The sequence below is a fragment of the Sciurus carolinensis genome, chromosome 2 (genome assembly GCF_902686445.1).
Source record: "Sciurus carolinensis chromosome 2, mSciCar1.2, whole genome shotgun sequence".
Taxonomy (NCBI): domain Eukaryota; kingdom Metazoa; phylum Chordata; class Mammalia; order Rodentia; family Sciuridae; genus Sciurus; species Sciurus carolinensis.
This window is the reverse complement of record NC_062214.1, coordinates 107531072-107600386: the sequence shown is the minus strand read 5'-3', so window position 1 is coordinate 107600386 and position 69315 is coordinate 107531072. Positions and strand designations below refer to the sequence as shown.

Genomic DNA, 69315 nt, shown 5'->3' with positions numbered 1-69315 from the left:
CCATTTGCCTGCAAATGCCATAATTTTATTATTCTTTATAGCTGAGTAATATTCCATTTGTGTATATATATATATATACACACACAGTTTCTTTATCTATTCATCAATTGAAGGACATCTAGGTTGGTTCCACAATCTGGCTATTGTGAATTGAGCAGCTATGAACATTGATGTGGCTGTATCTCTGTAGTATGCTGATTTTAAGTCCTTTGGGTATAGGCTGAGGAGTGGGATAGCTGGGTCAAATGGTGGGTCCATTCCAAGTTTTCTGAGGAATCTCCACACTGCTTTCCAGAGTGGCTGCACTAATTTGCAGCCTCACCAGCAATGTATGAGTGTACCTTTTTCCCCACATCCTCTCCAACACCTATTGTTGCTTGTATTCTTGATAATCACCATTCTAATTGGGGTGAGATGGAATCTTAGGGTAGTTTTGATTTGCATTTCTCTTATTACTAAAGATGGTGAATATTTTTCCATATGTTTGCTGATTGCTTGTAGATCTTCTGTGAAGTGTCTGTTCATATCCTTAGCCCATTTGTTGATTGGGTTATTTGTATTCTTTGTGTAGAGTTTTTTGAGTTCTTTATATATTCCGGAAATTAGTGCTCTATCTGAAGTATGAGTGGCAAAGATTTTCTCCCACTCTGTAGGCTCTCTTTGCATTGCTGATAGTTTTCTTTTCTGAGAGAAAGCTTTTTAGTTTGAATCTGTCCCAGTTATTGATTCTTGCTTTTATTTCTTGTGCTATGTGAGTCCTGTTAAGGAAGTCTGATCCTAAGCTGACATGTTGAAGATTTGGACCTACTTTTTCTTCTATAAGATGCAGGGTCTCTGGTCTTATTTCGAGGTCCTTGATCCATTGTGAGTTGATTTTTGTGCAGGGTGAGAGATAGGGGTTTAGTTTCATTCTGTTGCATTGGATTTCCAGTTTTCCTGGCACCATTTGTTGAAGAGGCTATCTTTTCTCCATTGCATATTTTTGGCACCTTTGTCTAGGTCATTTTGTTTTCTGGGTTTGTGTTCATGTCCTCTATTCTGTACTATTGATCTTCCTGTCTATTTTGGTGCCAATACCATGCTGTTTTTGTTATTATTGCTTTGTAGTATAGTTGAAGTTCTGGTATTGTGATACTCCGTTTCATTCTTCCTGCTAAGGATTGCTTTAGCTATTCTGGGTTTCTTATTCTTCCAGATGAATTTCATGATTGCTTGCTCTATTTCTGTAAGGTACATCATTGGGATTTTAATTGGAATTGCATTGAATCTGTATAGCACTTTTGGTAGTATGGCCATTTTGACAATATTAATTCTGCCTATCCAAGAACATGGGAGATCTTTCCATCTTCTAAGGTCTTCCTCAGTTTCTTTCTTCAATGTTTTGTAGTTTTCATTGTAGAGATCTTTTACCTCTTTGGTTAGATTGATTCCCAAGTATTTTATTTTTTTTTGAGGCTATTGTGAATGGAGTTGTTTTCCTCATTTCAGATGTTTCATCACTTGTGTATAAAAATGCTTTAGATTTATGCATGTTGATTTTATATCCTGCTATTTTGCTGAATTCATTGATGAGGTCTAGAAGTTTTCTGGAGGAGTTTTTGGATCCTCTAAATAGAGAATCATGTCATCAGCAAATAGTGACAGCTTAAGTTCCTCTTTTCCTATTCGTATCCCTTTAATTTCTTTAGTCTGTCTAATTGCTCTGGCTAGAGTTTTGAGGACAATGTTGATTAGAAGTGGTGAAAGAGGACATCACTGTCTTATTTTTAAAGGTTATGCTTTTTAAAGGATTTTTAAAGGGAATGCTTTCAGTTTTTCTCCATTAAGAATGATGTTGGCCATGGGCTTAGCATAAATAGCCTTTACAATGTTCAGGTATGTTCCTACTATCCCTATTTTTTCTAGTGTTTTGAGCATGAAGGAGTGTTTTATTTTGTTGAACGCTTTTTCTGCATCAATTGAAATAACCATATGATTCTTATCCTTAAGTCTATTGACATGATGGATTATGTTTATTGATTTACAGATGTTAAACCATCCTTATATTCCAGGGATGAACCCCACTTGATCTGGTGCACAATTTTCTTAATATGTTTTTGGATACGGTTTACCAATATTTTGTAAGGATCTTTGCATCTATATTCATCAAGGATATTGGTCTAAAATTTTCTTTCCTTGATGTGTCTTTGCATGGTTTGGGTATGAGGGTGATATTAGCTTCATAGAATGAGTTCGGTAGGGTACCCTCCTTTTCTATTTCCTGGAATACTTTGAGAAGTATTGGAATGAGTTCTTCTTCAAAGGTCTTGTAGAACTCAGCTGAGAATCCATCTGGTCCTGGGCTTTTCTTGGATGGTAGGTTTTTAATGGCTTCTTTTATTTCATTGCTTGATATTGACCTGTTTAAATTGTGTATGTCCTCCTGGTTCAGTTTTGGAGGAACATATGTCTGTAGAAATTTGTCAATGTCTTCAGTAGTTTGTATTTTGTTGGAATACAGATTTTCGAAGTAGCTTCTCATTATGTTATGGATCTCAGTGGTGTCTGTCATGATAGTTCCTTTTTCATCACAAATTTTAGTAATTTGAGTTTTCTCTCTCCTCTTTGTTAGTGTGGCTAAGTGTTTATCTATTTTGTTTACTTTTCCAAAGAACCAACTTTTTGTTTTGTCAATTTTTTGAATTGTTTCTTTTGTTTCAATTTCACTGATTTCAGCTCTGATTTTAATTATTTCCTGTCTTCTATTACTTTTGTGTTATTCTCTTCTTCTTTTTCTAGGGCTTTGAGCTGTAATATTAGGTCATTTAGTTGTTTCTTTTCTGGAATGTGCTCCATGCAATGAATTTTCCTCTTAGTACTGCTTTCATAGTGTCCCAGAGATTTTGATATGTTGTATCATCGTTCTCATTGACCTCTAAGAATTTTTTTATCTCCTCCCCGATGTTTTCTGTTATCCATGCTTCATTCAATAGCATATTAGTTAGTCTCCAGGTGTTGGAGTAATTTCTGTTTTTTATTTTGTCATTGATTTCTAATTTCATTCCATCATGATCTGATAGAACACAAGGTAGTATCTCTATTTTTTTGCATTTACTAAGGGCTGCTTTGTGGCATAGCATATGGTCTATTTTTGAGAAGGTTCCATGTGCTGCTGAGAAGAAAGTGAATTCACTCGTTGATGGATGGAATATTCTATATATGTCTATTAAGTCTAAGTTATTGATTGTGTTATTGAGTTCTATGGTTTCTTTGGTTGGATTTGTTTGGAAGATCTATCTAGTGGTGACAGTGGTGTGTTAAAGTCACCCAGAATTATTGTGTTGTGGTCTATGTGATTCCTGAAATTGAGAGGGATTTGTTTCATGTACATGGATGCACCATTTTTTGGGGCATAAATATTTGCAATCGTATGTCTTCCTGATTTATGGTTCCCTTAAGAAGTATGAAATGTCCTTCTTTATCCCTTCTGACTAACTTTGGCTTGAAGTCCACTTTATCTGATATAAGGATGGAAATCCTGCTTTTTTACTGAGTCCATGTACATGGTAGATTTTTTCCCATCCTTTCACCTTTAGTCTGTGGATGTCTTTTTCTATGAGATGAGTCTCTCGCAGGCAGCATATTGTTGGTTCTTTCTTTTTAATCCATTCTGACAGTTTATGTCATTTTTTTTTTTTTTTGTGGTACTGGGGATCGAACTCAGAGCCTTGTGCTTGCGAGGCAAGCACTCTACCAGCTGAGCTATCTCCCCAGCCCAGTCTATGTCTTTTGATTGATGAGTTTAGGCCATTAACATTCAGGGTTATTATTGAGATATGATTTGTATTCCCAGTCATTTGGGCTTATTTTTGGTTTTTAATTTGGCTTGGTTTCTCCTTTGAGTGGTTTTTCTCTAAGGTAGTTCCTCCCTTTGCTGACCTACATTGTTGTTTTTCATTTCCTCCTCATGGAATATTTTGTTGAGAACATTCTATAGCACAGGCTTTCTATTTGTAAATTCTTTTAACTTTTGTTTATCACGGAAGGATTTGATTTCATCTTCAAAGCTGAAGGTTAGTTTTGCTGGGTATAGGATTCTTGGTTGGCAACCATGTTCTTTCAGAGTTTGAAATATGTTGTTCCAGGCCCTTCTAGCTTTTAGAGTCTGGGTTGAGAAATCTGCTGCTATCCGTATTGGTTTCCCCCTATATGTAAACTGATGCTTTTCTCTCGTAGCCTTCAAAATCCTGTCTTTATTTTGAATGTTAGGCATTTTCATTATAATGTGCCTTGGTGTGGATCTGTTGTGATTTTGTGCATTTGGTGTTCTGTAAGCCTGTTGTATTTGATTTTCCATTTCATTCTTCAGGTTTGGGAAATTTTCTGCTATTAGTTCATTGAATAGGTTGTTCATTCCTTTGGTATGTATCTCTGTGCCTTCCTAAATCCTAATAATTCTTAAATTTGGTCTTTTCATGATGTCCCATAGTTCTTGGAGGTTCTGTTCATGATTTCTTACCATCTTCTCTGGGCAACTTTATTTTCAAGATTCAATATTTTGTCTTCATTGTCTGAGGTTCTGTCTTCCAAGCGGTCTAGTCTGTTGGTGATGTTCCATTGAGTTTTTTATTTGGTTTATTGTTTCCTTCATTACAAGGATTTCCATTTTTTTTTGAGACTCTCTGTATCTTTGTTGAAATGATTTTTGCTTCCTGCATTTGCTCTTTCAACTGCTTATTGGTATTATCATTCATTGCCTGCATTTTCTCTCTTAACTCATCCTTTGCTTCATGAATCATTTTAATTATGTATAATCTGAACTCCTTTTCTGACATTTCTTCTACCACACTGTCACTGGATTCTATTAATATAGAATCTAGGTTTGTTTGGATCATTTTCTTCCCTTGTTTTTTCATGTTGTTCATGTATCTTCTGCTCTAGCAATGCAGATCTGGGGTATTGCAGAATTCCCCCTATAGGCTTATAGTACCCCTATAGGTTTCCAAAAACTTTTCTTTAAGGGGAGATCAATATTAGCAGTGCCCAATTCAGACACTATGCAATCCTAGACCAAATAGCCCCTATGAGGACAATAACAAAATTGTCATAATAAACAGAATGAGTTCAAATATTATCTTCAGTAAAACAAACAGATTTGCAATAAGGTCTGCAGTTTCTAATGGAGGACAAAGAGGATGCAGAGGGATGTAGGATGTAGCTGTTAATGGGATAAGAAAAGAATATACAGAAGTTCTAGATAATAGAAAGGGTGAGAGTGTAATCAAAAGAAATTGAATGTTAGCATGCAAAAAGGGAGAAAGAGACTCTGAGGGAACAGGTAAACAGAAGGAAAAGAGAGCCAAAAAAAGTAAAGAAATAAAAACTTAAAATTGTTCAATAAGGAGAAAAAGAAAATCTACACTATAATAGTCATATAGTATTCAGACCTCCCAGTCTTCAGTAGCCTGATGCATGAGAGGTACCTGACAAGGAGCTTCAAGTCTCTAGCAGGCGTCTCAGGATGGGATTTGCCCCACCTAAAGATCGGAGCTACAGCTTCCAGGATTATCCAAGATGGCTGCTCTGGCTTCCAAATGTGTTGGCAAATGGGGAGCTGCAGCTTGGGGTGTGGACGTGGCTGGTTGGAGGTCCTGGAAGCGGGGTGTGGTTGGTCAGGCAGGGGTCCTGGAGGTCGGGTGTGTTTGGTGTGGTTGCGGGATCTTGGAGGCCAGGTGCAATCAGTCAGTATGGGGTCCTGGTGATAGGACACAGTCAGTTGGTCTGGGGGTCCTGGCGGCAGGGAGCAGTCAGTCAATGTGAGGGCCCCAGAGGCAGGGAGTGATTGGTCGGGTTGAGGGATCCTGGAGATGGGGCTCAGTCAGTCTGGCCAGGGGTCCTACGGGGCCTGGCTGTTGTCTCAAAATGGCGGCAGCCACGTGTAATCAAACCTGCAGGTTCTGTGGCAGAGAACAGCAGGCAGCTGGTGCTCCACTGGCAGTCTGCAGTCATTGTGCTGGTTGCTGTCAGACAATCGGCAGGTGAACCTTGGGCGGTGGGTGATGGGTAGGTGAAAGGCAGGCAAATGGCAGATGATAGGCGCCTGACAGTGAGCAATCTGCATTCAAAAAAGGCATTGATATGCTGGCAGACTGCAGGTGATCGCAGTAGACAAATGGGGTAAACAGCAGGGGATTGATAAGCAGCAAAAATGCCTCACCAAGAAACAGATATCCTCTGCTTGAAACCTGAGTTATGGAGTGACAAGGAATGCAGCCTCCCTCTAGTCCACCATCTTGGATCTCCTCACATTGCAATCTTTTAATAGTTGACTTGAGCATGTATTTATCCAAAAACCCTATTTATTCCAATTCTAAATTTATTCTTCCTGTTGAGCAATTAAAATATACAATTAGAATACCTACTAGTTTCTGGAAAATTGTCAAAATTATTCATGGTGTTTTGGAAAACATTCAGATATAAAAGGAACCCCATTCCTTTGATTTTTTATTTACTGCATTTGATTTTAGAGATGAATCTGGAAGTATTGGATGCAAGATAAGCATTTGTCTTTCTGGCTACAAGAAAGAATAGAAATGTACAAAGAAGTCAAAGTAAATTTGTGCTATTCTGAAGAAAAATTTTCATGCAATTGGCAAAATCAACCTTCTCTTGCCTCACCTCATCCCTACTGCCAATAACTAAAGCTGCTGAAGAAGAGTCAAGTTTGTGGTATGCCCATCTCCCTACCTTTCCCCACCATTATTCTGTACTCTGTCTTCTTTGGCACCTATTGTTTCTGTTCTTTTCCCTTCAAATAAGGACTGCCTTAGCAAATCAATAGCCCTCCCAGTACTTGCTTTACTGCCTGAATTTCTTCTTTTTCTCCTCTGTGACAGACTTAACATGCTCAACGGCCTGCCTTCAGTTAGAGTTCAATCAGAGAAACAGAAGCAGTAGGCAGTACTGTTTAGGAGGCATGTTGCATGGAATTGGCTTATGTGATTTTGGTGGCTGGCAAGGCTCACTGGAGGAGGAAGCTGGGATTCTTAAATATTAGCTGAAGCCAGTGTCCACAGAGGAACTTCTTCTGCAGGGATGCTCAGTTCTGTTCTCATTTCAACAGGTTTTGTCAGGTTCCCCCAGGTTATCCAGACAATCTTCCTTACTTAAAGTCAACTGATTATCAATTTAATTCACATTTACAAAACTCCTTTACTGTAACTCCTAAATTAGTGTTTGATTAAATAACTGGGGGCTATACCCTAGCCAAACTGACATAGTAAAACTGACCATCTAAAACATGACCGATGGGATCTGAATGCTTCCCAGGGGTATTTTCATTTTTATGAAGAAAAATTTAAGACTAAACAATGAAACATTAATGATAAACTAAGTTATGTGTGAGTTGAGGTAGCTTAGGTGTGAGATTGAAACCTACTGCCTAATTTATTCATCTATCAGATATTTATCCTGGACATTGGTAGGTGGCACATAAAAAATAAACAGATTCAATTTCTAAAGATCTTGGCTTCTGCCAGGTGTAGTGTTGCATACCTGTAATTCCAGTCACTTGGGAGGCTGAGGCCAGAGGGTCACAAGTTTGAGGCCAGCTTCAGAAACTCAGTGAGACCCTTGGCAACTTAGTGAGACCCAGTCTCAAAATAAAAAGTCTCAAAAGGCCAGCACTGCTTACTGGCATAGTCACTTCTTCTCACTGACCTTTTCATTTCCTGGGATATCAATTATTCCTAGTCTTTTATTTTAGCTCCACATGATCCTCCACCACCCCATCAACATATCTCTCCAACATCTCCCCACAGCACCCCCAGGTTTCCTTCCATGAACACACCTTGAGATCTACGCTTAACATATTTACTTTGGGGTATCCCCCACCTTCTTCAGCCTACTGCATGTATTTATAAACAACATTTTCTTGCTCATGTTTAGTCTGTAAGGTTTTTTATGAAGATCAAGTTTCTAATTTATTCATCTATCAGATATTTATCCTGGACATTGGTAGGTGGCACATAAAAAATAAACAGATTCAATTTCTAAAGATCTTGGCTTCTGTCAGGTGTAGTGGTGCATACCTGTAATTCCAGTCACTTGGGAGGCTGAGGCCGGAGGGTCACAAGTTTGAGGCCAGCTTCAGAAACTCAGTGAGACCCTTGGCAACTTAGTGAGACCCAGTCTCAAAATAAAAAACAAAAAATGGGTGGGGATATAACTCAGTGGTAAAATGCCCCTGGGTTCAATCTCCAGTACGAAAAAAAAAAAAAAAAAAAAAAAAAAAAGTCTTGTCTCCTAATGCAGAAGACAGAATGAAAACACAGAGAAAGGGTCAGTGTGTTCTGATTGGGGGATATGAGAAAGCAAACAGAGCCCTTCAGTGGGACTTGAAGGCTAAGAAGGATTTTGATGACTGGAAAAGAGTGGGTGAATTGAACTAAATGAGCAAATTCAAGGAGTCTTGAAGATGAAGGAGTAATTCAGAGCCTGCTTGTAGGTTTGGATATGGTCATACAGTTGCATTTGAGGCACGAGGTAATCAGTTGCATTTAAATAAGGTTGAAGCCTACTTACCCTTAGAAGAGAATAAGATTTCAGACAGACTTAGAAAAAGAAGTCAAAAAGGTAGAAAAAGGTTGAAGAACACAATATCCACAAGTTATGGGAGGATATTATAAATTATGTTGGTTCCACAGAGAGAGGTCTAATAGCTTATAATGCAGTGTTCAGCAATCTGTTTTTTTAGGTTATACTTTTTTAAGCCCTTTGGCTAGAGAGAACAGGCTTTTTGTATTTTTTTTTTTTTGTTACTATTGTTTCACTTGTACCTATTGGCATAGCCTTCTCCAGCACATAGTCTAGGATATCTTTTAAAGGTTTTAATAAATTTATTGAGGTATAATTTACATGGAATAGAATGTAGTTATTTCAAGTATACCATCTTATGAATTCTAAAAACTGCATGTGATCATGTAACTATCAGCACAAGGTATAAAACTCTTCTGTCATGAAAAATTTCCTTATTTAAGATATTAATACTTTTTTCTTAAATGTTTTTAGTTGTAAATGGACATAATAATGTTATTTATTTATTTATTATTTATTATGTGGTGCTGAGGATCGAATCCAGTGTCTCACATGTGCTAGGCAAGTGCTCTACCACTGAGCCATAACCCCAGCCCTAGATGTTAACACTTCTTAAAGAAATTTAAAGAGATGGTAACAGTACCCAAAGTAATTTATAGATCCCATATTATCTCTATTAAAATCCAACAATTTTTTTTGCAGAAATAGAAAAATTCATCCTAAAATTCATAAGGTATCACAGGACTACAGATAGTCAGAAAACATGGGTAATCATAAATTAAGTTTCCTTGCACCTCTGACCAGTCAACCGTCTCTCTCCAAACCCAGGAAAGCGTTGATATGCTTTTTATCACTACAGATCAGTTTTTCTAGGTCTAGAGCTTTTGTAAGTAGAATCATACAGAATGTATTCTTTTGCCTATCTTCTCTTGTTTAAGCATAATGAATCTGAAAAAATTTCCAAGTTCTGTATACTAATAATTGATTCTCTTTATGTTGTACTGCATAGACTCCGTTGTGAATAGAATTCAGTTTATTTGTTCTCCTCAAAGGAATATTTGAGTTGTTTCTAGTTTTGAAGTGTGCTTCCTTTTATGAAATGTTTAACTTTTATAACAATTAGGGCTATCAACTTATTTATAGCAGAACAGAGGTAGAGGGAGAGATGGAGAGAGAGAGAATGAATTATTAAAGAGACATTGAAGATCTCCTAGTCCCACTAATAAACCTAGCCCTAAAATTTGGTTAATACAGAGATATGATATAAGCAGGAAGGACCACCAATTTCTCCTTACGTTCTTCATGTGGGTACATCTTTCCATTCCATGCCTTCCCATAAATATAAGGAAAAATAACTACTCTAGAGGATTTTGGGAAAGAGATAACTCTAAACAGGTGAGAGGCAGGGGAGAGACATAGTTACTTGGAGTAATTATTGGCTGTGACAATCCTGAGTTGTTTCTTATTTCTGACTCAAGTCAGAATGTGAATTCCCCGTGAGGCCCAGGTAACTATCAAGGAAAGGCCCTTGCTGAGGAAGGAAAGGCTATCCTGTTGGGAGAGAATTGGACCCTATCCAGCCAGGGACATCTAATGATAATACCAATGGAGGAGGGCACACTGATTCTCTTTCTACCTTCTGTCCCTTTTCTTTCTCACTCAACAGAAATTTTGTTCCAACTGTGCATACATTTTCCTTTATTACCGTTTCCTTTCCCTGTCTGTTGGTACACTTGAGTGAGTGAAGTGAATGTTCATTTTTTTTAAATTTTAAATTTGTTTTAATTAGTTAAACATGACAGAATGAACTTTGATACATCATATATAAATGGGTATAATTTCTCATTCTTCTGGTTGTGTAATCATATAAGTACATAGGGTAATAATGTCTGATTCATTCTACTATCTTTCCTACCCCATATCACCTACCCTCCCTTCAGTTCCCTCTACCTAACCAAAGGTAACTCTATTCTTCTTTAGCCTGCCCCTCTTTTTTTTTTTTAATTGTAAACAAATGGGATACATGTTGTTTCTCTGTTTGTACATGGAGTAAAGGCATACCATTTGTGTAATCATAAATTTACATAGGGTAATGTTGTTTGATTCATTCTGTTATTTTTTCCCTTTCCCCCACCCCTCCCACCCCTCTTTTCCCTCTATACAGTCCTTCCTTTCTCCATTCTTGCCCCCCTCCCTAACCCTAACTCTAACTCTAACACTAACCCCTCCCACCCCCCATTATGTGCCATCATCCACTTATCAGCGATATCATTCGTCCTTTGGTTTTTTGAGATTGGTTTATCTCACTTAGCATGATATTCTCCCATTTCATCCATTTGCCTGCAAATGCATAATTTTATCATTCTTTATGGTTGAGTAATATTCCATTGTATATATATACCACAGTTTCTTTATCCATTCATCAATTGAAGGACATCTAGGTTGGTTCCACAATCTGGCTATTGTGAATTGAGCAGCTATGAACATTGATGTTAGCCTGCCCCTCTTATCATGAATTAGCATTCACATATCAGATAAAACATTCAGGCATTGTTTTTTTTTGGGATTAGCTTATTTCTCTTAGCATGATATTCTCCAGCTCCATCCATTTACAGGAAAATGCCATTATTTCATTCTTTTAAAAGACTGATAAATATTCCACTATTCTTCAGGGATATTGAAATTTTCTTTCTTTGATGTGCCTTTGTCTGGTTTTGGTATCAGGGTGATATTAGCCTCATAGAAAAAAATAAATATATATCACATTTTCTTTATGCATTCATCTGCTGAAGGGCACCCAGATTGGTTCCATAGTTCAGCTATTGTAAATTGAGATGCTGTAAACATTGATGTGGCTAGGTCACTGTAGTATGCTGATTTCAAGTCCTTTGGGTATAAACTGAGGAGTGGGAGAGCTGGGTCAAATTGTGGTTCCATTCCAAGTTTTCTGAAGAGTCTCCATACTGCTTTCCATAACAGTTGCACCAATTTGCATTCCCACTAGTAATGTATGCTTGTACCTTTTGCCCTACATCCTTGCCAACATTTATTGTTGTTTGTATTCTTTTTTTTTATTAAAATCTTTTTTATTTTTACAGACTGCATTTTGATTTATTGTACACAAATGGGGTAAAACTTTTCATTTCTATGATTGTACACAATGTAGATTCACACCATTCATGTAATCATATATATATATATATAGGGTAATACTGTCTGTTTCATTCTACTGTCTTTCTGTCTCCCACCCCTCCCACCCCATTTTCCTCTACACTATCCAAAGTTCCTTCATTCTTCTCTTCCCCCAATCACCCCCTGTGTTATATATTGTCATGCACTTATCAGAGAAAACATCCGGCTTTTGGGGTTTGGCCTATTTCATCTAGCATGATATTTTCCAACTTCATCCATTTACCAGCAAATGCCATAATTTTATTCTTCTTTATGGATGAGTAATATTCCATTGTATATATACCACAGTTTCTTTATCCATTCGTCAATTGAAGGGCATCTAGGTTGGTTCCACAATCTAGCTATTGTGAATAGAGCTGCTATGAACATTAATGTGGCTGCATCACTGTAGTATGCTGATTTTAAGTCCTTTGGGAATAAACCAAGGAGTGGGATAGCTGGGTCAAATAGTGGGTCCATTCCATGCTTTCTGAGGAATCTCCATACTGCTTTCCAGAGTGGCTGCACCAATTTTCAACTCCACCAGCAATGTATGAGTGTGCCTTTTTCCCCACATCCATGCCAACACTTATTATTGCTTGTGTTCTTGATAATAGCCATTCTAATTGGAGTTAGATGAAATCTTAGGGTGATTTTAATTTGCATTTCTCTAATTACTAGGGATGATGAGCACTTTTTCATATATTTGTTGATCACCTGTATACCTTCTTCTGTGAAGTGTCTGCCCATTTCCTTAGCCCATTTATTGATTGGGTTCTTTGTATTTTGGGTGTAAAGTTTTTTAAGTTCTTTATAAACTTTGAAGATGAGTGCTCTGTCTGAAGTGTGTGTGGAAAGATTTTCTCCCACTCTGTAGGCTCTCTTTTCACATTATTGATTGTTTCCTATGCTGAGAAAAAACTTTTTAGTTTGAATCTATTCCATTTATTGATCTTTGCTTTTATTTCTTGTGCTATGGGAGTCTGGTTAAGGAAGTCTGTTCCTAAGCCAACGTGATGGAGATTTGGGCCTACTTTTTCTTCTATTTGGTGAAGGTCTCAGGTCTAATTCCTAGATCCTTGATCCATTTTGAGTTGAGTTTTGTACAGGGTGAGAGAGGAGTTTAATTTCGTTTTACTGCATATGGATTTCCAGTTTTGCCAGCACCATTTGTTGAAGAGGTTATCTTTTCTCCATTGTAAGTTTTTGGCACCTTTGTCTAGTATGAGATAACTGTACTTATGTGGGTATGTCTCCGTGTCTTCTATCTTGTACCATTGGTCTACCTGTCTATTTTGGTGCCAATACCATGCTGTTTTTGTTACTATTGCTCTATAGTAAAGTTTAAGGTCTGGTATAGTGATACCTTCTGCATCACTCTTCCTGCCCAGATGAATTTCATGATTGCTTTTTCTGTTTCTGTAAGAAATTTCATAGGGATTTTAATTGGAAATGTGTTATTCTGTATAGCACATTTGGAAGTATGGCCATTTTGATAATATTAATTCTGCCTATCCAAGAACATGGGAGATCTTTCCATCTTCTAAGGTCTTCTTCAATTTCTTTCTTTAATGTTTTGTATTTTCATTGTAGAGGTCTTTTACCTCTTTGGTTAGATTGATTCCCAAGTATTTTATTTTATTTTTTAGGCTATTGCAAACAGAGTTGTTTTCCTCATTTCCCTTTCAGATGTTTCATTGCTTATGTATAAAAATGCTTTAGATTTATGCATGTTGATTTTATATCCTGCTATTTTGCTGAATTCATTGATGAGGTCTAGAAGTTTTCTGGAGGAGTTTTTGGATACTCTAAATAGAGAATTATGTCATCAGCAAATAGTGACAGCTTGAGTTTCTCTTTTCCTATTTGTATCCCTTTAATTTCTTTAGTCTGTCTAATTGCTCTGGCTAGAGTTTCGAGGACAATGTTGAATAGAAGTGGTGAAAGAGGGCATAGCTGTCTTGTTCCAGTTTTTAAAGGGAATGCTTTCAGTTTTTCTCCATTAAGAATGATGTTGGCCATGGGCTTAGCATAAATAGCATTTACAATGTTCAGGTATGTTCCTACTATCCCTATTTTTTCTAGTGTTTTGAGCATGAAGAGGTGTTGCATTTTGTTGAACGCTTTTTCTGCATCAATTGAAATAACCATATGATTCTTATCCTTAAGTCGATTGACACAATGGATTACATTTATTGATTTACAGATGTTAAACCAACCTCGATCTCCTGGAATGAACCCCACTTGATTGTGGAACACTATATTCTTAATATGTTTTTGGATACGATTTGCTGGATTTTGAAAGGATTTTTGTGTCTATATTCATCAAGGATATTGGTCTAAAATTTTCTTTCCTTGATGTGTCTTTGTCTGATTTGGGTATGAGGGTGATATTAGCTTCATAGAATGAATTCGGTAGGGTTCCCTCCTTTTCTATTTCCTGGAATACTTTGAGAAGTATTGGAATGAGTTCTTCTTCAAAGGTCTTGTAGAACTCAGCTGAGAATCTGTCTGGTCCTGGGCTTTTCTTGGTTGGTAGGCTTTGATGGCTTATTCTATTTCATTGCTTGATATTGATCTGTTTAAATTGGTTCAGTCTTCCTGGTTCAGTTTGGGAGGATCTTAGGTCTCTAGAAATTTGTCAATGTCTTTGGTATTTTCTATTTGGTTGGAATATAGATTTTCAAAGTAGCTTCTCATTATTTTATGTATTTCAGTGGTGTCTGTTGTGATATTTACTTTTTCATCATGAATTTTAATAATTTGAGTTTTCTCTCTCCTTCTCTTAGTATGGCTAAGGGTTTGTCTATTTTGTTTACTCTTTCAAAGAACCGACTTTTTATTTTGTCAATTTTTTGAATTGTTTCTTTTGTTTCAATTTCACTGATTTCAGCTCTGATTTTAATTATTTCCTATCTTCTACTACTTTTGGTGTTGTTCTGTTCTTCTTTTTCTAGGACTTTGAGCTGGAATGTTAGGTCATTTAGTTGTTGACTTTTTATTCTTTTCTTGAATGTGCTCCATGCAATGAATTTTCCTCTTAGTACTGCTTTCACAGTGTCCCAGAGATTTTGATATGTTGTATCGTATTATCATTGACCTCTATGAATTTTTTAATCTCCTCCCTGATGTTTTCTGCTATCCATGCTTCATTCAATAGCATATTAGTTAGTCTCCAGGTGTTGGAGTAATTTCTGTTTTTTATTTTGTCATTGATTTCTAATTTCATTCCATTATGATCTGATAGAACACAAGGTAGTATTTCTATGTTTTTCATTTACTAAGGGCTGCTTTGTGGCATAACATATGGTCTATTTTTGAGAAGGTTCCATGTGCTGCTGAGAAGAAAGTGAATTCACTCATCGATGGATGGAATATTCTATATATGTCTATTAAGTCTAAGTTATTGATTGTGTTATTGTGTTCTAAAGTTTCTTTGTTTAGTTTTTGTTAGGAAGATCTATCCAGTGGTGACGGCAATGTGTTAAAGTCACTCAGAATTATTGTATTGTGGTCTATTTGATTCCTGGCATTGAGAAGGATTTGTTTGATGTACATGGATGCACCATTGTTTGGGGCATAAATATTTGTGATCGTTATGTCTTCCTGATTTATGGTTCCCTTAAGAAGTATGAAAAGTCCATCTTTATCCCTTTTGAATAACTTTGGCTTGAAGTGCACTTTGTCTCAAATAAGGATGGAAACCCTGCTTTTTTACTGAGTCTGTGTGTGTGGTAGATTTTTTCCCATCCTTTCACCTTTAGTCTATGGATGTCTTTTTCTATGAGATGAGTCTCTTGAAGGCAGCATATTGTTGGGTCTTCCATTTTAATCCATTCTGCCAGTCTATGTCTTTTGATTGATGAGTTTAGGCCACTAACATTCAGGGTTATTATTGAGATGTGATTTGTATTCCCAGTCATTAGGACTTTTTTGTGGTTTTTAACTTGACTTGGTTTCTCCTTTGAGTGGTTTTTCCTTTAAGGTAATTTCTCCCTTTGCTGACCTACAATGTTGTTTTTCATTTCCTCCTCATGGAATATTTTGTTGAGAATATTCTGTAGCACAGGCTTTCTATTTGTAAATTCTATTAACTCTTGTTTATCATGGAAGGATTTGATTTCATCTTCAAAGCTGAAGGTTAGTTTTGCTGGGTATAGGATTCTTGGTTGGCAACCATGTTCTTTCAGAGTTTGAAATATGTTGTTCCAGGCCCTTCTAGCTTTAAGTCTGGGTTGAGAAATCTGCTGCTATCTGTATTGTTTTTCCCCTATATGTAATCTGATGCTTTTCTCTTGCAGCCTTCAAAATTCTGTCTTTATTTTGAATGTTAGGCATTTTCATTATAATGTGCCTTGGTGTGGATCTGTTGTGATTTTGTGCATTTGGTGTTCTGTAAGCCTGTTGTATTTGATTTTCCATTTCATTCTTCAGGTTTGGGAAATTTTCTGATATTATTTCATTGAATAGGTTGTTCATTCCTTTGGTTTGTATCTCTGTGCCTTCCTCAGTCCCAATAATTCTTAAATTTGGTCTTTTCATGATGTCCCATAGTTCTTGGAGGTTCTGTTCATGATTTCTTACCATCTTCTCTGGGCAACTTTATTTTCAAGATTCAATAGTTTGTCTTCATTGTCTGAGGTTCTGTCTTCCAAGAGGTCTAGTCTGTTGGTGATGCTTTCCATTGGGTTTTTTATTTGGTTTATTGTTTCCTTCATTTCAAGGATTTCCATTTTTTTTGAGACTCTCTGTATCTTTGTTGAAATGATTTTTGCTTCCTGCTTTTGCTCTTTCAACTGCTTATTGGTATTATCATTCATTGCCTGCATTTTCTCTCTTAACTCATCCTTTGCTTCATGAATCATTTTAATTATGTATAATCTGAACTCCTTTTCTGACATTTCTTCTACCACACTGTCACTGGATTCTATTAATATAGAATCTAGGTTTGTTTGGATCATTTTCTTCCCTTGTTTTTTCATGTTGTTCATGTATCTTCTGCTCTAGCAGTGCAGATCTGGGGTATTGCAGTTTGCCCACTGTAGGCTTATAGTGACCCTATAGGTTTCCAACACCTTTTATTTAGTGTGGAGATCAATATTAGCAGTGCCCAGTTCAGACAATATGACCCTAACCCAATTAGCCCCTATGAGGATGTTAACAATATTGTCATAATAGACAGAATTAATTTAATTATTATCTTCAGTATAACAATAGATTTGCAATAAGGTCTGCAGTTTCTAATGGAGGACAAAGAGAATGGGGAGGGGTGTAGGATGTAGCTGTTAATGGGATAAGAAAAGATTATATAGAAGTTCTAGATCATAGAAAGGGTGAGAGCATAATCAAAAGAAGTTGGTTGTTAGCATGAGAAAAGGGAGAAAGGGACTCTGAGGAAACAGGTTAAGAAAGGAAAAGAGAATGAGAAAAGTAAAGAAATAAAAACTTAAAATTTTTCAATAAGGAGAAAAAAAATCTGCACTATAACAGTCATATAGCATTCAAATCTCCCAGTCTTCAGTAGCCTGATGTATGAGAGGTACCTGAAAATGAGCTTCCAGTCTCCAGCAGGTATCTTAGGATGAGATTTGCCCCACGTAAAGATGGGAGATTCAGTTTCCAGTATTATCCAAGATGGTCACTCTGGCTTCCAAATGTTTTGGCAAATGGGGAGCTGCAGCACAGGGTGTGGGCATGATCAGCAGGAGGTCCTGGTGGTAGGGCGCAGTCAGTTGGTCTGAGGGCCCTTGAGGCAGGGAGTGGTCAGTCAGGCTGAGGGGTTCTGTAGATGGGGCTCAGTCAGTCTGACCAGGGGTCCTACAGGTCCTAGCTGTTGTCTCAAAATGGCGGCAGTTACATGTAACCAAACCTGCAGGTATGTGGCAGTGAACTTCCAAGCAATAGCAGGCAGCTGGTGCTCCACTGGCAGTCTGCAGTCATTGTGCTGGTTGATGTCAGACAATTGGCAGGTGAACCTCGGGCAGTGGGTGATGGGTAGGTGAAAGGCAGGCAATGGACAAGCAAGAGGCAGACAAATGGCAAATGGTAGGTGCCAGACAGTGAGCAATCTGCATTCAAAAAGTAGTTGATATGCTGGCAGACTCCAGGTGATCGCAGTAGATAAATGGAGTAAACAGCAGGGATTTGCAGCAAAAACTGCCTCATCAAGAAACAGATATCCTCTGCCTGAAACCTGAGTTATGGAGCGTCAAGGAATGCAGCCTACGTCTAGTCTGCCATCTTGGATCTCCTGTTGTTTGTCTTCCTGATAATTGCCATTCTGACTGGGATGACATGGAATCTTAGTTTTGATTTGCATTTCGATAATTGTTAAAGATGTTGAATAAGTTTTCATCTATTTGTTGATTGATTGTATATCTTCTTCTGTGAAGTATCTGTTTAGTTCCTTAGTCCATTTATTGAGTGGGTTATTTGTTTTTATGGTGTAAGTTCTTTGAGTTCTTTATATATACTGGAGATTAATGCTCTACCTGGGGTGAATGTGGTAAAGATTTTCTCCCATGCTGCAGACTCTTTCTTTACAGTATTGATTGTTTCCTTTGCTGAGAAGTTTTTTAGTTTGAATCATTTTTGTTACTATGGCTCTGTAGTTTAGTTTAAGGTCTGGTATTGTGAGGCTTCCTGCTTACTCTTCTTTCTAAGGATTGCTTTGGTTATTCTGGGTCTCTCATTTTTCCAAATGACTTTCCTGATTGCTTTTTCTATTTCTATGAAGAATGTCATTGGCATTTTAATTGGAATTGTATTGAATCTGTATAGTTTTTGGTAGTATGGCCATTTTGACAATAGTAGTTCTGCCTGTCCAGGAACATGTGAGATCTTTCCATCTTCCAAGGTCTTCTTCAATTTATTTCTCTAGTGTTCTGTAGTGTTCATTGTAGAGGTCTTTCACCTCTTTTGTTAGATTGAGCCCCAAGTATTTCATTCTTTTGGAGGCTGCTGTGAATGGAATAGCTTTCCTAATTTCTTTCAGTAGATTCATCACTGATATAGAGGAGCATGCTTGCTTTATGGGTGTTGATTTTATATCCTGCTACTTTGCTGAGTTAATTTATTAGTTCTAGAAGTTTTTTGGTGGAATTTTTTTGGATCCTTTAAATATAGAATCATGTTATCGGGAAATAGTGATAGTTTGAGTTCTTTTCCTATTTGTAACATTTTAATTTCTTTGGACTGTCTAATTGTTCTGGCTAGAGTTTGAAGGACAATGTTGAATAAAAGAGGTGAAAATGGGCATCCCGGTCTTATTCCAGTTTTTAGAGGGAATGCTTTCAGTTTTTCTCCATTTAGAATGATGTTGAGCTTGGGTTTAGCATATATTAGCTTTTATGATGTTGAGGTTTGTTCCTACTATCCCTGGTATTTTGAACATGAAGGGATGCTGAATTTTGTCAAATGCTTTTCTGCATCTATTGAGATGATCATATGATTCTTGTTTTTAAGTCTACTGATGTGATGAATTATGTTTATTGATTTCTGTATGTTGAACCAACCTTGTACCCCTGGGATGAACCCTACTTGATCTTGGTGTATTATCTTTTAAATATGTTTTTGTATGTGATTTGCCAGAATTTTACTGAGAATTTTTGAGTCTATGTTCATCAGGGATATTGAAATTTTCTTTCTTTGATGTGCCCTTGTCTGGTTTTGGTATCAGGGTGATATTAGCCTCATAGAATGAGTTTGGAAGGGTTCCCTCCTTTTCTGTTTCATGGAATACTTTGAGGAGTATTGGTGTTAATTCTTCTTGGAAGGTCTTGTAGAACTCAGCTGAGAATCCCTCTGGTTCTGGGCTTTTCTTGGTTGATAGGCTTTTGATGGCATTTTCTATTTCATTCCTTGAAACTGGTCTGTTTAAATTGTGTACATCCTCCTGATTCAGTTTGGGTGGATCATATGTCTCTAGAAATTTGTCGATGTCTTCAAGATTTCCTATTTTATTGGAGCATAAATTTTCAAAATAGTTTCTAATTATCTTCTGTACTTAAGTCATGTCTGTTGTAATATTCCCTTTTTTCATCATGTATTTTAGTAATCTGAGTTTTCTCTCTTTTTCTTCATTAGCATGGCTAGGGGTTTATCAATTTTATTTATTTTTTTAAAGAACCAACTTTTTGTTTTGTCAATTTTTTGAATTGTTTCTTTTGTTTCAATTTCATTGATTTCAGCTCTGATTTTAATTTTTTCCTGTCTTCTACTGTTTTTGGTGTTTATTTGTTCTTCTTTTTCTAGGGCCTTGAGATTTAAAGTTAGGCCATTTATTTGTTGACTTTTTATTCTTTTATTGAATGAGCTCAGTGCAACGAATCTTCTTCTTAGTATTGCTTTCATAGCACCCAGAGATTTTGATATGTTGGTGATACTTTCTATTGAATTCATAATTTGGTTTATTGATTCCTTCATTTCAAGGATTTCTGCTTGTTTTTTTTCATAGTATCTCTTTATTGCAGTGATCTTTCACTTCATGTATTTTTCCCTTTATTTCACTCCTTATACTATCCTTTATTTTGCAGATCAGTTTAACTGTGTACATTCTAAACTCATTTTCTGACATTTCTTCTATTGTGCTGTCAGTGGATTCTGTTATTGAAGCATCTTGGTTTGCTTGAGGCACTTTAATTCCCTTGTTTTTTCATGTTGTTTGTGTGTTTTTCCATCTAGCAGTGTGAATCTGAGGCAGCACAGATTCTACACTGCAGACTTATAGTGTCCCTGAAGGATTCCAGTACCTCGCTTTTAAAGGGGAAGACCAATACCAACAGCACCCAATGCAAACAAGATACAGTCCCAAACCCAGTAGATCCTATTAAGACTTCCACTGTTTTCTAGTAATAAACAGAAATGATGAGTGCAGTTATTGTCTACAATATATACAACTTAATTGCTAAAAGGATTTACAATTTCAAATGTTGGACAAAGAATAGAAATGGTGTAGTACATGATGTCCGTGATGGAGGCTAAGAGGAGCCAGAAGTAAAATTCTATATGAGGAGTGGAAGAGAAATTGATAGAGATTGGCTGTTAGTGGGAGAAAAGATAGAAAATCCAGAAAAACAGATAAATGAGAGGAAAAATATATACAATAAAAATTAAAAATATAAGAATACACAAAAAAAACTGCAAAATACTATTTATATATCACAGTCTTCAATAAACTGACACATGAAAAATACCTGGTTTCAAATATGGTAGAAGTGGTAGAGAAGAAAAAGACATTGAAAAAAAGAACAAATTAACAAACAAAAAAGCAAAAAACTCAATGGGAAATTGAACAGCTGTTTACGTTGGCATTCAAAGATTTCTCAGTCCTGTCTCTGACTTTTTATGGGATTGCCATGCCCAGACTGGCCCACACAGACCCCGTCACTATCCCACAGATCTGGGTTTCAGATACCCCAGGCTTGGCCACATGGTAGTCCCAAGATCTCAGTGCTGTTCCAATTTGCAGAGAGACCACTAGGGATGTGCTCACACAGAGGAGCAATCCTGAGAAGAAGCTGCAAAATGGTAGTCACCAGTATGCCCAACAGGAAGACTCCAGGCAAGCCATCCCTGCAGGCACTCCAACACTGGACCTCTAGGTCCTGGCTGGTATCCCCAGACAGAGGCAGCTGTGCCCTGCCTCCCCAGGCACTGACAGGTGGCCCAAGATGGAGGTGGCTGCGTGCAACCAAACCTGCAGGTACTCTGGCAATGGACCTTGGCATTGGCAGCGGTAGCGGTGCAGGGTCAGAAGCAGTGGCGGGCAGTGGGTGGCAGGCAGCAGTGCTTGGAGAAAAGACCCCCAGGCAATGGCAGTGGCATCTGATGTTTTTAAGTGTAAATTTTTTTAAAGCAAGCAGCCATGCATCCTGTGGTAAGACTGCTAGCTGCTTTCCAACATCCTTTCTTCCCTTTCTCATAGTGTTTTGCCTGTGCACATGGCTGTCTGTGAATGACAGCATCTCCTAGCCTCTCCTGCAGCTAAAGGATGCTTGTGTGGTGTTTGACTAAGTTTGAGTCAGTGGAATTTGAGTGGAAGTGATATGTACGATTCCAAGTCATGGCATGGAGACATGATCTGTTAATATGCTGGGGCATCTGGTTTCTACACAGATGAGGCCAACACCCAAGGAATGACAAAGCTAAAAACAACAAGGAGCTTGGGTCTGTGTAGAAAGATAGATTTCTTTTTTGTTTGAGCCACTATTACCTTGGTCTTTGTTGCAGCAACTAAATATATATCCTATCTAATATAAATCCTACCATGGTTGGATTTACCATGTCTAAATATGAATGGAACAGTTTAGTGCAAGTCCTGAGAGAATTCAAAACTTAGTGGGAGAGATTAATGCAAACTCAGTAACTACAACACAGAGTATACTATGGTAAATGTTTTATTTGAGATTTAAATCTTAGAGGGAGAGATATTTTGAAAGAGATTAAATTTGATTAAGATACTAGAAGGACTTCTGAAATAAAGTGATATATGACTTGAGGTTTAAAAAATGAATTGAATTCTGATAGGAAGAGGAGGGTAAATAGGGCATTCCAGACAGAAGGAACAGAATGTATAAAGGCACAAAGGCACAGAATTACACAGTGTATACAGAGAATAACCAGAAGACAGAATGCCAGTGAATTTAAAGGAATAGTCTACTAAGGTGTGTACCCAATTGTAATGGACCCTGCATGTTGCATCAAGGAATTTGGTTTTGGGCAAGTTAAATCTGAGGTGTTTATGGAAGGGATCATTAGCAGGTGACAGGAATTTAGATTCTGGAGCTCAGAAGTGAGGAGCTTAGAAGTGAGTTGAGAGCTGGAAATGTAGGCTTGTACATCATGTACATTTAAGAAACAAAGTGAAATAGACAAGAAAGTGCAGAGTGAGAAGAGCAATGGGGAGGAAACAGGCCACCTGTTCAGGTGGTGGGAAGGGGAAGATGACAGAGAAGGAGTCTGAAGGAAATCAGTAGTCTCTATTTGAGACAACTTGAAGGATCTCTGCAGCTCCAAAACTTTCCACAGGATAGCTAGGGTCTCCAATGCAACTCCTAATGGTTAACTCTTCTATTACCCTGTCCTACTTCTTTCACTTCCTTACAGGTATTGTTCCTGAAGTAACCTTCAATAAATCTTCTGCATGCAAATCCCTGCCTCAGAATTGGTTTCCTGGGAAATTCTATCTAGGACAGTTGATCTCATGCTGTGCTAGCAATGACAGTCCTCTGGCTGGCTAGCAATAGAGATTCCATCACTGGTAGTAGATAGAATACTAATAGTGCCTCCAATTCTGCAGTTGTGTAATTATTAAAACATTCACTGGCAGTAAATTGGGATAGGGCACCAGTGGAAGGGAACGGTATAATAACTCAGGTGTTTGAGATGTTTGAAGAAGGTAGTAATTAAAAGGATCATGGAATTCAATGTTCTTGCTATATACTATTGAGGTGTCTGAGAAAAAATAATGAAAGACAGAGAGTGATTAATGTCCAATTCAAGATGAAATGTGAAAGCCAGACAGCCTTCTTGGCAGCATGTAAGTGGACTCTCAATTCTTGCAGCCAGATGGCAAAAAAATTTTGATGATTAGACCCAGGGCTATAATAGTAACAAAGCTCCACAGAATAGTGAATTCTCAGCCATTCAAGGACTGTGGGTTACACTAACATCAGGTTCTTCACTGGGGCAGAGTGGTAGCCTGAAATTTTAAGTGGGGAAAACTGGGTTGGTAAACTTGAAATTCTTGAATCCTCAGATTCCCTTGGACCCTCTGGACTTGAAAAAGCATATAAGTACTTCCTGTAAAAGCCCAAAGATCCCATTTTACTTGAAGTTGATGTAGAGCCTTTATCTTAGAAGATACATGTACCATTTCCCTCATCAAACCTCATCTCCCTACCTGGCCACCAGACTAATTACTAAGATCAGGTAACAGTGTAACCCAGCACTTCCTTTAGTTATTAAGGGAGGAAATGAGCCACAGGCCAAAGGAGTTGCAGAATCTAGCCATTATGTATTGGCAGGAGCTGGGAGAATATAAGTAGGACTGAATTCTAAAGATGCTGGATCAATGTGGGTGAAATATAAGCTTGGATAAAGAAGAATTTATGAATAAGGGAGCCTTCATACCTGGAAGACCCTATGGTGTTGGAAGGTATTGGTGGTAGGAATAGAAGCCTTGAGCAAATTATGGCAAGCCCCAACAGGAGAATCACCACATAGACCCTAAAATTTGGAACAATCTGCCTCAAACTTACGAACCTTCTGCAAATCAGTTCCTGGTATGCTACTGTGCCTTGCTAGAAAAAGAGCAGCTACTATGTGACATCACGTATCCTTGTGGCCAACACTGCTTATTATGGGCTCTCTTCTGAATTCTGTAAGACCCACCAAGTCATAAGATCAGACAGGTCTAACAGCAACTCACAAGTGGTACATCTGGATTGGGTATAAACAGGGGCAGAGGACCCAAGCAAGTAGTTCAGACCCCCATTATATTTTCAAACATTGCCACTTTTATGGTTTTAACCCATGTTGCCTGAGTATAAAGATACCAGCAAAACTTTGTGTTAGTAATGGTTTAATTAGAAAGACAGAAATAATTCTCAGTGTTTTAAAGAAAGAATTTATTATTGGGAATTGTTAAACATAGATGATGAAAGAATCAATAAATCAATAGGGGTGGGTGCAGTGGTGCACGCCTGTAATTCCAGCGGCTCAGGAGGCTGAGGCAGGAGGACTGCGAGTTCAAAGCCAGCCTCAAAAGTGAGGCACTAAGCAATTCATTGAGACCCTGTCTCTAAATAAAATACAAAAATAGGGCTGGGGATATGGCTCAGTGGTTGACTGCTCCTGAGTTTAATCCCTGGTACCTTCTCTCCCCCTCAAAAATCAACAAAGACTGGTGAGACAACCCAGGGGTTAGTGATGACAGGCAGTGTTCCCCTTGGCTGGAACCTAGGGGCTAAGGTTACCTGGTGTGCCAGCTGTCAGTATATTGCTTCTCCATGCCCCATCCATTCTTTATCGTCAGTAGGTATGATTTTCTCCTCTGGAATTCATGTCCTGTGCAGTCCCTTTCTCTTGAAAGTAGGTAGAACTGTGAAGCTGACAGATTTTGCTCCTGTGATGGGGAAGATATCCTAAGTCAGCTGACTCTGAGCTAATCATAAGGGTGATTTCCCTGGATGGGTCTGCCTGAAGCAGGTGCTTGCTTAAATTAAGAGAGGAGATTCAGAATTTAAGAGGGTCCGTGGAGGGGGCCACATGGCAGAGTGGCCTGTAGTTGAACATGGTTCCCAGTCAGAAATTATCAAGAAAATGGGGACTTCAGTTCTATGCTTGAAGGAACAGAATTCTGCTATCGACCGGAATGAGCTTGGAAGAGAATCATTTCCTAGTTGAACCTCCAGATGAGGATGTATCCAGTTGATACCTTGATTTCAGCCTTATGAGACTTCCACAGAGGACCAAGACAAAATATTCCAGATTTCCAAGCCACAGAATCTGCGAGATAACAAATTTGTGTTCTTCAAACCATTAAATTAGTGGTAATATGTTACACAGCAATAGAAAACAAATATAGACCCTGTTAATATTTGTCTGTTGGCAAGATGCTAAACTTTGTCACTAGAGGGCGCTAAAGATACACTGTGGGAGGAAGGATTTTGTTACAGTTCTTTTCCTCACTTGGATGTGTTCCTCTCTACGATGCTCCTCAGTAGCATCTGCAGCTCTCTGGCTCCTGCAACACTCATGACTTCTGCAGTGCCCAAGCTCTGAAGTACATGTGGCATCTGTAGAATTCCCTAGCCCACAGCACACAGTACCTCCCTATGGGCAGCTTCCCTGAGCAACCCTTAGGGTAACTTAACTGTGAGTCAATTTGAGGCATGGCATCATCCTGTAGATGGCTTTCCTCAGTACCTAGCAAGGCATAGCATTTCAGAAAACTTCTCCACTGTCCAGAGAACCATGGCTATTCCTTCTCCAACAAGATTAGGATCTTGGTCTTGGTGGGATTGGAGAGGATCTTACTTAGATGCTCTATCTCAGTTACAGGATTGTGACTGCTCCTCATATCTGCGATTCTGTAGAGTTCTCTTTGTTTCTTACTGGCCATTCTGCATTACTCCACTGTCTGTTATAGTAAATAATTATTTATATTAAACTCTCCCTGTTCAAATCATTGTGAGGGTTTTCTTTCCTGGTTGGACCCTGACTTATACATGACAAAGCTGGAATCATAATGAGACTTTCAGTGAGGAGCTGAGAACTGGTAGGAGACAGTCATGGCTTCAGTTGCCTCATGAGGCAAAAATAAAGAAAGACCTTGATTTCTACTTTATGCTCTGCTTGCAACCTCCCAGCCTCCAGCCTCTACCAGTGTTTCCATTGACCTAAGCTAGTTGGAGGCTAGTTGGCAAAGGGAATGGGGAATAATGGCCCTTGTGATGGACAGTGGTGCAGGGGAGGATTCAAGAATGGGACTGAGGGCAACCAGGACTGACAAAATCCTGCAGCAGTTATTGACATTAAGTAATTAATTTTACTAAGCTTATGATGAAAAGCAGGTAGACTAGACTATATTTATCTATTTAGTAAATTAAAAGTCTATTCTTTTCTTTGGGCACACAAAATAGAGACTTTCTTGATTGAAACTTTTCTTAGAAGGAAAAAAGTGGCATTCTGAAATCGTTAACTGTTTACAGAAATTAATGCTTATAAATATGCCCTTTCATCTAGTAAATTAAATAAGTAGTTTAGGAAACAGGCTTTAAAATGAAGGTAAGTGACTAATTTTAAAGATAGAACTTTCATAGAGTAATTCAAAACATGTTGACAAGAAATTTATAGGAAGGCCAAAGACTGGGGCAATAATTTAGAAATTACTTGATTCACTGGCATTTTTAAATTAAAAAAAGAAATTAGAGACTCTGAACTCTTAGCATTATTGACCTCATTATGTTATAAAGAAATTGAATTTTTATATATCATCTTAAAGCTGATGAATGGGTTAACTTGCTCCTGGAACCAGTGAGTCTGTTTTTCACTGTTTCCTCTCACTCCTTTATGCCTCACTCTCAAATAATTAACCAGGGAAACCAGCCTTGCCTGAAAGGAAGAATAAGAGAAAATATCAAAGAACAATACCAGTCATATGACCTCTTTAGGTTTACAGGGACCTGGAATGCCTGAAACACCTGGTGACCTGTTGACAACATCAAAACTGTGTCAGAAGAGTTGATTACATCAAGAACAAATGACCATTCCAGTGTTCCCTGGCATTGGTTAAAATTAGACCCCCAGAAGCCCTATATAAGCTTTAGGGTCTGTGACCCATGGAAAGATGGAATTTGGGTAAAAGTCCTCCATCTTCCAGCTGCCAGCTTAATCCCAATAGCTTGCTCTTCTGTCACTGTCTTTCAAGTCACTGACCTCATGGGACAGTAGAACTGGTCTTTTCAGTTACAAATGTGGCTGACTGCCTCAGATTGGGGAATATTGGGGTAAATCCCTGTGACCACTGGGAAATTTTGGCGGGAGGATGGCTCCTTATTTTTCCCACCCTGATCCTGGTTATGTCTCATGCCATTTGTGATAGGGTGAAGAAATGGCTCCTGGATAGGTCGACAGATTGTCTCTGGAGTAGGGTTAGTTGTCTCAAGGTGCATGCTGAAGAGTTCTAATCCCCTCCATCTGGACATTCTTTCTCCTTTCCCAGCAGGAGAGGAGTGAGGGTAATTGAAGAGAGTGCTCCTCAAGAGGGGGAATAATTATGGGACTTTACCCACAATCTGTTTGTGGTCTGGATTTCTGGTTTTGTTTGTTTGCTCTGTGTATCTGTTTCTGCTCTGTCATTGCCTCTATGTTGCTACACTATGGGAAATGTTCCCTCAGTTCCCAACAAAAGCCACTCTGGGTTTAATTTTGAATAAATGGTTGACTACAGCTATAGTACCATGACAAAGAAAACGATTTTTTACTGCAATACTACGTGGCTTCAATATGCATTGGGGTCAGAGGAGGAATGACTGATAAGTGACTCCCTTAACTATTATACCATTTTTGCTGTTAGACATTCTGCAAAAAGGAAGGAAAGAAATATGAGGTCCTTTATGTGTAGGCTTTCATCCTTTTATCAGGATAAGAGAGGAGGTAAGCAGAATTTTGTTTTGGTTCAAAGAACAGAGCAGGAAAAACTGTTATTACCTGATAGTAAAACAGATAATGAGGAAAAAGATTCAGTACTGGTTCAGTCCTTAAGCTCCTGCCCATTGGGAGCCCTTTGTCCTAACCACCCCACAGCACCTCCACAGGTTATGGGGGTCATTAGCTCAGTTCCCCACAGGACAAAACTTATAACCCTCATATGGAACAGGATCTGAAATGTACTCTGTGGTTGTTGGAACACCAGATGGGGTTTCTCCCTAATGGACCAGACAAGGAACACAGTTCAGAAAGGGAATTATACCTAAAACTGGGCAATTTCCATTATTCCAGTGTCCTATAGGATCTATGCCCCTATAGGGGCAACCAGCTGGGTATATTTGAATGCATAATCTGTTTTCTATTTCTAACATTCTTATTTGGAAAAAAGTAATCCTCAATATCAAAAAGATCCCTCATGGATGACTGAACTCTTTTGTCCATTTTTCCTATGTATCACCCACCCTGGGGCGATATCCATACCTGATGAATGTTATGCTCATAGGGGATGAAAAGAGGATGGTAATAAACACACAGAGGGAAGGCTCAAAAATTTTATATGGAGGCCCCTGATATGACTTTAGTAACTAAGAAGATTGTCCCCCACCACCAAGCCTGCTTGGAACCCCAATGATGAAGATCCAACAGCATTTTCTACAGAGAATATAACATGCCTACAGGTGCTATACAAATGCAGACCCTGAAGACTGAAAATTTATGATGGTCAATTTAACTTTCAAAGGACAAAGCGCTCTGGACATTCAAAAAGAATTACAAAACATGGAAGGGGCTCTGGGTGTGAATCTCTCTCAGTTTGCAGATAATTACTTTTACTGGCAGGAACAACACATGAAACAAGAAGATGCCAGACAAAACTTTGCTTTTTCTGGTAGTAGCCCTGGGAGGTAGAGCAGGGCCCATCAGGAGAAGGGGACAATTTGTAAGAGGTAAGCACCCCTTAAGGAAAAATCAGTATACCTATTATAAGGAGGAAGATTATTGAAAAAAATAAATGTCCAACAAAGCAAAACAAACACAAACAAACAAACAAACAAACTAAAAACCAAGAACAAGACAAGGATATGAGGAAATCAGCTCTCCAGATGGTGGGGAGGGATGGATGTTTTATTGAGGACTGAAGGGGCCTGGTGGCTCCCATGGATCTTATACACTCAATCTGCATTTTCCCACAGGAGTTCCCAATACAACTGATAGTGGGTAATTTGCTTCTTAACTTCCATGTGAACTCACATTATGAGGCTGCCTAATATGTGCTAAAAACAAAATAAATGCCACCGATGATGGGAACTCAATACCAAGGAGAATTCCCTAGTGAGGACTAGCAGATAGAATTTACACAAATGCCCTGTGAACCTCAGTTAACTTTTATTATTTATTGTTTTTTGGTAGATACTTTATCTGGGTGGGTGGAGGCCAGAAATGCAAAGGGAAGAGAGGTGGCCCAGATTTTGCTAAAAACGTAACACCAAAATATGAATTGCCAAAAAGCATACAGTGACAATGTGTGTAGTTTTGTTTCACAAGTCATAGCAGGTGTTCAAGGCTTCAGATCACAAGGAAATTTCATTTATTCTGGAGGCTATAATCAACTGAAAAAAAATCATACTTAAAAAAAGACTGTTGCTAACGACTATCAAGAAACACATATGACATAGGATAAAGTTTGGCCAATTGCCCCACTGCACAAAGATGTGGCTTCTTAAAGTCAAGTCAAATTATGAACTTCCAAAATTTTGTATGGTAGACTATTTCAGGCCTCATCTATGGGACACATGTCAGATTTATGCTTTAAAGAAACAACTTATTAAAGCCAATATCCAATCTTTGGTTGTCACACTAACATTTTGTTTCTCACAGGTTGCTAGACCTATCAGATATCTCACCCTCCAGATTCTACCTTGGAGACCAAGTGCTTCTGAAGACTTAGACCCTGAATAATCTGATCTCTATCAACAGGGCCTTATGATATTCTACTGTTAATGTATCTGTTAAATGAACAGGTGTCAAGTCTTGGATACATCACAGGAAGATCAAAGCAGCAAGTGACAAGGTCCTCCAAGAACTTGGCTCCTCTGACCATGACTCAAAGTAAAGCGAGCCTCAGAAAAGAAGTCAATCACAAACAACTCTCAGTATTCCCATGAACTGATCATGGGCCTAAGCTGCTATTCAAAAAGAAAAAAGTAATTCTCAAATGCTAAGTAGATTTCTTTCAAACAATGAACCTCCTTGGATTAGCATTTCTTATTATTACAATGGGAGACCTGATGCAGGGAGAAGTAAATTTGATTTCAGATTGGGTCCAACGGTATGCCAGCAGCTTACCAAAGAATGTTGGATATGTGAGTTACTACCATTTTCTAGCACCATGCATTTGTTAGAAAATACCTCTCATGCTGATATTACTCAATGGCCCATAAATGAGACTCTGAAACAAGCTGGTCATAGAAAAATATTTCTCCTTAGAACAGACCAACTCCAAGGCTTGGTCTATTGATAAACCCCAATTAGATTATTTCATGCCAAGTCTCCCCACAGTCCTAGCAAACAACCATAAATACAAAGAAAGGTATTTACAAATCTGGGATGAGTTTATCTGGGTTACACCTACTGCAGGATATTGAAACCAGAAAGCCCCTATCTGTTGGAACAATGTAACCATTCATACGATAAGTGGCCCAATTCCACATGGGAGTTAGGATGGATCCCTGATTATCAAAGGCATCATGTTGTGATTTTACAGGCCCACGACTGGCGTATGATTGATCAGGTACTCAGGCCAGGAGTTAGATGATGGGCACCCAATGGCACTCAATTGGCTACTTGGAACAGATTTATTGCCCTGATGTTCTCCAGGGAGATGCAACATAGGATATCCTTGGATGCAAGGGATATGGGTAAAGGAAACAGATCAACATACAAATCTTCCCAACCTCTTATATAGATGGACTCCACCTGTTTTTCACTGGTATGATTATCTGGCATCAATACCTGTCCTTCAGATTTGGCTGGAAGATGTAATGTGGCACATGGAAGCACTAACTAATTTCATCCAGAGAGCCCTAAATGTCACTACTAGAGGGATCTGTTTACTCAGTCAGAAGAATCTCTAATGAGAATAGCTGTTCTATAAAATTGAATAGCATTAGATATTTTAACTGCAGCTCAGGGGAAGGGGGAACATGCACCATTATAAAAGTTGAATGTTGTTTGTGTACTCCAGCTAACTCAGGAATTGTCTCTTTGGCTCTGCAAGACATGCATACCCAAAGTAAGGCTATCACTAATGACTCAGCTTTTAATCTAAGTGGATGGTTTGCACCATGGTTCTGGAGAAGCTCTTGATGGCAAAAACTCTTAATAGGTTTGGAAGGAATCATTTGTATAGGAATGATGTAGTACTGTGGGATGATGTCCCACCTATAGGACAAAATTATACAAAGGGCTATACCAGGGGCCAATGTCAGGAGATATTAGAATAGGAAGCTTCATCCCCTAATTAGGGACCAAAACAGGGAACCAAAATTTTTTTGCTCCATACACTGTCACCCTTACTATGGCCCTGTCCAGCAGGAAGTAGCCAGATCAAGTTGACACCCCTCATTTCTCACATCACATAGGATTATGTGATGGAACAAACTGACAGTGGGGAACCAAAGCTAATGAACTGGTTAACTTGCTCCTGGAACCAGTGAGTCTGTTTTTCACTGTTTCACCCCACTCCTTTATGCCTCACTCTCAAATAATTAACCAGGGAACCCAGCCTTGCTTGAAAGGAAGAATAAGGGAAAATATTAAAGAACAATACCAGTCATATGACCTCTTCATCAGTAATCTTTCTTTAGGTTTACAGGGACCTGGAATGCCTGAAACACCTGGTGAACTGTTGACAACATCAAAACTGTGCCAGAAGAGTTGATTACAGAAAGAACAAATGACCATTCCAGTGTTGCCTGGCATTGGTTAAAAATTAGACTCCCAGAAATCCCATATAAGCTTTAAGGTCTGTGACAGATAGCAAGATGGAATTTGGGTGAAAGCCCTCTATCTTCCACATGCTCCCTTGTGGCCAGTAAAGCTCACTCTTCTCCCTGCACTCTGTGTCTCAAGTTGTTTGCTTTATTGGTCAGCAGTAGAACCAGACTTTTCACGATTAGTCTCATCCTTTGGTCTGAGGATATTTGGAAATTATTCCTAGGTAGCAACTGAAACCCTTCAAAGAGAATATTTCAAGTAAGAAATAAGGACTATTTGGCAAAGCTAATGCAAATGCCAATTTTAGTTCTTTTAAATAAAACACAATTAATATATTCTAGCTAATTTAAATAAATTTATCTTAAAAGGAAAACTGAGTACTGAAATAATGTTTGATACCTATTGTTATTCAAAATTATGCCTTCTGAATAATATAGAGGATAGAGCAAAAATAATGGTGGCTACTTTGATATATATATGTAAGATTAACAAATGAGTCTTGTGAAAGACTCCAAAGTGAAAGAATCACCATCTTTTGAACAATATAAACAGGTGAAAAGAGAATTTTAAGACTAAGTTCTCTGAATGAGTAAACATTTGCCACTGGTTTTACTAGTAGTCCCAAAATGTAGGTGATATTTCAAATGATTATCACTCAGTTTTATGGATATAAATTTACTGTTGGACATGATAATATTAAAAATAAGAAAAAGAGCAAATGAGACACTCTGTTTTCCCCTCCTCCCATAGAAGCCACGCAGTGAGGGTGGACCTGATGGTGAGGAGGACCACCGTGTCAGTGTTGTTCTTCTAACTCTGCAAGTCTGGAATCCTCAGTTCCTAGCTTAGTCAGTGGAGATTTACACTCCTAAAGTAGTTTACTGTATGAGATCAATCTGAACAAGAGAAGTGAATATGCAGAAAAACAGAATTTCCTGGTCCTCTGATACTCATTTAAATCATTTAGACTTTTAAAAAAAAATCTCAATAGGAAAATCTACTTAAAAAACCCAAATTAAATTGAGAGGTTACTTAAGAAATCTAGACTCTATATAGGAAATCACATTGTTTGGTAAATATATGTCACCATAGTACTAAGAAGAGTTTTTTTCTTCTGGTGCATAATAAGTGATCATTTAGGGGCTGCTATTATTGCAGTAGTGCTTTACGGTCTCACAAGAACTATGGCAAGTAATGAGTCTGATGTTAGCATTATCATGCTCTTTTACTGATCAAAAAACAGAGACTCAGAAAGAGTAAGTGACTTGACTAAAATCTCATAACTAATATAGTGCATATCTGTGGTTTTGGTTGGGCAATTTTCTTCCTCCTTTTAGTAACAGGACTCATCTTTTCCTTTAAGAAATTAACATTGTTCTCCTCCTCATCCCCACTTTTCCATAACTCCTAGCAGGACTTTCAATCATGGGGTTCTGCTTCTTTCTGTTATATGAGGCCCACACTTGCCCACCAGGGTCTTTTATATTCCTCCTCCAGATGTAGAGATTGGTATATGGGTGAATATGTGATTCAAGTAATTTTTAAAAATTGTATGCTAGGAGGGAATTGGTCTCATTGGGAGTCAAAAGCACCATGAAATCCAGGGGCTACTCTCCCAACACACTGAGAGAGCTGCTAGAGTGAAGCCTATAGATAGGAAATCAGATAGATAATTAAAGAAAGAGATAGCAAGAGATTTCTGGTTTTGTTTGAGGGGATGCACAGAGCAATCCCTGAAGCCAGATCAATCCCTCAATTGATATGACTCTCAATTTCAGTGAATCAATAAATCCTTTTTTTTTGCTTAGGCACATTTGAACTTCTCTAACTGCAACCAAAAAATCCTAATTAATATAGTTAATAATGATCTTAACTGGGCTTGAGACAGATTTTTTTGACATAACACCCTTTGCTATTTCCACCGCTACATACTGCAAACATGAGCTAACTATAAATGTCCAAACTCATCAACTGCTCTTATGGGAGATTTGAGAATGTGCCTTCTTTTCATGGAGATAAAGTCCTAAGTTCCCTTCACATTTGCATTTAAAAAATTCAGTCAACAGAATGAGAAGGCAGGCCCTAAACAAGAAGAAAATATTTGCAAAAGACATGTCTAGTAAGGGCTATTATTCAAAATACGTAAGTCAATCTAAAAGCTCAACAACAAAACCAATCTGATTAAAAAAACAGGCAAAAGATCTAAACTGATACCTCATCAAAATAGATGAAAAGATGCTCAACATCATGTCATTATGGTACCACAAATTAAAACAACAATGAAGTAACATTACACAACACAAAATGGGCAAAATCCAAAATTCTGATGATACCACATGCTAGGGAGGATGTAGGGCAACAGGAACCTTTATTCACCACAGATGGGAATGCAAAATGGCACCATCACTTTGGAAGATGGTTTGGCAGTTTCTTAGAAAACTGTGTGTGCTCTTATCCTACAATGCAGAAACCTCATGTCTTTGTACTTACCCAACTGATTTGAAAACTTATATTCATACCAAAACCTGCACACAAACATTTATAGCAGCTTTATTCATAATTGCCAAAACTTGGAAGCAATGAAGCTGTCAATAAGTAAATGTGTAAACCAGCCATTCATACAATTCATTAGCACTAAAAATGTATGAGCTATCAAGTCATGATAAGATATGAGGGAAAACTGCATATGCTCCATGGAAGTAGCCAGTATGAAAAGACAATGTACTGTATGACTCCAACTATATGGCATTCTGGAAAAGGCAAAACTATGGAGACAGTGAAAAGATCCTGGTCAAGCTGGGCAAGGTGGTGCATGCCTGTAATCCCAGTAACTCAGGAGGCTGAGGCAGGAGGATTGCAAGTTCAAAGTCAGCCTCAGCAAATTAGCTAGGCCCTAGGCAATTTAGCAGGATGCTGTCTCAAAAAATAAAAAGGGTTGGGGATATGGCTCAGAGGTTACGTGCCCCTTGGTTCAATCCCTGTTACCAAAATAGATAGATAGATAAATAAATAAATAAATAAATGAGAATAGATCCCTGGTTGCCAGAGTTTAGCAGGGAGAGATGGATATAAAGGAGAAGCAGAGAAGAATTTTAGAGCAGCAAAACTATTCTGAATGATAACATAATGAAGGATTCATGCAATTATACATTTGTCAAAACCCATAGAAAATATAAGAATGAACCTAAAGTTAACAACGGACTTTGATTGCTAATGGTGAATAATGTCATTTCATTGATTCTAACAAATATATCACTGTGGGGAGGAAAGTTGATAGTGAGGGAAGTGTGTGTGTGGCAGGGTAGGGGAACTATATGGAACTTTGTACTTCCTGTTCAATTTATTGTGAATTTAAAATTACCCTTAAAAATTAAAGTCTGTAAAAATAAAATTAAAAATAGAAGAGTGCTAAAAATTATACCATAGTGCCCCTTATTCTCCCACAGATTGTCTCCAGAAGAAAGGTTCTAATCACTGGCACCTGTGATAGTCATCAGTGTTCTCCCCATTCTGGTTTTCCTCCTTTCTAATCTCATGGTAGGATTATACTTCCTGAATGCCATGTTGGGTGTGGCCATTTGACTGGTGTGGACCATGAAATTTGACACCTCACCCCTCACCCTGGGTTGAAGTCTTCAAGAATTAGTGTGGGATTTGCCATGTTTCTTCCCCTAACAATGACTAAGGTTGTTCTTTAAGGTGGAGGTTGTGAGATGGGTCTCTCTGAGTGAAGTGTTTGTGGAGCAGAACTCTTCATAAAATGAGCACGTGTTAAGATTCTGACATGTGACAGTTTTTACTGCAGTATGCTCTAGCCTGCCCTGACTGACACAGCACCTGATATGATACTTGTAGTGACTTTTAAGTAACATAAAAAAGGTAAAGGAAGTTGAATTTCAATAAACTACATTATTTGAAAATTGAAGTTTGAATAATACTTAACATATTTTCATATGTAAAATGTTTCTAGTTATTGTGTTCATTTTCTAAAAATTTCAAAACCCATTGCTTTTGACTTCTTCAGGTATTTTACAAAACTTTTTGATGGCAGAATTAGGAGAAGGTATTGGTGTAACAATCCATGGAAACTATGTTTGTTACATAATGCAAGGAAGAGATGATGGAAAGTGCAGCAGCGTTGCAGTGGGTGGAAGTATTTTAGCACTTTGCTCATGTCAAAGAATATTTCTCAAGTAGAGAAATATTGCTTGAGAAAATATCTTTTCAGATTGGTTAACCAGAGACAATGGCAAACTGTTTTTTTTTTTCTTTTAGTGCCCAATCTCTTTGATTTTCTACCTATTCCTTCTTTTCTGTTTATTATTTTGAAAGGGCATCACCCTGTATGTGTTCATATTTTCAACACTTTAATCCCCTGGAAGCATTAAAGGCATGGGCTGCAACATATTTTGCCTGTGTATCTTCCCCACTTCCCATCTCTTTTCTCTGTAGTTCTAGTCCTTAGGTCTCACTCAAATTTTTGCCTCTGCCCACATTCTTTCTTCAGTTTTTAGGAAAAGAAGGGGAGGGTGGAGAAGTAGGTCAGAAAGGGAGATTTAGGAATAGAAAATATTAACATATTAATGTTTCTTTATTTGAATCTCCTACCTGCCTTCTCCCTTTAGGTTACTAGAAATAAATAATACAGGAAAATGTAAAGAAAACAGCAATACTAAAAGGTGGATAAAAAATTTCAATGCATTTATTGTATTACATTTGCTCTTCCTTACTTGAATTTCAAGATGGCCTTAATTTTGCTATGAATATATAGTGTTTAACTATTCCATCGTTTCTTTGAACTTATTTAGAGCTATATGACATTTAGTGCTATCTTTTGTCCTTTTAGATTATTTTGGTTTCACAGACTATATATCATGATCCTCTAGTTTATCTGTGTTGCTTTTACCTTCCCCAAAAGTAAGTCAGTGCCCCAGACCCTTGAACTTAACTACACTTAGTGTTTCCAACCCCCAACACTTTATTAACATTTCCTCTGCAGACTACTTTTTTATAAAATATAATTTTAGATGTTGATGAACCTTTTAAAAAAAATTCATTTATTTATATGTGGTGCTGAGAATTGAATCCAGTGCCTCACACATGCTAGGCAAGTGTCTACCACAGACCCATAACCCCAGCCTTGCAGATTACTTTCTACCTGCTCTTCAAGGCCTTCCCCCTTTACATTTTTCTCTAGTTCCCCCCCCAATTGTGTACTACACGAAAATGCATCTATGATAGGCTGAATAATGCCCTCACCTCAAGATGTCCATTTTTGCTATAGTTTGGCTCTTAAATGTCCCCCAGAGGCTCATATGTTGAAGGTTTGGTCTTCAGCTTGGTGCCCTGGGAGATGGCAGAAACTTTAATAAGTGGAGCCTTGTGGGTCTCATGGCAGACTGGGCCCAAATAGTTTAGCACTTTAATGTCATGTTCATCTACATGAATAAATGGTAGAATATAAATTCCTGGTAAAAAGCAACGAGGACTTTTTTTTTTTAAACTCTCCATAGTGCCTAGTTCACTCTTAGGTATTCAGACGTCTGGGGTGAATTATAACATAATTATAGCTGAAAACCAGGAACCGATTTTTTTTTTTTTGATGGTCCAAACCGCAGGAAATACACGCAGCCCCTATTTTTAACGTTCTTCCTTAATGTATACACAACGCTGAAATACCTTCAGCGAAGGGCGAAGTACCTTCTACCAAACCTCAGTGAACAAAGCCCGACTGTTTTCTTGCTTCTAACAAGGGCAAAGCTCTTCCGGTCTTCGTGATCTACCTCGGAAAAAACCCAGATCCTTCACTGTCTTCCCAATAGCATCGCGCGACCTCGTAGCCCTAACTTTGCGTCTACAGCTCCGCGTCCTGGTCCGGAGGGCTACGTCAATGCCAACATAGGGGTGGGGGCGTGGAAGCCGCGGTCACGTGTCAGACGCCACCGTCTTCCGCTTCTGTCACTTCCGTGTGCGACTGCCGATTCTGTCCGTCTCGGTGCTAGAGTTGCTGGGTTCCTACTTGTATCTGATCGTCCACTCGACTGCCCCTTCCCTTTTCCCAGCGGGAGGGACATGAGTGTCCCTGGGCCACCGCCCCCTGACGGGGTACTGACCGAGCCCCCTGACATCTTGGAGTCCGGCGAGCCGACGCCGGGTACGTGCTATCAGCTGGACTAGCTGCTCCAGCGAGTCCGAGGAGCCGGGACCCAAGTGGGTGGGACTCCGGAGCCTCTCGGAGGGCATCTACTGCTGTCGGCATTTGCGGGCGGGAGGGCTCTGGCCCGGCTGCCTGGCTGAATGGGCGGAACCGAAATCTGGAGTGGAAGCTGTATGTTGGGGTTCCGCTGCTGGTGGTTGATGGCGAAGTCATTCAGTTTGTGTTGACTCCGGCACATGTTGGTTATTCGTCGTAAGGCTAGTGTTTAGGAATGAGTTTGTCACAAAGGTGATCGATTTATAATTATCCAATATTGGCCACTTATGAATACTCCGCCTTGCTTGGTGACGTTATTTATCTCCATTCCTCCAGCAGCCTTTTTAACCGGAGGTCCAGGAGAGAGTTAAGCATAAATACCCGAAGGTAACCTTTGAATAAAATAAACTTGCTGTGCATCCAGACTGGTGCTATTTATGTATCGTCATCCTTGGGAGAATTGAGAAAATAGTCACTCAAAGCACTTTGTGTTCTTTGGTTCATATGAGGAACCCTAGATGAGAAAGGTGTAGGGGTTTGGATCTACCTTTGAAAAATAATCTCTTGTTCCAGAAATGAGGGAATTGCCCCAAGGTAGTGATCTTGGCACTTTCCTGTTTAGACATTTCCTCAATGATATACTACTCTTCACACCTTCATAAGTTACTTCTATAAATACGATTTTTGTAGTATATGTTTGCAACTTGGGCCTCTTTCCTAACTCGCTTTTCTCTGTGCTGGATATTTTGATATATTTGTTTTGCAGTGATCTCACATATAACATATGCATAAACAATGTGCATGTTACATGTCTGATCCTGTTAGTGGTGCCAGGTTACTATCGCTTGAAATTTTGAAATGGCCCTCAACTCTTTGCTTTCTTGTCGCCACCCCCCCCACTCTTTAATGTAGGGGATTCTACTATACAATTTCCATTTCCTCTGTATTTTCATTTTTATTCAGCAGTTGTAAGGCTAGTCATTAGGATTCCAACCTGTATTCCCCAGTACTGTTCCATCACTGCCCCAAGATAAAGCTCCAATCGTGTCATTCCCATGCTCAGAATCTTTTTTTTTTAAATATTTTTTAGTTGTCAAGGGATCTTTTTATTTTATTTATTTATTTATATGTGGTACTGAGCATCAAACCCAGAGCCTCATATATGCCAGGTAAGTGCTCTACCACTGAGCCACAACTCCTTCACCACTTATTAAACAAGAGGTCCAGACATTTACTTGGCATTTAAGGACCCTCACAGGCTGGCCACACTGAGAGCTGACCTAGGCTGTGTAGATCTCTTTTCTTGACACCTCACACTATCTTCCTTTTCCAGAGCAATCCTTTATTCCCACCTTTCCTTTACCCATATTGCATTCCCTCTAACTGTTATAGAATTCTTACCATTTAGAAATAGTTCACCAATAGATTAATTGTTGGTGGGAGTGTAAATTAATGTCATCTCCTAGGACGGGTTTTACATTGGTTGTTTCAAGGGTGCATAAATCTTTGTTTCAACTGTCTGCTTCTAAAAATTTATCCTACAGAAACTATGACACAATTATGCAGATTAGCTGGAAGCTCACTGCAGTGTTGTTTGGAACAGCAAAAAAGTAAAAATAACCTAAATAATCCATCTATAAAGAACTGGTTAAACAAACTATGGAAGAATTCTATTCTGTTAAAAAAAATGAGTGGATCAGTATATGTTGTTATAGAAAGATACCTAAGATATATATATTAAGAGAAAACTAGAACAGTTTGAGTTGTATTTTGTTCATGATAGAAAGACTAATATGCATGCTATGTAAGAAACTTTGGAGTGATATCCATTCTTTAAGCCTCAGATCAATTGCCCATACTTCCTTTAGGAATCATTCCCAACTTCTCTAATGGCACTAATCATATACTATGATTTCCCTGTATTATGCCCTTTCAGGAAAGGGGAATTATCTTATTTGTTGTTGTAATCTCAGAAGGTAGTACATGGCATAGACATTCAGCAAATATTTCTTGTATAAATAGGTAAGGACCCTTTCTTTAATTTCTCAAAATAAAATACCTGGAACTTAGTGGCTAAATATGTATAAAAACACGAATAACAGATTCATCCATAAGTAATCAGAAGATTGGGGTGCAGTAGTAGGCCTATGAGTTAAGGTATAAATTGTAAGGGAAGTGAATTAGTTCTTATGCCTTAAACTTGAAACATCTTTATTTGAATGTTTTTGTCTGTTCATCTGTAATATTGATATTTCAGTATTTACTGAAAGAAAGTTACTGTTTGTTCTGTTATTGTCATCAAACCTTAAGCAGTGTAACTATTTTCCAGATATAATTGATTCATTTTTGCATCCAAAGGTACATAAGTGGTACTATATGCCTAAGTGTTCCTCTTTTCCCACTAGATGTATATATATATAGATAAATGTGTGTTTTTCAACTTCTATTTAGTTCTTTCTGTTATTTTCTTGCAGTATGGAGAATTCTAAAATTTGTTTATATGTTTCTTAGGATTAAAGTAAAAACCATACAAATGTATTTTGATTTTCTAAAAGCTTATTTCGACTATGACAGCATGTTGTTTTCCTTTGTCTTGCCAAAATTCAAATCTGGTAAAAACTATACCTAGAGATATGCTACAAGCAACATGTTATAATAAATGTATTCTAGATCTATTACTGATTGTTTATAGACTGTTATTGAAGAAAAATGTTTTAGCATTTAATATTAATTTATAAATGCTTTTAGAGTACAATTTGAATGAAGTGGTCCTTTCACTTTTTCTCCTCACTCTAAACCATTGATTTCTAAAAGGAAAGCAGAACATCCTGTGTTAAGGAGAATGGGTATGTGCTCTCAGCTCCACAGTAGGCCTCTTTCCCTCCTTAATCTGTGATTCTTCAACCTCTTTTAGAACTGTGGCAATTTAAAAGTTTCCTAAGTTTGAATTTTGCTTGGGCACAGGTTTAAGTGACACTTCTCCAGATGAAGGGTTAATAGAGGACTTGACTGTGGAAGACAAAGCAGTGGAACAACTGGCAGAAGGATTGCTTTCTCACTACTTGCCAGATCTGCAGAGATCAAAACAAGCTCTCCAGGAACTCACGTAAGCTAATGGGAAACCAGATATGTACCTATTTCCTCTCTGGCATAGGCATAATTTATATTTGCATACTGTATTAAGGTCTAATATTTTGTAAAATTTAATAATAATTGAGTATTTCTGTATCTTTCAAATAGAGGTAGAGGAGTACATAGTAATCTGAGTGTAAAAAGTGAAATGAATACTCTGAGAATGTTTAATTTCCTCTAAGAAGTACTCCTAAATCTTATCTAACCTCTGATTAGTTTTGGTGTTAAGTATTTGCCTACTGGGGATTGTTGTGGGGTGGGTATACACCAGTTTCTGAGTAGAGTTGAAAAATTGTGTCCACAAAAGTCATATTTTTGTCATTCTGATATTTTCAGTTGCTGGTTTGAATGAGTTTTCAGAGATCCTTAAATATCTTTTCTGAGATGACCTGTTTTATTCCTAGTAAATTACTCTATAAATAAAGGATTGTAGTATATGCTAAAGAAGATCAGAATAATGTAGAATAGAACCCATAGAGTGCAATTAGTATACAAAAATATACACTCTTGACTTTATCTACTCTCACCCAGAAATGACAAACTTAACTAGCCTCATCCTGGGTCAGAATCTCTCTGGATTGACTGGGCTGGCTTTTCTGTCATTTTTTTCTGTGGTGGTTAACTTTAATTTCACTAAGACATACCCTTTTTGGGGGGAGCGGGGGGGGGATGCTGGGGATTGAACCCAGGGCCTTGTGCTTACAAGGTAAGCACTCTACCAACTGAGCGATATCCCCAACCCAAGACATACCCTTTTAAAAATTATTTCAGAGGACTTTATTTTGGCAGAAGAAGAGGAATAATCAACTCTGCCTGTTTTATAATTTTTAATAAATAATGTTGATTCATGACTTTATGGTGCTAAATGGATATAAAAGTGTGTTCTATGACATGTAGCATGCTGCTATAGTTAGGAAGTTGGCAACAATCTCAGTTTTCTGCTAATCTCAAGGAAAATTTTTATCCCTCGTGCATGGTATGCTTTGTATTTTGATGCCAATCAAGCCTTATTTTAAAAAGTCATAAATTGTATAAATTGTGATGAACTGAAGGGAAGATTAGGATACTGTGCAAGCAAAACATGTCTAGATAACATTTTACTTACAGGTGGAATCAAGGTTTAATTGCAGAGTTTAATTGATAACATTGACTAAAGTACAGTGTTTAGAATAACCCCACTTATGTTCATAGCCACCCAGAAGATGATGATGATGATGATGATGAAAATAAAATCAGCTACTCTGTTACTACTGTATATGTTCTATATGCCCAGCATTTGTTTTTTTACCATGTCTTAATTCTCACATCAACTTTATGAAATATTTAATATTATCCCCACTTAGGATTGAGGAATCTGAGGCTCAGGAAGGTTAAATAACTTGAAAAAGATTACACAGGTAGTGGTAGAGTTAACTATTGAATATGATGAGTTAGTAGTTGTTAAACTCATTGAGTATTACAGAATGGTAAGCAAATTTAAGAGAAAAGGAAAAGAAAAATGTTTTCTAGTAATTGCTTCTTTCTCCTACATCTTTTTAAGTAGTGAAATTTGTACCATCAGACCTTTGCTAAGCCATGTCACCATAGAAAGAGAAGCCCAGAGAGGTGAAGGAGAAGGTAGTAGTTGATAAGAATTTATTTTGTAGCTAAAAACCATAGTACAATTTTGAGTGGCCTTTGGAGAGCTTCATTTGAGATAATCCATGCTTGGACCTTCAATAAAAATAGGTTTTCTCTCAAAGAATCCTTCCTTAGACAGTGCATCAAGGCATCACAGTCATTTCCAGCATATTTACCAGATTGTACAAAGCTTCAAAGGAATGGAAGTTCAGTCATCTTTTCTGCCCTATTGTATTTCAGCTAAACACTCTCTGGAACCATCACTTCCTCCTTTTTTTCCCCTTTTATTGGTGCATTGTAGTTTATATAATAGCTGGGTTAATTTTGACATGATTATACATGCATGTAGTTTAATTTACTCCATTTGAGTCCCTGGTGCCCCCACTCCTTCCTCCTCTTTTCCTCCTTTCTCTTCCTCTACTGTGACACCTCCTTGAGTGCTTTGATTTGTGGATCCAGAAAGCACTGTACTTACTGTTATAGTATTATCATAAAGGATGCAGATCAGGGAGATGCATAGGGCCAGGTCTGGGTAGGATCCAAACACAACTTCTGTGCCTCTTCCCAGTGAAATTAGGGCATTTCAAGAACTGCCCCCACCATGGCCACCCAAGGCACATCTGTGTTCACTAACTAGGAATCTCTACTGAGCCTTAGTGTTATAAGTTTTTTTTTTTTAATTAAAAAAATTTTTTTCCCCTTCCCCCCACCCCTCCCATCTCCCTTTTCCTTCTATACAGTCCTTCCTTCCCCCATTCTTGCCCCCCTCCCTAACCCTCACTCTAACCCTAAAACTAACCCCTCCCACGCCCCATTATGTATCATCATCCATTTATCAGTGAGATCATTCTTCCTTTGGTTTTTTGAGATTGGCTTATCTCACTTAGCATGATATTCTCCAGTTTCAACCATTTGCCTGCAAATGCCATAATTTTATCATTCTTTATGGCTGAGTAATATTCCATTGTATATATATGCCACAGTTTCTTTATCCATTCATCAACTGAAGGGCATCTAGGTTGGTTCCACAATCTGGCTATGGTGAATTGAGCAGCAATGAACATTAATGTGGCTGTATCTCTGTAGTATGCTGATTTTAAGTCCTCTGGGTATAGGCCAAGGAGTGGGATAGCTGGGTCAAATGGTAGTTCCATTCCAAGTTTTCTAAGGAATCTCCATACTGCCTTCCAGAGTGGCTGCACTAATTTGCAACCCCACCAGCAATGTATGAGTGTACCTTTTTCCACACATCCTCGCCAACACCTGTTGTTGCTTGTATTCTTGATAATCGCCATTCTGATTGGGGTGAGATGGAATCTTAGGGTGTTTTGATTTGCATTTCTCTTATTACTAGAGATGTTGAACATTTTTCCATATGTTTGTTGATTGTTTGTAGGTCTTCTTCTGTGAAGTGTCTGTTCATTTCCTTAGACCATTTGTCGATTGGGTTATTTGTAGTCTTGGTGTTGAGTTTTTTGAGTTCTTTATAGATTCTGGAGATTAGTGCTCTATCTGAAGTATGATTGGCAAAGATTTTCTCCCACTCTGTAGGCTCTTTCTTCGCATTGCTGATAGTTTCCTTTGCTGAGAGAAAGCTTTTTAGTTTGAATCTATCCCAGTTATTGATTCTTGCTTTTATTTCTTGTGCTATGGGAGTCCTGTTGAGAAAGTCTGGTCCTAAGCCGACATGTTGAAGATCTGGACCTACTTTTTCTTCTATAAGATGCAGGGTCTCTGGTCTGATTCCGAGGTTCGTAATCCATTTTGAGTTTAGTTTTGTGCACGGTGAGAGATATGGGTTTAGTTTCATTTTGTTGCATATGGATTTCCAGTTTTCCCAGCACCATTTGTTGAAGAGGCTATCTTTTCTCCATTGCATAGTTTTGGCCCCTTTGTCTAGTATGAGGAAATTAAATTTATTTGTGTTTGTGTCCGTGTCCTCTATTCTGTACCATTGATCTACCTTTCTATTTTGGTACCAATACCATGCCATTTTTGTTTCTAGTGCTTTGTAGTACAGTTGAAGTTCAGGTATTGCAGTATCCCCTGCTTCATTTTTCCTGCGAAGGATTGCTTTAGCTATTCTGGGTTTCTTATTCTTCCAGATGAATTTCATGATTGCTTGCTCTACTTCTGTAAGGTACATCGTTGGGATTTTAATTGGAATTGCATTGAATCTGTATAGCACTTTTGGTAGTATGGCCATTTTGACAATATTAATTCTGCCTATCCAGGAACATGGGAGATCTTTCCATCTTCTAAGGTGTTCTTTAATTTCTTTCTTTAGTGTTCTGTAGTTCTCATTGTAGAGGTCTTTCACCTCTTTTGTGAAATTGAGTCCCAAGTATTTTATTTTTTTCGAGGTTATTTTGAATGGGGTAGTTTTCCTAACTTCTCTTTCTGAAGATTCATCACTTATGTATAAAAATGCATTGGATTTATGAGCATTGATCTTGTATCCTGCTACTTTACTGAATTCACTTATGAGTTCTAAGAGTTTTCTGGTGGAATTTCCTGGTTCCTCTAAGTATTTAATCATATCATCAGCAAATAGGGAGAGTTTGAGTTCTTCTTTTCCAATTTGTGTCCCTTTAATTTCTTTGGTCTGTCTAATTGCTCTGGCTAGAGTTTCAAGGACGATATTGAGTAGGAGTGGTGAGAGAGGGCATCCCTGCCTTGTTCCAGATTTTAGGGGGAATGCTTTCAGTTTTTCACCATTGAGAATGATATTAGCCATGGACTTAGCATAGATGGCCTTTACAATGTTAAGGAACGTTCCCACTATCCCTATTTTTTCTAGTGTTTTGAGCATGAAGGGGTGCTGTATTTTATCAAATGCTTTTTCTGCATCTATTGAAATAATCATGTGATTCTTGACTTTAAGTCTGTTGATATGGTGAATTACATTTATTGATTTCCTGATGTTGAACCAACCTTGCATCCCTGGGATGAAACCCACTTGATCATGGTGCACTATTTTTTAATATGTTTTTGTATGCGATTTGCTAAAATTTTGTTTAGGATTTTTGCATCGATGTTCATTAAGGATATTGGTCTGAAATTTTCTTTCCTTGATGTGTCTCTGTCTGGTTTAGGTATCAAGGTGATATTGGCTTCGTAGAATGAGTTTGGGAGAGTTCCCTCCTCTTCTATTTCATGGAATACTTTGAAAAGTATTGGAATGAGCTCTTCTTTAAAGATTTTGTAGAACTCGGCTGAGAAACCATCAGGTCCTGGACTTTTCTTTGTTGGTAGGCTTTTGATGACTTCTTCTATTTCATTACTTGAAATTGGTCTATTTAAATTGTGTATGTCCTCCTCGTTTAGTTTAGGCAATTCATAGGTCTCTAGAAACTTGTTGATATCTTCGAAATTTTCTATTTTGTTGGAATATAGATTTTCAAAATAGCTTCTAATTATGTTTTGTATTTCAATCGTGTCTGTTGTGATATTTCCTTGTTCATTCCGAATTTTGGTGATTTGGGTTTTCTCTCGTCTTCTCTTTGTTAGTGTGGCTAAAGGTTTATCAATTTTGTTTATTTTTTCGAAGAACCAACTATTTATTTTGTCAATTTTTTGTATTGTTTCTTTTGTTTCAATTTCGTTGATTTCAGCTCTAAGTTTAACTATTTCCTGTCTTCTACTACTTTTGGTGTTGGTCTGTTCTTCTTTTTCAAGGGCTTTGAGCTATAGTGTTAGGTTGTTTATTTGTTGAGTTTTGCTTCTTTTATTGAATGCACTCCATGAAATAAATTTTCCTCTAAGTACTGCTTTCATAGTGTCCCAGAGATTTTGATATGATGTTTCTTTGTTCTCATTTACCTCTAAGAATTTTTTAATTTCCTTCCTAATATCTTCTGTTATCCATTCATCATATAATAGCATATTGTTTAATCTCCAGGTGTTGGAGTAATTTCTGTTTTTTACTCTTTCATTTATTTCTAGTTTCAATCCATTATGATCTGATAAAATACAAGGAAGTGTCTCTATCTTCTTGTATTTGCTAACAGTAGCTTTGTGGCATAATATATGGTCTATTTTAGAGAAGGATCCATGTGCTGCTGAGAAGAAAGTGTATTCGCTCTTGGTTGGATGGTATATTCTATAAATGTCTGTTAAGTTTAAATTATTGATTGTGTTATTCAGATCTATGGTTTCTTTGTTCAATTTTTGTTTGGAAGATCTGTCCAGTGATGAGAGAGGCGTGTTAAAATCACCTAGTATTATTGTATTGTGGTCTATTTGGTTTCTGAGATTGAGAAGGATTTGTTTGAGATACATGGGTGAGCCACTGTTTGGGGCATAGATATTTATGATTGTTATGTCTTACTGATTTATGGTTCCCTTAAGCAGTATGAAATGTCCTTCTTTATCCCTTCTGATTAACTTTGGCTTGAAGTCCACTTTATCTGAAATGAGGATACCCCAGCTTTTTTGCTGGGTCCATGTGCTTGGTAAATTTTTTCCCATCCTTTCACCTTTAGCCTTTGGGTATCTCTTTCTATGAGATGAGTCTCTTGCAGGCAACATATTGTTGGATCTTTCTTTTTTATCCAATCTGCCAGTCTATGTCTTTTGATTGATGAATTCAGGCCATTAATATTCAGGGTTATTATTGAGATATGATTTGTATTCCTGGTCATTTGACTCATTTTATTCATTTATTTGTTTATTTTTGACACAACTTCATTCCTCTTTATTTGAGAGTTCCTTTAGGATATCTCCTCCCTTTGCTGATTTGCTTCTTTGTTTTTCATCTCTTCTTCATGGAATATTTTGCTGAGAATGTTCTGTAATGCTGGCTTTCTTTTTGCATATTCTTTTAGCTTTTGTTTATCATGGAAGGATTTTATTTCGTCGTCAAATCTGAAGGTAAGTTTTGCTGGGTATAAGATTCTTGGTTGGCATCCATTTTCTTTTAGGGCTTGAAAAATGTTATTGCAGGCCCTTCTAGCTTTTAAGGTCTGGATTGAAAAATCTGCTGATATCCGTTTTGGTTTCCCCCTGAATGTAATTTGGTTCTTTTCTCTCACAGCCTTTAAGATTCTGTCTTTATTTTGTATGTTAGGTATTTTCATTATAATATGCCTTGGTGTGGGTCTGTTGTAATTTTGTGTATTTGGAGTCCTATAAGCCTCTTGAACTTGATTTTCCATTTCATTCTTCAGATTTGGGAAATTTTCTGAAATTATGTCATTGAATAGGTTGTTCATTCCTTTGGTTTGTTTCTCTAAGCCTTCCTCAATCCCAATAATTCTCAGATTTGGCCTTTTCATGCTATCCCATAGTTCTTGGATATTCTGTTCATGATTTCTTACCATCTTCTCTGTTTGTTCGACTTTGTTTTCGAGGTTAAATATTTTGTGTTCAATATCTGAGGTTCTGTCTTCCAGGTGTTCTATCCTATTGGTTGTGCTTTCTATGGAATTCTTAATTTGGTTTATTGTTTCCTTCATTTCAAGGATTTCTGTTTGGTTTTTTTTCAATATCTCTAACTCTTTATTGAAATGGTCTTTTGCTTCCTGTATTTGCTCTTTTAACTGTCGATTGGTGCATTCATTCAATGCCTGCATTTGCTCTTTCATTTCATCGTTTGCTTCCCTTATCATGTTGATTATGTACATTCTGAACTCCCTTTCTGACATTTCTTCTGCCATGCTGTCATTGGATTTTATTGATGTAACATCCAGATTTGTTTGAGGCATTTTCTTCCCTTGTTTTCTCATGTCGTTCAGGTGTCAGTGGACTGCAGAGATGTTGCAGATTTCCTCTATTGACTTATAATGTCCCTGAAGATTGCTAGTGTATCCCCTCTTATCCTTCAGTAGCCTGAAGTCTTAGAGGAAGTTGATACTGCGGTGTTCCCCTAGGAAGCTGCCTCTCTAGGGGTGGTGGTCTTCAGGTGGGGTATATTCCCTGCTAGTGGGCAGAGGTGCCTCTACTTGTTGACCAATGGTCATCCAAAGGGGAACTAGACGGCGGGCTGAGGCAAGGCCTGTTTGGGCCTGTGTCTCTGGTTTTACCGTCGTTGTGGGAAAACCTCACCTGGCAGGGAAGATTCACCTGGTGGGGAGGTCTCGCTGGTCAGTTCCCCTCCTAGAGGTTCCCCTCAGTTCAAAACTACCGCCTGGGCAGGGCAGCCTTCCTGGGCAACGTTCCCAGGGGCCTGGACCTACCTCCTGGGCCTGGGAGCCCTGCCCTTCGCAGACGAGTCTCCTTAGTAGCCCCTCCTCAGAGAAGCTGTCCGCAGTCCTGGAACCTTTGCTCTGCCCCTCAGCTTGTCTCTGTGTAGCTCTTTCAAGAAAAGATGCCTAGGTCCCCGGACCAGACCGTGCTATGCACCTAATCGCCTGGCTATGCGACCCGTCCTCTGAGCAGTCACTTGGAGCCTCGTACATATGCTCCAAGCCCTAGTGACCCGCCACTCGTCTCTTCCTCCAGGCAGCCACCCGGTGTTCTGTGTGGGCGCTTGGAGACCAATCCACTCACTGCGCACCTCCACCTCCTCCAGACAGCTCCCTCCCGGTTGTTCAGGTGGTTGCTGAGTCCAAAGAGCTCGCCGCCCCACTCTTTCTCTGGCAGCCGCAGGAGCCCCGGCAGATCTCTCCAAAACCAGGCGGTGTGTTGCGCAGCCTCCTCTGCAAAGTTCCCCGCTTTCCGAGTTCACTGCTCCAGCGGCGGGAGGGGTGTCTTGCCGCCTGGGCAGGGCAGCCTTCCCAGGCAACGTTCCCAGGGGCCCAGACCTACCTCCTGGGCCTGGGAGCCTCACCCTTTGCAGACGAGTCTCCTTAGGTTGCCCCTCCTTAGAGCTCTGCCGTTTTTTCCCTCCGCTTTGTTGTCCTTGTTTCCCGCTCCAGCGGGGGGAGGGGCGTCCCGCCGAGCCACTCTACTTCACAAAGTTCTCTGCATTCCGGGGCTACCGCCCCATCCGGGTCGCCTCCCCAATGGGAGATACTCACCCTGCAGCTTTGAGTTGGTCCCAAGTCACTCACTATCTCCTCTTTTGAATCTTGAGTCCTGGAGCAACATGAAATGCAGCCGCCCTCTAGTCCGCCATCTTGAAAACCCCTAAGTTTTTTTTTATGTAGGCATGATTGATTGAATCATTGACAACCTAATCAAACTCATCTCCAGTTTCCTCGCTTCTCTGGGCTGATATCACATGGCTCAAAGCTCCAACCCTCTAATCACATGGTTGGTCTTTCCATCATGTCCAGCTCCCATCCTGAAGCTCTAGAGGTCCACCATAAAGCCACCTACCTCATTGGCATAAAAAGAGGTATGATTCAAGGAACTCATGGATAACAAAGATATTCTTATCGCTTGGGGAATTTCAAGGATTTTAGAAACTGTGCTCAGAACTTGGGACAAAGGTCAGACAAATTCTTATTATACAACAGTTGTCTCTATTTATATCTTTCTTAAAAATTTTTCTTTCTTATTGTTGAGTTTTAAGAGTTCTTTGTTTATTTTTGATACCAGTTCTTTATGTTTCAAATAGTTTCTTCAAGTGCATGGTTCATCTTTTTGTTCTCTTAACAGTTTCTTTGGCAGAGCAGAATTTTTTAATTTGAATAAAGTCTGACGTCAGTTTTTCCTTTCATGGATCATGCTTTTGGTATTATATTTAAAAACTTATCGCTGAACCTCTATTTTCTTCTAGAAGTTTTAGTTTTGCATTTTACATTTAGATCTGTGATCCATTTTGAGTTAATTTTTGTGAAGGGTTTATCTGTGACCAGATTCATTTCTTTACATGTGATCATTCTATTGATCCAGCAACATTTGTTGAAAAGACTATATTCTTTCTTCATTGTATTATAATTGTTCATTTGTCAAAGAGCAGTTGATTATATTTATTTGGGTCAGTATAAGAGCTTTTTATTCTGATCCATCTGTCAGTAGTCTGCAATACTACTGATCCATCTGTCAGTAGTTGCAATACCATGCTGTCTTGATTTCTGTAGCTCTATAGTAAATCTTGAGATTGAATAGGGTAAGTCTTCCAACTTTTTTTTTTCAATATTGTGCTATTCTTTGCCTTTCCATGTGAAATGTAGAATTGGTTGCTACCTCCTAAATAACTTTGTTTGGGATTTTATTGACTCTCTAGATAAACTTGGGAAGAATTGACATCTTAAAAATAATGTTGTTTAATCTGTGTACTTGGAATATTTCTCCATTATTTGAATATTTTGTTTTTATCAAGAGAGTTTTATGCTTTTTTTGCATCCTCTACATGTTTTTTAAGATTTATATCTAAGTATTTCACTGCAGAGAGAGGATATTTTACAAGTGGTATAGTTTTTTAAGTTTCAAATTCATTGCTGGTACGTAGGCAAGCAACTGACTGTGTATTAGCCTCATGTCCTGAAATCTTACTTTAATTGTTTGGTAGAAATCACCAATGAATCTGTCTGGTCCTGGTACTTTTATTTTATTTTTTTTTGGAGTCAGTATTGATTTGGCTTGTCTAATAAATACAGACCGATTAGATTTTCTGTTTCTACTGATGTGAGTTTTGGTAGTTTATGTCTTTCAAAGACTTGGTCTACACCATCCATGTTATTAAATTTGTGGGCACAGCATTGTTGGAAGTATTCCTTCATTATCCTTTTAATGTCATGGGATTACCAGTGACCCTTTTATGAATGATATCAGTAATTTCTGTCTTTTTTCCTGGTTGATCCGGCTAGAGGCTTATCAGTTTTATTGCTAAGGAAGCTTTTGGTTATGTTGATTTTTCCTTTATTGTTTTTCAGTTGTTACATCCTGTTTTTGCTGTTCTACTTATCTAATATGATTGACTTACTAAGTTTTCCTGTCCTGTGTTGTATATTTCATCTTCTGTGACCTCTGGCCTGAACTGTAGGGACAAACTTGTGACCTGTGCAGTGTCCAAACTCAGTGCTAAATGATGGACATGTTGTAATTATCCTTCTTATAGCTATATCTCTTTTTCATTACTACTATTTAGCACAGTTTTGCAGGCAAATCATATTTCTTTTTAAAATAGCATTTTAATGTCACTTATTCCTGTGACTCTTCTATAGGCCAATTTGGAGAAGAATATCAGAGAAGTTGGCTGCTCTTCCTCAATAGGATTTGAATTATAATTTTAATGAGGAACCTTAGAAGTCACCTGGTCTGACCTCTCTTTAGAAATGAGATGTTTTAGGTTCAGAGAAATAAACTGATTCCCCAAAGCCACACAACTAGCTGTTGGTAGGGGGAAAGTTGTGATTCCTAGTTCTGTTTTTTTTTTTTTTTTTAACTTGCTGCTTATTTATCTTCTTGAACTTACTATCCCTTGATACTGCATCCTTCCCAATTCTAATCAGAAAGTCAGTGCCCATCATTTCCTTTATGGGAATATTGCTGTTTTAAAGTATATAAGACATTGAGTTTTTAGGGAAAATATTGTACAAAGCTTTTTTGGGGGATAATATGTAGAATTGAAAATACATTTAATTGATTTGATTATTTTAATTGTTAGAGAGTCTGAAGTTGAAGCAAGAATATAAGACACGTTAATTATCAGTGTGCCTTTATAGTATTATTTTGAAAAAGATTATGCTAAACCAAATAAACCTTGGAGGAAATACATTTCCAACTTAATTTCTAATCTTTAGCATTAGCCAATATGAATGTGATTCCTTTTGAAGAATGACCACTTAAAATATGTAAAGTTTCTTTTGGCTATGTGCTTTTGTTTCAGACAGAACCAAGTTGTGTTATTAGATACACTGGAACAAGAGATTTCAAAATTTAGAGAATGTCATTCTATGTTGGATATTAATGCTTTGGTAAGTATGATTTCATTGATATAACTCAATGATACATTGTTTTAGAAATAGCTAGGGCCCTTGTGGTGGTGCACACCTGTGGAGTAATATATCCCCATTGGTGCAAAATACAAAACCCTCAAATGATTGGTGGTTCTAGGAGACTAAATGATTGGTGGTTTCAAGTGGTGTGACGTGCTGATTGACACGCTGATTGGATAGGAACCAAATAAAAGAGTGTGCTGTTTTCGTAATAAAGGAGTAAGCAGCTACAAGCTTACCTGCTCTTACCTGGCTCCTGGTGTCTGTGTGGTTATTGACACTGCACCCTCCACCCCCCCCCCCATTACACAATCCCCCATGGTAAACAATACACACCTGTGCATGACTATAATCTCAGTGACTTGGGGGACTGAGGCAGGAGGATTACAAATTCAAAGGCAGCCTTATCAACTTAGTAAGGCCCTAAGCCACTTAGTGAGACTGTCTCAAAAAAAAAAACAAAAAAAACCCCCTAAGTTTATCCTCTCAGCTGTGTACTTAGAATGTCACTTGTATATGTTTAGGATATTAACATCTGCATTTTTAAAGTTTATAATTTGGGCTTCATAGCTTATCTGGTTGAAGCACCTATACAGTAGAGTTTAGAATTAAAAAAATTTTTTTCATGTGTTCTTTTTTAGTTATACATAACAAAAGAATGTATTTTGACATATCATATATACATGGAGTATAACTTCCCATTTTTGTGGTTGTACATGATGTGGAGTTACCTTGGTCACGTATTCACATATGAACATAGGAAAGTTATGTCTGATTAGTGTCTTTCCCATTCCCATTCCTCTCCCTTCTCTGCACTCTACCCTGTCTAATCCAGTGAACTCCCCCCACCCACCACATCTATGGTGAGTCAGCATCCACACATCAGAGAGAACATTTGGCCTTTGGTTTTTTAGGATCAGCTTATTTCACTTAACATGATAGTCTCTAGTTCCATCCATTTACCAGCAAGTGCCATAATTTCATTCTTCTTTATGACTGAGTAATATTCCATTGTGTATATGTACCACATTTTCTTTATCATTTATCTAACCGAAGAGCTGCTATAGACATTGATGTGTCCATATGACTATAGTATGCTGATTTTAAGTCCTTTGGGTATATACCAAGGAGTGGGATAATTGGGTCAAATGGTGTTTCCATTCCAAGTTTTCTGAGGAATCTCCACTGTGGTTGCACCAATTTGCAGTCCCACCAAATGAATGTACCTTTTCCCACATCCTCACCCACATTTATTGTTACTTGTATTATTTATTTATTTTTTTTTTGACTTTTCACTATTTATTTATGACAAATGTTCCACATCCACAATTCTCTCCAGTCAAAAATTCTTTGAGACGATGCCGTCTGCCTTGGCCAATCGGAGAATGGAGTCATCTGACTCACCCATCCTGCGAATGGCCCCGCAGATAGCGTAGGTTTTAAACTGGCCATTAAACCTGCCAGTGACCTTGTCTACCTCGGCCACGTTCATCTGGATGGACGCATGGTCCTTGGCACCGATGATGCGGTTGCTGGCGGAGCATTTCCGCGGCACGTACAGGTCCACGAACTCGCCGGCGTCGTTCTGCATGTCGAAGCGCGCCTGCTGCTTCCACCACGAGAGCGAGCGCAGAAAGGAGGTGGCCTGGGCCCCGGCAGTGATGTCGGCGGCTACTTGTATTATTTATAATTGCCATTCTGACCGGAGTGAGATGAAATCTCCCTGTAGTTTTAATTTGCATTTCTCTAATTGCTAATGATGTTGAATATTTTTTCATATATCTGTTGATAAATTATATTCTTCTGTGAAGTATCTGTTCAGTTCCTTTGCCCATTTATTGATTGGGTTATTTGTTTTTTTGGTGTTAAGTTTTTTGAATTCTTTATATATCCTGGAGATTAATGCTCTATCTGAGGTTCGTGTGGTAAAGGTTTTATCCCATTCTGTAGACTCTCTGTTCACATTATTGAGTGTTTCCTTTGCTATGAAGAAACTTTTTAGTTTGATACCATTCCATTTATTGATTCTTGATTTTACTTCTTGTGGTTTAGGATTCTTGTTGAAGAATTCAGTTCCTAAGATGACATATTAGAGATTTTGGCCTACTTTTTCTTCTGTTAGGCACAGGATCTCTGATCTAATTCCTAGGTCCTTGTTGCATCTTGAGTTGATTTTTGTGCAGGGTGAGAGATAGGGGTCTAAATTCATTTTGCTACATATGGATTTCCAGTTTTCACAGTACCATTTGTTGAAGAGGCTATCTTTTTTCCAAAGTATGTTTTTGATGCCTTTGTCTAGTATGAGATAACTGTATTTATGTGCGTTTGTCTCCTTTCTTCTATTCTTTACTATTGGTCTATGTATCTGTCTTGGTGCCAGTACCATGTTATTTTTGTTACCATGGCTCTGTAGTATAATTTAAGGTCTGGTATTGTGATGCCTCCTGCTTCACTTTTCTTGCTAAGGATTCCTTTAACTATTCTGGGTCTCTTATTTTTCCAAATGAATTTCATGATTGCTTTTTCTAGTTCTATGAAGAATGTCATCAGAACCTTTAATAGGAATTGCTTTAAATCTGTGTAGTGCATTTGGTAGTATGGCCAGTTTGACATTGTTAATTCTGCCTATCCAAGAACATGGGAGATCTTTTCATCTTCTAAGGTCTTTTTCAGTTTCTTTCTTTAGTGTTCTATAGTTTTCATTGTAGAGTTCTTTCACTTCTTTTGTTAGATCGATTCCCAAATGTTTTATTTTTTTCTGAGGCTATTGTCATTGGGATAGTTTTCCTAATTTCTCTTTCAGTGGATTCATAACTTATGAATAGAAATGTATTAGATTTATGCATATTGATTTTATATCCTGCTACATTGCTGAATTTATTTACAAGTTCTAGAAGTTTTCTAGTGGAGTTTTTTGGGTCTTCTAAATAGAATCATGTCATCAGCAAATAGGGATAAGATAGGGCCTCCTTGTCTTATTCTGGTTTTTAAAGGGAATGCTTTCAATTTTTCTCCATTTGAAATGATGTTGGCCTTGGGTTTAGCATATATAGCTTTTGTTATGTTGAGGTATGTTTCTACTATCTCTAGTTTTTCTAGTGCTTTGAACGCGAATGGATGTATTTTGTCAAATGCTTTATCTGCATCTATTGAAATAATCTTGTATTTCTTGTCTTTTTCTAGTGATGTGATGAATTACATTTATTGATTTCCAAATTTTGAACCAAACCTTGCACCCTGGGATGAACCCCATTTGATCATGGAGCACTATCTTTTTAATATGTTTTTTGTATGTAATTCACCAGTATTAAAAATTGTTCCTTTTATGTTCATCAGGGATATTGGTCTGAAATTTTCTTTCCTTGATCTATCTTTAGACATGTATCTTTCTTTTTAACAGGAAACTTTAATATGCTCTGCTGGAATTTTCATGCCTCATATTATTATCTTGTGTATGTTGAACTTGTGAAATTGAACTTATTTTTAAGTCGTAATTATATCTGCTCATTGTTGTGACCGGCACAACAGTTTATTCAAGCCAGCCTCAGCAAAAGTGAGGCACTAAGCAACTCAGTGAGACCCTGTCTCTAAATAACATACAAAATAGGGCTGGGGATGTGACTCAGTGGTCAAGTGTCCCTAAGTCTAATCCCTGGTACCAAAAAAAAGAAGAAATAAAGGATTTCTTGTGAGAAAATTTCTTTAAGATAAACAGAACTGAAGTTGAAGGTATAAACAGCCCAATTAAAACTTAACAGCTTATGCTCATAATTCTCTAATCCCGAGCAGCTGGCATTTGAACCCAAGGTTAAGAATGAGAAATTTTGTGGCTGGCACAGAATCTTCCTTTGACAGGGCATCACCAATAGCATCTGGACAATCTTAATTCAGCACCTTGGTGCTGAGTTCTCCAGAGAGGGATCGCCTCTATCACAAGATAGTTCAGACCGATGATTCAGTCACCACTCCTGACAGTTCATAATTGAAGACTTAGAAAATTCAAAGTATGGAACTGTTAGGGTACTCTTTTTCCCATTAAGGAAAGTACAGTCTCTATCAATGACTTGGTTTCTTAAATTAGCATTTGTTTAATTATATGGCATATGTATAATGCTATAATAAATTAATGCTATGGCTGAAATGAACACTTTGAGAATGATCTGTTAGATCTTTCAAATAGTTCAGTAATTGAATTTCATCAGCAACTCTAGTTTTTTGATGAGGAGAACTGATATTCTTTTTTTAAGAAAAGGTAGTTAGCAAAAACAAGAAACTACCTTTCTTTTCCCCTTTACCATTAGTAATAACTTGGTTTGCATGTTTTATATTTGTGGTAGGGATCCATACATACCTCAAAAAGTCGACTTTTCTTTGTGAAGATGAAGTTTGCTAATGTTTTCCTTACAGAACAATAAAAACAGAGTCCATATTCTCTAACCTGTGACAGAGAGAGACATGTTGTATTAAACATAATGTCTTCTGTTCAGTAGTTCCTGAAGTCTTGTGAAGGGGTGAGACAGGTTACACTGATCAACTTTTGTGTTCTTCACCGAGTTCATGTTGCAGCAGAGTGAGTATTTGTTGCACTAATGAACTAAGCAGATGCAATACCATTACCTCAATCTGAAGGGGTAGAAACTGAGTTTTCTTCTTTTTTTCTCTCTCATCCAAGAGTAGTTCTGATTATCATCTAGAAATTGAAAAGAGGAAGGAACTGAGAGAGATTGGTCTGGAAGCTGTAGCTCTTGTCAGATTATGACTTTTATTTGCAGCTACATTAAAGTTGCAAATTTCTCTATGGATGCTTCTCTCTTCTGGTTCTGTTGCATTACCTGAGAATAAGGTGTTCTCCCTTCCCCTTTTCTCCCACCTATGTAGGCCTGCATCATCCTCTCACATCCTGTCATAAGACTTGGCTTAGGCTCTGCAGGCTGGCTGAGATGTAAAGCATGTGCTTATAACTCCTGGGGAAGCACAGTATCCTTGTAGAGGCTCTTCTGCTTGGTTTGACCTCAAAAGCCCAAGGAACATGACCAAACTTGTCCACAGTTCTCCCAGTGATCTCTGGTCACAGCTTGGGTTTTCCTGATGAGCAGTGCATCAGTTAAACTGTCCTGTATATCCTGGTTTGCTCCCTCTTTTTTTTTTTTTAATAAAGAATGTTTGCATTTCTTAAATGAAACTGATAGCTTTATTGGATAGTCTACTTAAATAAAAGAATTATTTAATGCTTTCAAAGCAAAATGCTAGCTGTACACAGTTAAATATAAAGGTCTTTTTTTGTCACTCTGAACTGAATCAAGTATTTTTCAAATCCAGCTAAGGCTTTAAATAAAATTTGTGTTTGGGAACTTGAAATGCGGACTTAATTAAGACTCTAAAAAACTGACCTATTTAGGAAGAATGAACTATGGTTTGGGCATTGCTATATTTATCCATTTTGCTATTTCACTGTGTTTTAACTTTTCATTTACTTTTCCATGTTAAGTTCACTGAAGCTAAACACTATCATGCCAAATTGGTGAACATAAGGAAAGAGATGTTGATGCTTCATGAAAAGACATCAAAGTTAAAGGTGAGTTGAAAAATTCTTTATACAAGTTGAAGTTTATTTTTCTTCTGTATTCATGTTTTGACTTTTTATTCTTCCATGTATAGTAATACACTTAAATCACAGTACATTGTTTTCTTTTAATACTTGTCATTTTTTAAATCCCTTCCTGAGCTTCTTTACTAATAACTTGGAAGATAGGCTCATATTCTTGAATACGCAGCTGCAATTATTTAATAAGAACTTGTAGTAACTTTTTTATTTTTAGTTCAGAGGACCTTGAATATCCAGAATAAATTTTAAAGTTAAATTTGAAATGTATTAATATGTATTGATTATGTCAAATTAAAGTTTCATTATTTTTGAATTAGACCATAACCTATAACCCTTGATTGTTCTCTTTTCTCTGACATAGAAAAGAGCACTTAAACTGCAGCAGAAGAGGCAGAAAGAAGAGTTGGAAAGGGAGCAGCAACGAGAAAAAGAATTTGAAAGAGAAAAGCAATTAACAGCCAAACCAGCTAAAAGGGCATGAAAAGTTGTGTTTTCTTCATGTATCCTATACTCTTTGGATTTAAGATGACCTAAGTGTGGAGTGAAGTTCAGATAGTGCCTTATACTTTTGTGTTATGTTTTGAAATCTTCATCCCAGGATTGCCCTGTCTTCATATCTTACTTAAGCCATTTAAGCAGCCTTTCTTTCTTAGTAGTAGACATAATGTCACTTGGTTTTGATATTTATGTGTAACTTTTTCAACTTTTGTTTCACTAATTTTATGATTCACTACTTTTGACTTCCTGTCATTTGTAAACTGAAAAATGCTTTGATTATTATGAGAGTCTAGACTCTTAAGTAGTTCAAAATTAGTATGAATTTTAAGTTTCTTGATTGTAGATTTAAAAGTTACAGTTACTTATTTTATGAGATGACTTGCCTTTCTGGCATTGAAATACTGATTTTGATAATTGCCTTTTCATTGCTTAGTTAAGAAAAATTGCCAGTTTTTTAATCACATATGCCCCTGGAAAAGAGATAGCATAAGCCTTCGTGAAGAACATAATGGGAAAGTATGTGCACAGGAAATAACAGCACCTTCGGCATAGAGTAGATGAGCAAGATGCCAGATAGATTCTTCTAACCATATATTCTTGCTTCTTATTTTTGTTGCTTATGTACCTTTGGGGTTCAAAGTAGATGACATCATTCCTAAAGTTTGACAGGGGTGATGGAGCTATCATATACTCAAATGCTCCTATGGATTTATATTTAGTCATTAGGCAGTGAGATATAGTTTCTGTGCTTTTAAATCTCAAAGTATAATGAAAAATACCAACTACCTACTTTATAGATAATGATAAGATTGGTGGAAAAATTAGTAAATAGCTTCAAAAAAGAGGCAACATGATGCCTTTAGTGTTTTCTAGAATTTTTTTTTGATATTATTTGTAGGAACTTAGGGAAATAATATGAAGTTTCATTGTTCGAAATTGATATTATAGTATACCTTTATTTTAGTATTATTTAACATTCAACTGGTCTCCAATCAAAGAATGTGTATCTTTTATAATCCACATTACATTTTTGGTAAGCTGGAACCACTACCTCTGATCACATATTAGGCTAATGATATAGAAAGCAATAGATTTAAGTTGGGTGCTAAGAACTGGTGTTTAGAGGTTTAAGTAATTTGTTTGAAGGAGCCTTCTTTAATGAATGAATTATAGTCTCACAATTCACTTGACTTTAACTTAAGAATATAAATATATTTGAAAAGGCTAAGTGTTGCCATCCATCACTTGCAAAATTGCCTATGAAATTATTCACTAGGACTTGGAGGACAATGTCACCTAAATTGCTGCATGTACTCTTTTATAATACGATATCTGATAAAGACTGTGCATTGTTTGTCAGAGTGGTTTTGACCAGTTGTAATGGTGGTTTAAAATGCTGGTTCCTGGTCACCACTCTCAATCTACTAAAGCAAATCTATTTGTTTGGTTTGTTTGTTTTACTTTATTTTTAAAGTTTCCCCAGTGATTCTCCTGCATCTTGAAAGATAAGAACCACAGTTGTAGTGGCTAAGGTCTTGGTTTCCCATACTAAGCTGCGTATTGTTTTTGCCTGGGAACTTAAAAAATACATTTTGAGTTCTTACAGATTAGTTTTGATAAGAGCCAATGTATTTTTAGGGCACTCCTCAGATAATTATGATGCAAGGAACCACTGGTATAGACTATCTAGTGATTTATGTTTATAAGGAGTGAAATAGTTTAAAAGCTCTCTAGTAAATTTTGGGGTTAACTTATAATAAATTCTGAATTTTTTTTTTTTTTTTTTTTTTTTTTTGCGGTGCTGGGGATTGAACCCAGGGCCTTGTGCTTGCAAGGCAAGCACTCTACCAACTGAGCTATATCCCCAGCCCTGAATTGTTGTTTTTAATATACAGTCAGATTTAAAACTGAACCGTAGAAGACAGGAAATAAATGCAGAATTCTGGTTAATTAATTGAATTTCTGTATTAAATCATGTTTATTGAATGAATGTTAAGGCACATAAGCTTCTTTTAGAATTGTACTATTAAGTTTTGAAGACTTTTAAACATAGCAAAACAAATATATATCAGCATCCTTTATTTGAGGTAAATGGTAAATCAAAAGTACTGTTATCTTGGTAATTAAAATCTAAAATAACTGTACTTCAGTAACAAATATATCTTGCTAACTAAACATATAAACCTTATAATTAATCTTGCTGTATTTTTCACAAAATGGGATTTGAAAAAAGTTACCTTTGTTTTGAACTATCAAATATGTACTGAACTGAAAGATGCAAATTCATTGTGTTTACTCTGCGATAAGTATCATGTAAATATGCAGATGCTGAATGTAATATAGATGTGTCCACAGAGTGTTTGGGTGGATACAGTTATAAGTGTACTAATTATATGCCCTCATACATTTGTCTGATTTTGAACTTGTAAACTTATAAAGTGAGGATTTTTATGCATTTAATAAAAAAAATCTCTAAATTATCCATTGTTCATCTGTAATACTTACATTTTCTGTATTTACTTAAAGATAGTTGCTGTTTATGCAGTTATTGTAATCAATGATTTTTAATCATTAAAGCTCCTAACATCACTGCTCATACTTAAAAAGTTAGTTTCTAGATGTTTCTTTGGAGAAGATAGTTCCTATATAACCATATATTTAAGATTTCTGTTGCTCACTTATTCATGTTGTTTTAGATGAGTGAGATGAGTTGTTAGATGGGTGAGACCACATAGTCTTCAGGGTAGCATTTGGGTGAGACCAGGTTTATTTTCAAATTCAATAAGAGAAGCTGGTAGTCAGAAGAGACATTTCTAATGACTTTAATTTGAAAAGCACTTAAGCAAAAATTCCTTAGTAGAAACACAGTGTAAAGGAAGAGTAATCAAAGAAAGTTGGGTACAATTTGGAGCATGGTGGGGATGGTAATCTAGGAGAAAGGGGAAGACTAAGACCAAAGTGAAAGGTTAAAGTATTCTATCTTTAACCTGGGTTTCCTGAATAAGGAGACTTATGTGCATGTAGAGAAGAATTAATAAAATTCACCTATTTTAGGATAAAAGTAGTAAAAGGTTGCCCCCTACTGTCTCTTCATTGCAAACTGAGGAAAAGCTTGTAGCTGTTCATTCTGGTTTTGACCATAAACATATCCCTAATATAGTCCAGGAAATCTGTGATGCTTAAATCTGAATAAGGGGACTAGAAAATCACTCTGAGAATGTGTGGATGCTGAACACTCTTAATTTTAGGTTTGGATTTAATTATTGCATTAGAAAAGACAGGTAAGTGCAGGGAATACTAAGCAATATGTGTATAGATCTAGATTCCTGCTTTGATTATAATATTTAAAATTTTAAAACATATAGGAACTAAGTAGTTTAGTGGACTACTGAAGTCAGACTGTCTTGGTTCATATTCCTGCTTGACTTGGGGTGTTGGACAACTTGCTTAAACTCTGTACCTCAGTGTCTCTGTCAGTGTGGGATAATCAGAGTTTCTAGCTTCATTAGGGTCCAGAGTTTTATATTTATATAAAAGCCTTAACAAAATAGTAAGAGTCCAAATGTTGGATGTCATATACACTCGAAGTCACATATACACTTGGAGGAAACTTACTTTGCTCCTTTTTGCACATCTAGTTTTTTTGTGAGGTATAGGGCATTGAACCCAGGAGTGCTTTACCACTGAGCTACATCCCTAGCCCTTTTCATTTTGTGACAGTTTCTCCCTAAATTTCTTAGAGCCTCTCTAAGCTGCTGAGGCTGACTTCGAACTTGCGATCCTCCTGCCTCAGCTTTCCAAGTTGGTGTGTATCACTGTGCCCAGCTTACACATCTATTTTTGTTTGAGTTCCCATTGCCTAGAATCCTTCACTGTAATGTCTGCCTGTTGGATCCCTATTCATTCTTTATAACTCAAATGCCACTTCTTTCTGGTTTTTCTCCCCACCTCCCAAAGAATTTAATACTTTCATAATACATTTGCCTCAGTGCTTACAGTATTGGTTATCTATTCATGTGTTTCTCAAGATCAAAGATACTTATTAATCATCTTTTTTATTCTATCCTGTAGTTGGTGTGTTAGTGTTCTCCAGAGAAACACAGAACCAATATATGTTTACATATTTATACATTGTAGAGATGTGCATGCATAATACATATGTATGTAGAGGAGAGAGAAAATTCCAGGAATTGGTTTATTGGATTGTGGAGGTGGTGACAGATCTGAAATTTGCAGGACTGGCTGGCAGGCTGGAGACCCCAGGGAGGAGTTGATGTTGCAGTGTGAGTCCAAAGGTTGGCAGAATTCCTTCTTCCTTGGGGTTCTCAGTCTTTTTCAAGAGAATAAGACCTTCAGCTGAGTGGATAAGCCCTCTACCAGCTGCTTCTACTTTATGAACTGATTTGCTGATTCAGGGGATCTGATAACATCTGAACCAGGGCAGGAAAGTCTCTAGTGATCCCTGAGAAGTTCCAGCACATTTTGTGTGTACTCATCATCGATGGGTGGCAAAAAATAGCCTTTGTCATTACCACCATTAAGGGTGTGGGTAGAAGATATGTTTATGTGATATTGAAGAACTCAGACACTGACGTTTTAGCTACAGGGCAGGAGAAATTAGTGATGCAGTGGAATGTGTGATCACATTATGCAGAATCCATACCAGTACAAGATCTCAGGGTTTTTTTTTTTTGTTCTGGTGATCAAACCCAGGGTCTCATTCGTGCTGAGCATGTGCTTTACTACTGAGCTACAGCCCCAACCCATCAGAATGGTTTTTGAACAGAGAGAGGGATGTAAAGATTGGAAAATACATCCAGGTTCTGTCCAATGATCTGTATAACAAGCTCCAATGAAGACTTAGAGCAACTGAGGAAGATTGTGTCCACAGAGAGCTGTGCCACTTCTGGGGCCTTTGTGTCTGAAGCCAGCACACCAAAACCACTAGCCACTGAGTCTGCCCTGTGGATATATCCAGGAAGAAATGTATCTGTAGGCTTTTTTTGGTTAACATTTATACCTAAAAAAGGTACTGCTTTAAATTTAATCTCATTTTAAAAATATCTTCACAACCCCATATAGACTGCTGTTTGACCAAATATCTAGATACCATAGCTTAGTCAGGTTGCTATGTAAAATTAACTACCACAGTTGGTTTTCAATATATATTTTGGGACTAATTGAATCTAGTAGGAGAGAGAGAGATGCACACATTAAAAAAGGCTATAATAAAAACTGGATTATGTAAATGCAAATAAAGAACATTATAACAAAAGAGCCAATTCCCACAATTCAGATATGACTAGGGAGCTTGTAGTGCTTGGATAATTCAAGTCACTGCTTCCATACCAAATTACATATTAGATTAAAAATAATAATAGTTCTCAACATCTTGGGAATGATATGAACTCAGAGATAATAAGTGGACTGGAGGGAATAAAAATAGATGTGACATTTACTGTTTAAATTTATAACTTTCCCATGAAGTAGGGGCTGCTCAGTTCTCTTTAAAAATAACTGCGGGGAGGAGGTGGGCAGTTAGTGCAAGCTCTGTAGATGAGCCAAACTTTCAACCAGAGAAAGCTCAGATGGGATAATGCTGCCATCTTGTGGTGCTATTGGCTCCCCAAATTTTAGTGGTGTTTTGTCTGAATTGGTTTCATGAAGTTTGGCCTAAGCCCTTTAAACTATGATTTTTAAATGGCCTTTATTTAAGCAGTGAGATATTTGAAAACCATCTACATGAAACACTTAAAAGATTTAAAGTCACATTTAAAAAAATTTTTTTGAGTCTTCTAGTTTGATATTGGTCTTGAGGGGTTTTGCCCCCCCACCTTTTCTTCCAGTCGTGGTCAATTAATTTATTATCACCTATGTGTTGTCAAACATGCTCAGAATCCTCTCTGAAGAAAAACATCTCAAAATCTTGCTGTGGGTCAAGGTCCTGTGATTTCCCTGTTTTTTTTTTTTTTAATTTTAATTTTTTATTTTTCACTGATTTGATCTGGGGTGGGCACCTGGCTAGTCAGTGATGAACTGACTTGACAGGAGAAACTGCCTAGCTGGGGATTATAACAAATATCACTTATTTAGTCAATTACCATTTGGGGAATATGTACTAAAACCCACCCAGAGAATCAGTCTTTAGTAATGGAAGGAAAAGTGAGTGGACACACAGAAGCAGAGAACAGCTGAGTGTTACATGGCAAGGAGTCAGGATCCATGAACTTCTATTTCTGAAGGGGGACAAAGTAATCAGATCCCTCAAAAGTGACTTGGATCCTGAGAAATTTTCCTGGAGGAGGCTTCATGAGACCTGGGTGCTAGACCGATCTTAGAACTCTGTGGGAGTCAATTACTGGGCTAAGTTTCCTCTTTGCAATATTTCCACAAATAGTTGTCCGCTGCTTCTCTTATTTATGAGGTGATCTTAACAAATCTCTATTATACTACAATAATCTAATATTTTCATTGTAATTTTAGGTTGATATAGCATATTATATTTTTCAACGTGTTTTACTATGCACCATTTAACTACTAATAAGAGTGCCCCCCAGGGGCTTATCCTTCTTGCTAATCCATTAATTCAGAGAAGTAGAGATCAACATGCTACATCCAGGTTCTATCCAGCTGTCCGTCACACACCTGTTTTCATTATTGGCTGGGTGTTTCTCTTATTTTGTTCACTTCTTATTCTCACCTCTGGCTGGATTTCTAATCCAAGCACTACTTCCAGTTCATTTCCAGACTTAAGATTCTGAGCCCATGCTCTGTTGAGCATCTGTTATATGCCAAGTGCCTTACAAGTATTACCTTCTAACAGTGACTTTAAGTGGTTATCACCATTTTACAGATGAGGAAACTGAGATACATTGAGTTTGAGTAACTGTTCAGGATCAGATGTAAATGGTGGGTCTAGGATTTGATTCTCAAAAAAACCTCAAGCTACCACACAACAGGGGGATATTCTTAAGCTGGTAACCCTGGGAGCTGAACCTAAGAGCAGAGACAGAGGTCGACCTCAGGAGTTTTACTTTAAATCTCTTGATAAACTATACCCATGATGGGAAATTATAGGGATATACTATTGCATCTGATAATTCTCTGAATATAATGTGATAATATTTAAGAACAGAAGAGGAAGGCATGAGCTTCCCTTTGAGGATGAACCTCATAGAAGGAGACACAGCATTCCCTCTGATTTTCCTGCAAGGCTGCTTTAATTCTCGACAGAACCCAAAGCTCCATGCCTCCCAGGGTATAAGCAAACAACAGTGAGACTGGTTCTTTGGGTGAGATGTGGCTCAAGAGCCTTCCCTTGAGATGATATCATGACTGGACCAGGCCTGTTTTGTCCTCCATTTTGCCCACAGTGTGGTAAGTCAATGACAAAAAAGTTTTGCAAAAGAAAGAGTTGATTCACAAGGTGACCATGTGTGGATTTGGAAGAGCAGTCTCAAATACTTCTCCCTGAGGATAGGTTTGAGGGTATTTATGGGCGTAGGTGTGGGGAAAGGTGATTGGAGGTTAACTAAGAGCAGATGAAGTGGGTCAAGTCTAGAAGTTTATTCAGAAACTAAGAGAAAGCAGTATCATTAAATCCACACATCAGAAGTTTTATATCTATAGTAAAACGAAAGCAAGTTACCGGTGAAGTCTGGTGTTTAGTCAGGGACTAAGAGCACATGGTTTATTTAGGTTTTCCCTTGGTTTCAACAATGGTAATGGAACAGATAGAAAGATGATACTGCCAGAGAAATAAAGCAGTTGCAGAATGGTGAGGACATTTCATCAAGGCAAGGACATTGGGGGACATTTAATCACCCCAAGAAAGCCATTTTTGATGATGCTTCCTGGGCCTGCATTTCTGGGTCTGCTGCCCATTGCTCAAATCCATCTCTTTTGCACCTTTGTAGCCTTTGGGCAGAGCATAGCTTGGACTAGACACCAGGTTTTTATAGCTGGAGCAAGTTAGTTTCTCTCAAGGATAAATGTGCAGAGAGGAGTTGATCCCTAAGACTCTTCCAAGCATTCATGTTCTGAGATGCCTTGGATCCCATGCTCTCAAGGAGATCTGGGTGATGGGCTATCTTCACTCAATAGGAGCATCAATCCATCCTCTGGGTGTGGCAGCATCCATGCAAAAGTGCTCATCTCAGAAGGATTGTTCTGGTTCTTAAACCACCCCGTAGGTTGGGGCCTGCAATGATGAATCCTGAGGTCCACAATTTCATTCTCTAAAAAAGGAGGAAAAACAAAGAGATTACTTTAGAGTGAAGGCAAGTATTCCTTTCCTGTTTTGATCGAAAGTGTAATAGTAAGGATGTAAGAGGTGAGGCACCCATGAGTCACTTTGCCTCTGTAGTCCTCCTCAGAAGCCCTTGTCCTACTGATCTGCCCTTCCCTCTGCAAAGAGAGGTGTCATCCTGAGCAACAGCATGTAGCTATTATTAAAGATATAGACAGGCATTTAAGGCAAGCTTGTTATACCCATCCTAATTTTAGTTCCCTACAGCTAGAGGGAATGTAACTTCCCAAGGCAGTGCTGTGTGCAGAGAATTATCTGTAAGGGACATTTTCTGCAGGCTGCTCCCAGCAAAAGGTTGAATATGGCATGGATGCTAGGGGCAGGTCTACTGCTGGGGGACATGGGACTTCTGTGATGGTCGACTCTGAATTCCCCACTGACTTTGCTGAAACTCTGGTTGGCATTTCAGGATGTTGTCCTCAACCTTCCTTCTCTTTTTCACTCAGGCAGACAGTAGAGGAAAGAATTAAGAGATTGAGGGAAGTGAGCATGTTGGAAGGCCTGTATTATATACAGACAAAAGACTCACCAAAAGATATGTCACAGAGAGGGCACATGGGTCACCATTCACTGAGCCATTGAAATGTACTTGTAAGGAGGGTACCAACATCACTAGTAAGTTCTGTGGGTAGAGCTTGTCAGCACCCATGGGCATGATAGAGACCAGGAGGCTTTAATTACCTTACCCACCAAAAGTCAGGGTTTGAGGGGTGGTCAGTGGGCTTTATTTGCAGGGGACCGGGGAAGTGGTTAGTGGAGCATGGTGTCTGTTTTGCATTTTGTGGTAAAATAGGTAAGTAGTCATCAAGAGTGCTGTTCAGCAATAAAAGGGATTAGCAAACTTTCAGGTAAAGGGCTCTGGCCTACATAGTTTAGGATTTGTAGAGCATATAATCACTGTTATGCTTCTCAACTCAATTTTTTTAGTATAAAAGTCGCCATAGAAAATTTGAAAACAAATGAGTGGAGCTGTGTTTCAGTAAAACTTAATTTTTTAAATAGATGTTAAATAAATAATTATTATATTAAATAAACATTTTAATAAATGTTGCAGTTCCTGCTCTTTTTCTTTTTAGTAAAACTTATTTATAATAACAGTGGTTATTACAAATATAATGTGGTTGACTGGATTTGGCTCATGGCTCAATTCCCAATTTTGAGTCAGTTTTCAGATCTAGAACTCACTGAGTGAAGAGGTGGCTGGAAGAAGAACCCTTAAACACTATGGCAAGTACATACTATGATTCCCCCCCCCCCCCAGTGCTTCCTCCAAAGGACCTGTGGTCATTTCCCTCGGTGTCTGTACCCAAGGAAAGGGGGAATAATCAATTTCTAGGACTTCTGGATCAAGGGTCTGAGTTGGCATTAACACTGAGAGATTCAAAGTAGCACCAGGGTCCTCCTCTTAGAGGGGAGGCACATCTAGACCAAGTAAGAAATTAGGTCTGGGTAAAGGCCAGTTCACCATGGGCCACTGGGCCTGCAGATCCATCCAGGGGTTATGCCACGTCTTTTTCTACTCCTGACATCTCCAGTTCCACAGGGGCTGACCGCACTTTGACTTGGACCTGATGCAATACCCTTTCCTGTTCTTTCCCCACTTAAAGCTCCTGTATCATCCAATAAATGGGAAAAAAAAAAAATATATATATATATATATATATATCTCAAGGGTGGAAGGTGTCACCTCCAGGATATAAAGAGGCCTACAAAGGATCATCTTCCTTCTTTGTGACATGGTTAGAAGATGTGGCAATTTCCCCTTTACTTTAAGGAGATATCCCAGAATACCTCGACCATTGGACCTCTATAATGTCACTGAAATGGACTGTTCTAGAAGTTCTATAGGGTTTACTCCCAGCCTCTGAAGTGTATACATCGTATCAGGGCATACTAGCCCTCTGGTTTGTCCTGTCCAATAAGCTTGATGTTATGTGAGCATAAAGGATCAGTATATTTTGGATGTTTAAGAGGTCCTGATCTCTCAGACTATATTATGATAGAAGGTAGAAGAGTTAAAATAACATTAAGTCAAACAATAAATAAATACTGTCTGTTTTTCCTGCCCACAGATTCTTTTTTTTTTAATTATATAAGTTTTTTAAAAAAATTTGTTCTAATTAGTCATACATGACACAAGAATGCATCTTGACACATCTTACATAAATGGAGAATAACT

General features: G+C 37.9%; 2 protein-coding genes across 3 annotated transcripts; one reads left to right on the top strand and one right to left on the bottom strand.

Annotated features, from left to right (window-relative positions):
• Positions 1–37935: 37935 nt before the first annotated feature.
• Bloc1s6 (biogenesis of lysosomal organelles complex 1 subunit 6) lies at positions 37936–58824 on the top strand. Of its 2 annotated transcripts, none has more exons than XM_047542130.1 (5): positions 37936–38107; positions 41111–41252; positions 52617–52704; positions 58214–58300; positions 58692–58824. In XM_047542130.1, exons 1-5 carry the CDS (start codon positions 38026–38028, stop codon positions 58809–58811), a joined length of 519 nt encoding a protein of 172 aa, XP_047398086.1. In that variant the 5' UTR covers positions 37936–38025; the 3' UTR covers positions 58812–58824. The 2 variants fall into 2 exon arrangements, with proteins under 2 accessions (XP_047398086.1, XP_047398087.1); XM_047542131.1 differs by lacking the exon at positions 37936–38107 and adding an exon at positions 38137–38281.
• Positions 54012–54391, bottom strand: LOC124978076 (40S ribosomal protein S21). Its single transcript, XM_047542132.1, has one exon. It carries the CDS (start codon positions 54314–54316, stop codon positions 54065–54067), a length of 252 nt encoding a protein of 83 aa, XP_047398088.1. The 5' UTR covers positions 54317–54391; the 3' UTR covers positions 54012–54064.
• Positions 58825–69315: the final 10491 nt, after the last annotated feature.

Excerpts from the sequence above, each read along its gene's own strand:
- Bloc1s6 (XM_047542130.1), top strand. The coding sequence starts at position 38,026 with ATGAGTGTCCCTGGGCCACCGCCCCCTGACGGGGTACTGACCGAGCCC. Across the intron at positions 38,108-41,110 it reads GTCCGGCGAGCCGACGCCGG|GTTTAAGTGACACTTCTCCA; the intron begins GTACGTGCTATC and ends GCTTGGGCACAG. Across the intron at positions 58,301-58,691 it reads AAAAGACATCAAAGTTAAAG|AAAAGAGCACTTAAACTGCA; the intron begins GTGAGTTGAAAA and ends TCTCTGACATAG.
- LOC124978076 (XM_047542132.1), bottom strand. The coding sequence starts at position 54,316 with ATGCAGAACGACGCCGGCGAGTTCGTGGACCTGTACGTGCCGCGGAAA.